Source organism: Arachis stenosperma, chromosome 9 (assembly GCF_014773155.1).
Source record: "Arachis stenosperma cultivar V10309 chromosome 9, arast.V10309.gnm1.PFL2, whole genome shotgun sequence".
Taxonomy (NCBI): Eukaryota; Viridiplantae; Streptophyta; class Magnoliopsida; order Fabales; family Fabaceae; genus Arachis; species Arachis stenosperma.
This window is the reverse complement of record NC_080385.1, coordinates 15,840,879-15,912,967: the sequence shown is the minus strand read 5'-3', so window position 1 is coordinate 15,912,967 and position 72,089 is coordinate 15,840,879. Positions and strand designations below refer to the sequence as shown.

General features: G+C 35.2%; 3 protein-coding genes and 2 pseudogenes across 3 annotated transcripts; 4 read left to right on the top strand and 1 right to left on the bottom strand.

Moving 5' to 3' along the window:
- The first annotated feature begins 27,907 nt into the window (after positions 1-27,907).
- LOC130947533 (NADH dehydrogenase [ubiquinone] 1 alpha subcomplex subunit 2-like) lies at positions 27,908-30,200 on the top strand. Its single transcript, XM_057876230.1, has 3 exons — positions 27,908-27,993; positions 28,097-28,203; positions 30,124-30,200. Exons 1-3 carry the CDS (start codon positions 27,908-27,910, stop codon positions 30,198-30,200), a joined length of 270 nt encoding a protein of 89 aa, XP_057732213.1.
- Positions 30,201-35,255: 5,055 nt separating this feature from the next.
- On the top strand, positions 35,256-39,184 carry LOC130950789 (dephospho-CoA kinase-like; annotated as a pseudogene).
- Positions 39,185-39,520: 336 nt separating this feature from the next.
- LOC130950788 (protein REPRESSOR OF SILENCING 3-like) lies at positions 39,521-48,225 on the top strand (annotated as a pseudogene).
- Positions 48,226-51,703: 3,478 nt separating this feature from the next.
- Positions 51,704-52,843, bottom strand: LOC130949140 (uncharacterized). Its single transcript, XM_057877949.1, has one exon. The coding sequence runs from the start codon at positions 52,841-52,843 to the stop codon at positions 51,704-51,706; it is 1,140 nt and encodes a 379-aa protein (XP_057733932.1).
- Positions 52,844-63,779: 10,936 nt separating this feature from the next.
- On the top strand, positions 63,780-69,683 carry LOC130948781 (RPM1-interacting protein 4-like). The gene is made up of 4 exons (XM_057877647.1): positions 63,780-64,034; positions 67,284-67,796; positions 68,075-68,263; positions 68,636-69,683. Exons 1-4 carry the CDS (start codon positions 64,029-64,031, stop codon positions 68,663-68,665), a joined length of 738 nt encoding a protein of 245 aa, XP_057733630.1. The 5' UTR covers positions 63,780-64,028; the 3' UTR covers positions 68,666-69,683.
- Positions 69,684-72,089: the final 2,406 nt, after the last annotated feature.

The following is a 72,089-nucleotide window of genomic DNA, read 5'->3' as shown; positions in this document are numbered from 1 at the left end:
CCCTAAAACCTTATTTATCATATTATACTTCTAACTAAACTTAACAAACCAATAAAAACATGAAGTTAAACTAATTCTACCAATATGTACAAAGAAAGAAAATGAAAAGATGTTACCATGGTGGGGTGTCTCCCACCTAGCACTTTTGTTTATTGTCCTTAAGTTGGACTTATGGGGAGCTCCTCTCAAGGGGGCCTGTGCTTGTACTCATCTTGGAACTTCCACCAATGCTTGAATCTCCAATAAGATTCATTCTTCAATTTCAATATCTTCAAGCTTTGATGGAGTTCTCCACAAACCATGAGCTCCCAAATTTGATTTTCATTGTGCGATCCGGGATCCCACACTTTGTTTTGACACCCGTCCTTAAATTGATCGTCATTATTCCATCCGGGTGGTATGGCCTTAGAATTCTCAAAGAAGCGTCCAAACAACTTCCTAGACCCATGCCATTTGGTTTCACACCAACCATTGCTCTTGAATTTTGAGCTTACAACCGTCATGAGCTTAGAATGATGTTTCCAACCACTACACAACTCTTTCCTACTCTTAACTCCACAAAGAGCTCTAAGTTGACCATCATTTTCAATTAAACCATATTCAAGTGAGAAAGTAAAGCTTAGGGATAGAAATTTTACCCACTTGAATGTTATGTTAGGTGATGGTGGCTTGGGAAGGGGGACCTCCCCACACTTAGTGGTGCACGAAATTGCAATCACACTTTTTGCAATCCCGCACAACTAACCAGCAAGTGCACTGGGTCGTCCAAGTAATACCTTGCGTGAGCAAGGGTCGATCCCACGGAGATTGTCGGCTTGAAGCAAGCTATGGTTATCTTGTAAATCTTAGTCAGGATATCAGAAATTATCAGGGTTGATTGTGAAAAGCAAAAGAACATGAAGTAAGTACTTGTTATGCAGTAATGGAGAATAGGTTGAGGTTTTGGAGATGCTCCATCTTCTGAATCTCTGCTTTCCTACTGTCTTCTTCATCAAACACGCAAGGCTCCTTCCATGGCAAGCTGTATGTAGGGTTTCACCGTTGTCAATGGCTACCTCCCATCCTCTCAGTGGAAATGTTCAACGCACCCTGTCACGGCACGGCTATCCATCTGTCGGTCCTCAATCAGGCCGGAATAGAATCCAGTGATTATTTTGCGTCTGTCACTAACGCCCCGCCTTCAGGAGTTTGAAGCTCGTCACAGTCATTCAATCATTGAATCCTACTCAGAATACCACAGACAAGGTTTAGACCTTCCGGATTCTCTTGAATGCCGCCATTAATTCTAGCTTATACCACGAAGATTCTGATTAAAGAATCCAAGAGATATCTACTCAATCTAAGGTAGAACGGAGGTGGTTGTCAGGCACACGTTCATAGTTGAGAATATGATGAGTGTCACGGATCATCACATTCATCCGGGTTAAGAACAAGTGATATCTTAGAATGGAAGCAAGCATGATTGAATAAGAAACAGTAGTAATTGCATTAATCCATCAAGACACAGCAGAGCTCCTCACCCCCAACCATGGGGTTTAGAGACTCATGCCGTGGAAGGTACACAAAGAAAACGTGTAAAGTGTCATGAGGTACAGATACAATGTCAAAAGATCCTATTAATAGTAAACTAGTAACCTAAGGTTTACAGAAATGAGTAAATGACAGAAAAATCCACTTCCGGGCCCACTTGGTGTGTGCTTGGGCTGAGCAATGAAGCTTTCATGTGTAGAGACCTTTTCTGGAGTTAAACGCCAGCTTTCATGCCAGTTTGGGCGTTTAACTCCAAGTTTTATGCCAGTTCCAGCGTTAAACGCTGGAAATTCTGAGGCTGAATTGCCATGCCGGTTTGGGCCATCAAATCTTGGGCAAAGTATGAACTATTATACATTGCTGGAAAGCCCAGGATGTCTACTTTCCAATGCCGTTGAGAGCGCACCAGTTGGGCTTCTGTAGCTCCAGAAAATCCACTTCGAGTGCAGGGAGGTCAGAATCCAACAGCATCTGTAGTCCTTTTCAGTCTCTGAATCAGATTTTTGCTCAGGACCCTCAATTTCAGTCAGAAAATACCTGAAATCACAGAAAAACACACAAACTCATAGTAAAGTCCAGAAAAGTGAATTTTAACTAAAAACTAATAAAAATATACTAAAAACTAACTGGATCATACTAAAAACATACTAAAAACAATGCCAAAAAGCGTACAAATTATCCGCTCATCACAACACCAAACTTAAATTGTTGCTTGTCCCCAAGCAACTAAAAATCAAAATAGAATAAAAAGAAGAGAATATACTATAGACTCCAAAATATCAAAGAAACATAGTTCCAATTAGATGAGCGGGACTAGTAGCTTTTTGCTCCCGAACAGTTTTGGCATCTCACTCTATCCTTTGAAGTTCAGAATGATTGGCATCTATAAGAACTCAGAACTCAGATAATGTTATTGATTCTCCTAGTTAACTATAATGATTCTTGAACATAGCTAGTGTATGAGTCTTGGCTGTGGCCCAAAGCACTCTGTCTTCCAGTATTACCACCGGATACATACATGCCACAGACACATAATTGGGTGAACCTTTTTAGATTGTGACTCAGCTTTGCTAGAGTCCCCAATTAGAGGTGTCCAGGGTTCTTAAGCACACTCTTTTTGCCTTGGTTCACAACTTTATTTCTTCTTTTTTTTTTGTATTCACTGCTTTTTCTTGCTTCAAGAATCACTTTGATGAATTTTCAGATCCTCAATAACAGTTCTCCTTTTCCATCATTCTTTCAAGAGCCAACAATTTTAACATTCTTAAAACAACAAATTCAAAAGACATATGCACTGTTCAAGCATTCATTCGGAAAACAAAAATTATTGTCACCACATCAAACTAATTCAACTAGTTTCAAGGATAAATTTTGAAATCCTGTACTTCTTGTTCTTTTGTGATTAAAGCATTTTTCATTTAAGAGAGGTGATGGATTCATAGGACATTCATAGCTTTAAGGCATAAAATTTTAAATTTTATTAATTATGAATTAAGAACAAGACTCAAAAATAGATATAAGATGAGACTAAAAAAAATAAGAATAGAAAACAAAACAAAAAAAAACGCAAAAAATAGGCTCCTAATGATAGAGGTTTTCACAGAGTTAGGACTCAACAACCTTGATTTTGAGAAGTGGATGCTCCCTCAACTTGAGGGGAGAGCTTTTGGCGTTTCATCTCTTGGAGTTCACGCCCCTGCTTCTCTTGTTCCTTTAGCAACTTGCAGAGCATGCTGTTCTGATTCTGCTGTTCTTCCTTTAGTTGCTCCATAGTCTCTTGCAGCTTGGTGATAGATGCTTCTAGGCTGGCCCAGTAGCCAATTTCAGGGAATTCAGGGAATTCAGGGAGGAACTCCTGCGCCCTCCTCTTGATAGAGTTGTCTTGCATTTGTCCTTCCATTGACTTCTTGGTGATCGGATGTTCAACGGGTATGAACTCATCTACTCCCATCTTTACCCCAGCCTCTTTACAGAGCAAGGAGATTAAGCTTGGGTAAGCTAGTTTGGCTTCAGTGGAATTCTTATTTGCAATTGTGTAGATCTCACAAGCAATCACATGATGAACCTCCACTTCTTTTTCAAGCATAATGCAATGAATCATCACTGCTCTCTTGATAGTGACCTCAGAACGGTTGCTAGTGGGCAATATGGAACGCCCAATAAAGTCTAGCCAACCTCTTGCAATTGGTTTGAGGTCTCCCCTCTTGAGTTGGTTTGGGACACCCTTAGAATTGGTTATCCACTTAGTTCCAGGGAGGCATATGTCCTCTAGAACTTGATCCAACCCTTTATCTGCTCTCACCATCCTCCTATTAAAGGATTCAGGATCATCTTGCAGTTGAGGCAGTTTGAAGATTTCTCTTATTTTGTCCAGATGGAAGTACATAACTTTCCCTCTGACCATAGTTCTGTAGGTATGGTAAGCAGTTCCAATCATTCTCTGCTTATCTGTTAACCACAGATTTGAGTAGAATTCCTGAACCATGTTCCTTCCAACCTTTATCTCAGGATTGGTTAGAACTTCCCATCCTCTGTTTCGAATTTGCTCTTGGATCCCCGGATATTCATCTTCTTTCAGATCAAATTTAACTTCCGGGATCACTGACCTCAGACCCATTATCTTGTGATAATGGTCTTCATGTTCTTTGGTTAAGAACTTCTCTTGATTCCAAAGATTCTTTGGATTATTCTCTTTCTTTCCTCTTAAATTGGTTTGTTTTCCCTTAGGAGCCATGATCTTGATGAATCTTGGCTTAGTGATCACGGAAAAGCACACCAAACTTAGAGGTTTGCTTGTCCTCAAGCAAAAGAAAGGAAGGAAGAGAGAGAGAGGAGAAGCAAATTCGAATGGTGTGGGTAATTAGGGGTCCAAACGTGTATTTATAAGGTGGGGAGGAGAGATTTCGAAAAAAAAGAAAAGTTTGAAAGAAGATATGAAAAGATATGGAAAGAATTTGAGAGAAAGGTGAGTTTTTGAACAATATTTGGAATTGATTTGAAATAGATTTGAAGAATGGTTTTAATTTTTGAAGATTTGAAAGTGAATGATGAATGGTTGAAGTGTGATTTTGTAGAAAAGTATGGGTAAGAAAAGGAAAATTTGAAAAAATTTGGTTTGAAAACAAAATTGTGGTCCCCCCCACCTTTCTGGCGTTAAACGCCCAGAATGGCACCCATTCTGGCGTTTAACGCCCATTTGTTGCCCCTTTTGGGCGTTTAACGCCCAGCCAGGTGCCCTGGCTGGCGTTAAACGCCAGAATTCCTTTATCACTGGGCGTTTTTCTAAACGCCCAGGATGCTGCACACCTGGCGTTAAACGCCCAGAATGGTGCCCATTCTGGCGTTTAACGCCCAAAATGGCACCTTTACTGGCGTTAAACGCCAGAATGGGCACCATTCTGGCGTTTAACGCCCAAAATGCCCCTTACTGGCGTTTTTTCGCCAGTAAGCTCTTTTTCTCTGCTTTTTGAGCTGAATCCTTCTGTAACTCTGTGAATTCCTTCATTTTTGATACTTGCCATTGTAAAAACAAATCATATAACCTCCTAATGACTGGGTTGCCTCCCAGCAAGCGCTTCTTTACTGTCTTTAGCTGGACCTTTACTGAGAATCACTCAAGTCTCAATTTTGAGCATTCCTGCTCAAAATTGCTTTCAAGATAATGCTTGATTCTCTGTCCATTAACAATGAACCTTTTGTCAGAATCAATATCTTGAAGCTCAACATATCCATATGGTGACACTCCTGTAATCACATACGGACCCCTCCACCGGGATTTAAGTTTTCCTGGAAACAATCTGAGCCTAGAGTTGAAGAGCAAAACTTTTTGTCCTGGCTCAAAGACTCTGGTTGACAACTTCTTGTCATGCCATTTCTTTGCCTTTTCCTTATAAATTTTTGCATTTTCAAAGGCATTGAGTCTGAACTCTTCTAGCTCATTTAGCTGGAGCAACCTTTTTTCACCAGCTAACTGAGCATCCATGTTTAGGAATCTGGTTGCCCAGTAGGCTTTATGTTCCAGTTCCACGGGCAGATGACAGGCCTTCCCATACACCAGTTGGTATGGAGAGGTCCCTATAGGAGTCTTGAATGCTGTTCTGTATGCCCACAGAGCATCATCCAAGCTCTTTGCCCAATCCTTTCTTCGGGCTATCACAGTCCGTTCTAGGATTCTTTTTAGTTCTCTGTTAGAGACTTCAGCTTGCCCATTTGTCTGTGGATGATACGGAGTTGCCACTTTGTGGCTAATTCCATATCTAACCATAGCAGAGTATAGCTGTTTATTGCAGAAATGAGTGCCCCCGTCACTGATTAGTACTCTGGGAACACCAAACCTACTGAAGATGTGTTTCTGGAGGAATTTCAGCACGGTCTTGGTATCATTAGTGGGTGTAGCAATTGCTTCTACCCACTTAGATACATAGTCCACTGCCACCAGAATGTAAGTGTTTGAGTATGATGGTGGGAATGGACCCATGAAGTCAATTCCCCATACATCAAACAATTCTATCTCTAATATCCCTTGTTGAGGCATGGCATATCCGTGAGGCAAGTTACCAGCTCTTTGGCAACTGTCACAGTTACGCACAAACTCTCAGGAATCTTTATAGAGAGTAGGCCAGTAGAAGCCACATTGGAGGGCTTTAGTGGCTGTTCGCTCACTTCCAAAATGTCCTCCATACTATGATCCATGGCAATGCCATAGGATCCTTTGTGCTTCTTCTCTGGGTACACATCTACGGATCATTCCGTCTGCACATCTCTTAAAGAGATATGGCTCATCCCATAGGTAGTACTTGGCATCTGAAATTAATTTCTTTCTTTGCGCTCTGCTGTACTCCTAGGGTATGAACCTCACAGCTTTATAGTTTGCAATATCTGCAAACCATGGAGCTTCCTGAATGGCAAAGAGTTGCTCATCTGGGAAAGTCTCAGAGATCTCAGTAGAAGGGAGGGACGCCCCAGCTACTGGTTCTATTCGGGACAGATGATCAGCTACTTGGTTTTCTGTCCCTTTTCTGTCTCTTATTTCTATGTCAAACTCTTGCAGAAGCAACACCCATCTTATCAGCCTGGGTTTTGAATCCTGCTTTGTGAGTATGTATTTAAGAGTAGCATGGTCAGTGTACACAATCACTTTGGATCCTACTAGATAAGATCTAAACTTGTCAATGGCATAGACCACTGCAAATAATTCTTTTTCTGTGGTTGTGTAATTCTTCTGTGCATCATTTAGAACACGGCTAGCATAATAAATGACATGCAGAAGTTTGTTATGCCTCTGTCCCAACACTGCACCAATGGCATGATCACTGGCATCACACATTAATTCAAATGGCAATGCCCAATCTGGTGCAGAGATGACTGGTGCTGTGACCAGCTTAGCTTTCAGGGTCTCAAATGCCTGCTGACACTGTGTGTCAAACACAAATGGCGTGTCAGCAGCTAGCAGATTACTCAGAGGTTTTGCAATTTTCGAAAAATCCTTTATGAACCTTCTGTAGAATCCTGTATGCCCCAGAAAGCTTCTGATTGCCTTAACATTGGCAGGTGGTGGTAATTTTTCAATTACCTCTACCTTTGCCTTATCCACCTTTATTCCCCTGCTTGAAATTTTGTGCCCAAGGACAATTCCTTCAGTCACCATAAAGTGACATTTCTCCCAATTTAAAACCAGGTTAGTCTCTTGGCACCTTTTCAGGACAAGTGATAGGTGGTTAAGACAGGAGCTGAATGAGTCTCCATATACTGAGAAGTCATCCATGAAGACTTCCAGGAATTTCTCCACCATATCAGAGAAGATGGATAGCATGCATCTCTGAAAGGTTGCAGGAGCATTACACAGACCAAAAGGCATCCTTCTGTAGGCAAACACGCCAGAAGGGCAAGTAAATGCTATTTTCTCTTGGTCCTGAGGATCTACTGTAATTTGGTTGTAACCTGAATAGCCATCCAAAAAGTAGTAATAATCATGACCAGCTAGTCTTTCTAGCATTTGGTCTATGAATGGTAAAGAAAAATGATCCTTTCTGGTGGCTGTATTGAGCCTTCTGTAGTCAATACACATACGCCACACTGTGACTGTTCTTGTAGGAACCAGTTCATTTTTTTCATTATGAACCACTGTCATGCCTCCCTTTTTGGGGACAACTTGGACAGGGCTTACCCAGGGGCTATCAGAAATAGGATAAATAATTCCAGCCTCTAGTAATTTAGTGACCTCTTTCTGCACCACCTCCTTCATGGCTGGATTTAGCCTCCTCTGTGGTTGGACCACTGGTTTGGCATTATCCTCCAACAGGATCTTGTGCATGCATCTAGCTGGGCTAATGCCCTTAAGATCACTTATGGACCACCCAAGAGCTGTCTTGTGTGTCCTTAGCACTTGAATCAGTGCTTCCTCTTCCTGTGGATTCAAAGCAGAGCTTATAATCACTGGAAAATTTTCACCCCCTCCCAGAAATGCATACTTCAGAGATGGTGGTAGTGGTTTGAGTTCAGGTTTGGGAGGCTTATCCTCCTCCTGAGGAATTTTTGAAAATTCCTTTGTTTCCTGTGGTTCTTCTTGATCAGGTTGAGCATCCTTGAAGATGTCTTCAAGCTCTGATTCTAAGCTTTCAGTCATATTGATCTCTTCCACCAAAGAGTCAATAATGTCTGCGCCCATGCAGTCATTTGGTGTGTCTGGATGCTGCATAGCTTTCACAGCATTCAACTTGAACTCATCCTCATTGACTCTTAGGGTCACTTCCCCTTTTTGTACATCAATGAGAGTCCGTCCAGTTGCTAGGAATGGTCTTCCTAGAATGAGAGTTGCACTCTTGTGCTCCTCCATTTCCAACACCACAAAGTCAGTTGGAAAGGCAAATGGCCCAACCTTGACAATCATATCCTCTATTATGCCTGATGGATGTTTAATAGAGCCATCAGCAAGTTGGAGGCATATCCTGGTTGGTTTGACTTCTCCAGCCAACCCAAGCTTTCTGATAGTGGATACAGGTATTAGATTGATGCTTGCTCCAAGATCACACAGGGCTGTCTTGGTGCAGGCGCCTTCTAATGTGCATGGTATCATAAAGCTTCCAGGATCTTGAAGCTTTTCTGGTAAGCTTTTCAAAATGACTGCACTGCATTCTTCAGTGAGAAACACTTTTTCAGTTTCTCTCCAATCCTTCTTATGACTTAAGATCTCTTTCATGAACTTAGCATAAGAAGGTATTTGCTCAAGTGCCTCTGCAAACGGAATCTTTATTTCAAGAGTCCTTAGATAGTCTGCAAAGCGGGCAAATTGCTTATCCTGTTCCGCTTGGCAGAGTTTTTGAGGATAAGGCATCTTGGCTTTATAGTCTTCAACCTTAGATGCTGCAGGTTTATTCCTTACAGAAGTGGTTGAAGAAGCCTTGTTAGAGGGATTACTGTCAGCACTCTCAGGTGTCTGATCTTCCCTTGGCGTCTGAACGCCAGGAATGGGTGAAGATTGGGCGTTAAACGCCAACTTCTCTCCCTTTTCTGGCGTTTGAATGCCAGAACTGGGCAAGGAATGGGCGTTTAACGCCAGCTTTCCTTCCCTTTCTGGCGTTTGAACGCCAATAACATTCCTCTCTGGGCTCTTACTGTCCTCAGAGGGATTTTGAACAGTGGTTTGGTGATCCTCTGTCAATTGTTCCCTGTTTGGCTTTTTGCTCTTTTGAGCAGTGGTATTCAGTGTCTTCCCACTCCTCAGTTGAACTGCTTGACACTCCTCTGTTATCTGTTTAGATATTTGCTGTTTTGCTTGATTCAACTGTAGTTCTATGTTCTTGTTAGCAACTTTAGTTTCATAGAGCATCTCTTTAAATTCTGCTAACTGTTCTGTCATCAGGAGCAATTGTTGATTAAGCTCAATCATCTATTCTTGAGGATTAGGGTCAGTGACTACTGTCATGACTTCCTCTTCTGGAGAGAACTCATTGCTAGAATACAAATATTGATTTCTAGCAACAGTGTCTATAAGCTCTTGAGCTTCTTCAATTGTCTTCCTCATGTGTATAGATCCACCAGCTGAGTGGTCTAAAGACATCTGAGCTTTTTCTGTAAGCCCATAGTAGAAGATGTCTAACTGTACCCACTCTGAAAACATTTCAGAGGGGCATTTTCTTAGCATACCTCTATACCTCTCCCAGGCATTATAAAGGGATTCATTATCCTCTTGTTTAAAGCCTTGGATGTCCAGCCTTAGCTGTGTCATCCTCTTTGGAGGGTAAAAATGATTCAAAAATTTGTCTGATAACTGTTTCTATGTCTTTATGCTTGCTGTAGGTTGGTTATTCAACCACCTTTTAGCTTGATCTTTTACAGCAAATGGAAACAGTAATAGTCTGTAGACATCCTGATCCACCTCTTTATCATGTACTGTGTCAGCAATTTGTAAGAACTGTGCCAGAAACTCAGTAGGTTTTTCCTGTGGAAGACCGGAATACTGGCAATTTTGCTGCACTATGATAATGAGTTGAGGGTTTAGCTCAAAGCTGCTTGCTTTGATGGGAGGCGTGCAGATACTACTCCCATATGCAGCTGTAATGGGGTTAGCATATGACCCCAGAGTCTTTCTGGACTGATCAATCCCACTTAGGTTCATAGTGGATAAATTTTGTTTGTTTTTTTTTTTGAATAAACCGAAAAATAAAATAGAAACAAAAGGAAAGTAAAATAAAATAAAAAATTCGAAAATTAAAAGAAGATAATATCAAAGCAAATTGAGAACTGAATCAATTAGTTAATTAAAAAGATTTTGAGATTAGCAATTAGAAAGATATGATTGAAAAATTTTATGAAAAATATTTGATTTTTGAAAAGAGGAAAGAGAAAAACAACAAAATGACACCAAACTTAAAATTTTTAGAAAATCAAACACTAATTTTCGAAAATTTTTAAAGGAAAAACACAAAGAGGACACCAAACTTAGAATTTTTATGAATCAAAAAGGGACTAAGAACATGCAAATTCGAAAATAAAAACAAAAGCATGCAATTGACACCAAACTTAGAATATGAAACTAGACTCAACTAAAAGACTCTAAACCAATTAAAAACAAAACAGTCCTAATCTAAGCAACAAGATAAGCCGTCAGTTGTCCAAACTCGAACAATCCCCGGCAACGGCGCCAAAAACTTGGTGCACGAAATTGCAATCACACTTTTTGCAATCCCGCACAACTAACCAGCAAGTGCACTGGGTCGTCCAAGTAATACCTTGCATGAGCAAGGGTCGATCCCACGGAGATTGTCGGCTTGAAGCAAGCTATGGTTATCTTGTAAATCTTAGTCAGGATATCAGAAATTATCAGGGTTGATTGTGAAAAGCAAAAGAACATGAAGTAAGTACTTGTTATGCAGTAATGGAGAATAGGTTGAGGTTTTGGAGATGCTCCATCTTCTGAATCTCTGCTTTCCTACTGTCTTCTTCATCAAACACGCAAGGCTCCTTCCATGGCAAGCTGTATGTAGGGTTTCACCGTTGTCAATGGCTACCTCCCATCCTCTCAGTGGAAATGTTCAACGCACCCTGTCACGGCACGGCTATCCATCTGTCAGTCCTCAATCAGGCCGGAATAGAATCCAGTGATTCTTTTGCGTCTGTCACTAACGCCCCGCCTTCAGGAGTTTGAAGCTCGTCACAGTCATTCAATCATTGAATCCTACTCAGAATACCACAGACAAGGTTTAGACCTTCCGGATTCTCTTGAATGCCGCCATCAATTCTAGCTTATACCACGAAGATTCTGATTAAAGAATCCAAGAGATATCTACTCAATCTAAGGTAGAACGGAGGTGGTTGTCAGGCACACGTTCATAGTTGAGAATATGATGAGTGTCACGGATCATCACATTCATCCGGGTTAAGAACAAGTGATATCTTAGAATGGAAGCAAGCATGATTGAATAAGAAACAGTAGTAATTGCATTAATCCATCAAGACACAGCAGAGCTCCTCACCCCCAACCATGGGGTTTAGAGACTCATGCCGTGGAAGGTACACAAAGAAAACGTGTAAAGTGTCATGAGGTACAGATACAATGTCAAAAGATCCTATTAATAGTAAACTAGTAACCTAAGGTTTACAGAAATGAGTAAAAATGACAGAAAAATCCACTTCCGGGCCCACTTGGTGTGTGCTTGGGCTGAGCATTGAAGCTTTCATGTGTAGAGACCTTTTCTGGAGTTAAACGCCAGCTTTCATGCCAGTTTGGGCGTTTAACTCCAAGTTTTATGCCAGTTCCAGCGTTAAACGCTGGAAATTCTGAGGCTGAATTGCCACGCCGGTTTGGGCCATCAAATCTTGGGAAAAGTATGAACTATTATACATTGCTGAAAAGCCCAGGATGTCTACTTTCCAATGCCGTTGAGAGCGCGCCAGTTGGGCTTCTGTAGCTCCAGAAAATCCACTTCGAGTGCAGGGAGGTCAGAATCCAACAGCATCTGCAGTCCTTTTCAGTCTCTGAATCAGATTTTTGCTCAGGACCCTCAATTTCAGTCAGAAAATACCTGAAATCACAAAAATACACAAACTCATAGTAAAGTCCAGAAAAGTGAATTTTAACTAAAAACTAATAAAAATATACTAAAAACTAACTGGATCATACTAAAAACATACTAAAAACAATGCCAAAAAGCGTACAAATTATCCGCTCATCACTTAGCTATTGCGATGTCTACGCTCTTGTGCTCTTCCCTTGTAACTTCCACCTCTTGACAACTTATATCAACTTCAACCTCTTCCTCTTGGTAGCTTCCTTCCAATTTAATATTTTCTTCGTGGCTTACCAAGGGTATGGGAGGTGAGGTATCTTCTTCCTTACCCTTTATGTCAAGCTCAATGGGAGAGGATTCAATTGTGGATAGGAACTCATCAATAATTGAATCCATCTCTTGATCAACCTCTTCAAAGTCTTCAACCATGATGTGCTTTGGAGGTTGCGCACCCTCCTCAACATCAATGTCAAGCTTCTTGGAAGAGTTTTCCATGATGCTACATTCCCATGGACTCTCAACGTCTCCTAAATCTTCAACCACTTCTTCCTTTTCTTCAATAACCATAGCCTCCTCCAATTGCTCTAATACAAAATAGCCTCCCTCATTTTCCATCGGGTTTTCCAATCTCTCCTTCATGTTATGATCTTCAATGGATTCTTCACATATGGCCACGGAAGCACCTTGAGTGTTCAAAAATTTGTAGGCTAAGGTAGACATTACCTTGGTCAAGTTAGTCACAAACTCTAGGGTGTTCCTTTGCATATCCGCTTGTCCTTGAAGTAGCAATGTGAGAGAGTCATCTATTGGGACTTGGGGTTGATAAGAGGGTTCATTATTCTGGAGAGAGGGTTCATAGTAGGAAGGTGGTTCTTCTTGGTAAGGGTATGGAGATGGTGTGCATTGAGGTGGTTCTTGAGAGTAATTGTGTTGGAATGGTGGTGGTTCCATGTATGGTTCATATGGCTCATAAGGTGGTGGGTATGGTGGATAAGGATTGGGGTCATATGGAGGGTTTTGGTGATATGGGGCTTGTGAGCAAGGTGGTTCAAAATCATGTTGAGTGGGTAGTTCATAGGCATGTGGTAGTGGTTGTTGACAATCACAATAAGGGTTACCACATCCATTAGATTGATATGCATTAGGATAAGAGTTATACCCATAAGGAGTTGGAGGTTGTTGCCAAGAAGGTTGATCAATCCCTTGAGGCTCTTCCCATCTTTGGTTGTGCCCAAATCCTTGATGCATATTACCATTGTAGTTCCCATTTCTTACAACATAATTTGAGCCAAACTCATAGCCAAAGTGAGGATGAGAATTCATAATAGCAAAGAAAATAAAAATTAACAAAGATAAGCAATGAAGTCCTAAACCTAACAAAAACTAACAAACAAGCAAAAGACAAACATATTCACAATATTCACATATGTACAATAACCAATAACATAACACCATTGCAAATCCCCGGCAACGGCGCCATTTTGATGATTGGATTTTTGATGGTATAGAATTTCACAAGTGAAATCTCGTTGAAGTATAGTCTCTAAACCAACAATAATCCTCTCATACAAAAATTTGTTTGTCACAAGTACAAACCCCTAAAATCTATAAACCGAAGTATTTAAACCTCGGGTCGTTCTCCCTAGGATTTACAATAAAGTGTCTTGTTATTGGTTGTGAGTTGTTTTGGGGTTTTTGAGATTTTAGACAAGAAATATAAATGGCAAAGAAAATAAACTAACAACTAATAAAATTCTTGGCAAGATATGAGAACTAGAAGTCCTATCCTAGTTATCCTTCTCAATTATGATGAGAATTGTGTATTGCTCCCACTTAGTTAACCTCTAACCATGGAGGAAAGTCAAGTGGATGAATCAATTTGATTCCTCAAGTCCTAATCAACTCCTAAAGGAAAGACTAGCTTTAGAGGCATTCAAATCAATTAGCAACTTCTAATTATCAATCAACAAAGGAATTAGATAACTCAAGAGTCACTAATTACTCTAACTAGGCCAAGAGGAACAAAACCTACACTAAAATCCAACCAAGCATTTCATCAAACACTTGGAAGGCACAAAAGAAAAGCAAAGCAAATTGACAACAAGAATAGAATCTAACAACATTTATTGAAAGGAATTAACAACACAATCAAAAGAAACACATTTATTATGAATTACCTTTTATTGAATTGGAAGAAAGTAGAAGAAACAATACTAGATCTACAACAAAATGTAAGAACAACATAAAGGAAATTGCAATAAAAGAATGGAAGAAGAATGAATGTAACAACAAGGAATTGAGAAGATAGAAGTAGAAGAAGATGAATCTAAATCTAAATCTAAGAACTAAACCTAATCCTAATCCTAATTCTAGAGAGAAGTGAGAGCTTCTCTCTCTAGAAACTAACTCTAACTACTAAACTAAACTAATGGTAACTAACATGTGTTTCCCTCTTCACTCCTTGGGTTAAATAGCATCAGAAATGAGTTGGATTGGACCCACAAGGCTTCTAAAATCGCTGGCCACGTGTTGCATTAAGTGGGTCATGTGCCACCATCGGCGCGTCCGCGTACCGTGCGCGTGCGCGCCCCTATGCGCAATGCAACTATGGCAAATCTTATATCGTTTCGAAGCCCCGGATGTTAGCTTTCTAACCCAACTAGAACCGCATCATTTGGACCTCTGTATCTCAAGTTATGGTCATTTAAGTGCGAAGAGGTCGGCTTGACAGCTTTCCGGTTCTTTCATTTCTTCATGAGTTCTCTAACTTTTCATGCTTCTTTCTTCATTCCCTTGATCCAATCTTTGCCTCCTAAACCTTAAATCACTTAACAAACATATCAAGGCATCTAATGGAATCAAGGAGAATTAGATTTAGCTATTTTAAGACCAAAAAAGCATGTTTTCACTCTTAAGCACAATTAAAGGAGAAGTTATAAAACCATGCTATTTCAATGGATAAATGTGGGTAAAAGGTTATAAAATCCCCTAAAATCAATACAAGATAAACCGTCAAAACGGGGTTTGTCAATGCTTAATGAGAAAAAGTGAACGGCTGGGTTGGTGAAGCTCAGTGCTCAAGAAGTTGACCTAGGGTTAGCAACCAAGGAACATGCAAGGAGATAAAAAAGAAGCCTTCTGCTCATTCAGAACCAAGGAGAGAAAACCAGAGTTTGAGAATAGTGTTCCGCAAAGAAGTTCCTTTACTTGGATAATGCTTTCTTTCAAAGAAGCATTCGGCCAATACTGAAGAACTGTATATGAGGTTTGCAAATCTGGTTTTGCACATAGCAAAGAGGTTGCTGATGAAGTCAATCTCCTTCATATTTTACAGATTGTGATGTACTTTTCTATGTTTATCTTTCTGTAGTTTCTTGTGAGAAAAGGCATTGTGAGAAAACTCAAGTAAAAGCCATGAGTGGAAAAAGGCTGAGTGATACACTTGAGAGAAAATCCTAGACTTATTTTCTGATTTCTTTAGGTTGGTTAAGTGTTTTGTATCTTGTACCTGTAAGGTATCCCTTTCTTAGTTGGGTTAGCACTAAGAATGAATAGTTAGGTATTAGTATAGCCAATGTCAAGTTAGGTTAAAACTTGAGAGTGAAATTGGTGTATGTAATACTTTTAACTATAGTGAAAAATTCCTCCATTGTTGTAGAGGAGACTGGACGTAGGTTGCATAGCACAAGGCAACCGAACCAGGATATATGCTGGTGTTAGCTTTTCTTCTCTTTGCTGTGTTCTATTTTCTAATATTCATGAGACAAAAATAAATTGTCTCATAAATTTCCGCTGCTGAGTACAAACAGAGTCAGAATTGAAAGTTTCCTTTAAAAGGTCATAACAGCAACTCAAAAAGGAAAGCATAGATTCAACCCTTCATTCTCTAAGCCTACCATAACTTTCAATTGGTATCAGGAGCTAAGGTCTCAAGAATCAAGCTTAACCGCTTGGAGCAAAGATCCAATGGCGAACAACTTGGGCTCAACCACAGTTGCCTACACCCTCACTGAAGGCTAGTCAAACAACAGGCTACCTTTCTTCAACGGGAAGAACTATGCCTACTGGAAAGAAAGGATGAGGATCTTCATCCAATCCATTGACTACAACATATGGAAGATTGTTATGAGCAGTCCCAAGATCCCAACATAAACAAGTGCTGATGGAGTGGTGACTCTAAAAGAAGAAGCTGAATGGAATGAAGATGATAAGAAGAAGATGGAGCTGAATGCAAAAGCCATCAACCTACTTCTCTGTGCTATCAGCTTTGAAGAGTACCGGAAGGTGTCTAGATGCAAGACAGCCAAAGTAATCTGAGAAAAACTCCAGGTTACACACAAGGCACTAAACAAGTTAAATAAACGAGGATTGATATGCTGCAAAAAGAGTACGAGATGTTTAACATGAAGGATGGAGAAAGCATTGATGAAGTGTTTGAGAGATTCTCAATCATAGTCAACAACTTTGATGCTATGGGTACAAACTACGCAGAACAAACCTTGGTGAGAAAACTCCTTAGAAGCCTCACAAAAGAATGGGAAACCACTGCCACTGTCCTAACTGAGAGTAACAACCTAAGCCACATAACCTATGATGAGCTGAGAGGAAAACTCCTTGCCTATGAAACCACACACACAAACCCAGACTGAAAGAAAAAAATGAATAGCCCTCAAGTCAAAAGTAGAACCAAAAGAGAGTGGGTCTAGTGATGGTATTTCAGATGATGAACTCTTATTTTTTGCTAGGAGATTTAGAAGAAATTTGTCATTGGGGACGTCTCTCATGGAGTTAGAACTCGGTCATCAACTAGAAAGGCCAATGAAGAGACAAACATTTTCCTTCTTTCTCAAATGGAGCCTCAAAATGTCAAAAAAGCCCTTAGTGACCCCTCTTGGGTTAAAGCTATGGAGGATGGGCTTCTTGAGTTTGAAAAAAACCAAGTATGGACTTTGGTTCCTAGACCAAGTGGAAAGAAAGTGACCGAAACCAAGTGAATTTTTCGGAACAAGCTAAAAGAGGATGGTAGCATTGCAAGAAACAAGGCAAGGCTGGTGGCACAAGGATATGACCAAGAAAAAGGAATAGACTTTGATGAATCCTTTGCCCCTGTTGTCCAAATGATTTTGCCGGTGATAGAGTTGATAGAAGGAGCATCTCTGGCTTATGTTGCTTCATTGGAAAATCCTTAAATATTTGGTCAAGTAAGAAGCAGCCAACAGTGGCGTTATCCACTGCAGAGGCTGAGTATATAGCTGCTTCATCTTGTTGTTCCCAACTTTTATGGTTAAAAACTCAACTTGCCGATTACAAGTTAAATGCGAAAAATATTCCCTTATTGTGTGATAATATGAGTGTCTTTAATATTTCTAAAAATCCAGTTTTGCATTCAAGAACTAAACATATTGAAGTGAAATTTCACCCAATAAGAGAACATGTCCAAAAGGGGGATATTAGCATTCAATTTGTTAAATCACAAGAGCAATTAGCTGATATTTTCACTAAACCACTGCATGAGGACAGATTCTACATGCTTAGGACTAGTCTTGAAATTTTGAGTTATGATTCATTGTTTGAAAATTGCTAATATGTCTGCTGGAGCTTTTTGTCTCATAAATAGGTATGAGACAATTCTGGGTAAGTGATGAACGTCTCCCTCAACCAGCATGTTCTGAACGTGATGCACTTGCAGAATTTACTGGGCCAACCTCAAAAATTCAGATCATGGGTGGTCCTATGTGTTTTCTTAAATCCAACCATCACTGGGCCCAAATATGAATGTTACATTTTTGTTTGGTTGATATTTTTGTTGGCATGTGCATTTAAATTTTTTTCAAAGGATTTTCATTTAATGTTTTCTGGTCCAAAAAGATTTTTATTTGATTCACTTTCTTTTCAAAAGGGGTTTTCAATTTTTAAAATTAATCTTTGAAATCAAATAAAATCTTTCTTTTATGAGGTCATGTCCTTTCAAATCTTTTCAAAAGTGATGCAGTTGCATGGTTTGAGAAAGTTTCTTTGGGTACGGTTACCAACACTCCCTCTCTTCCCTCCATAACTTCACCTCAAACCCTTCGGTTTCTTCCCACTCACTTTATTGCCTCTCTTCCTTCAAAAACCTGAAACTTACCAAATGAGGACTAAAACCCTGGCTAAAAGACCTCCTCGCGAGAAAATCCTCAAGCGTCCTTCCAGACCATCCACTCGCTCCCAAGACCAAACCTTCACACCCTCTCCTTCTCCTCCTACCTCTCCTCCAAGAACTGCTCCCATGGCGCGGACCAAGACTACACCAAGATTCACTGCCTCTGCCAAGCCGACTCCACCACCAAAGGCGACGCCTCCCAAACTGGGCTCCTCAAAACCTGGCTCTTCAAAGCCAAGCTTCTCCAATGGCAAACGTCTGGTGACTGAGGAACCTGTTCCCGAGCCAACTCAACCCAAATCCAAGTCTGTTCCAGTGCGCTCTCAAAGAGGTAAAACTCGAGTTCCTCTTAAATCAGTTAAAGAACCAAGCATTGGCCCTTTTGATCACAAAGCTCACTTTTTGACATCTCATTCGAACTATAACCCTTATAGATTCAAATCTGCAATGAACAATTACTTTTATGAAGGGGTTATTCAGTATCGTACCCTGTGTCCATCTTTTCTAGCTGATTTACCATCTTTGAAAAGAAAAGATTTTCCATTCGTTGATAACTTGATTTTTCTGGACTGGAATCACCTTTTTTACATTAAAAAGCCTGTTTATCCCTTGTTGGTTAAAGAATTTTATGCCAACATGACTTATCATGAAGGCACTGCTCACTCATATGTAAAGGGCAGAGACATAGTTTTAAACAATGAAACTATCAGTGATGCTTTGAAGTATACTGATGTTAGGCCTTGTGCTTACACTTCGGTTAAGTGGGATGATGGTGTTGGTATTTCCTACAATGATGCATTGGCTCACATCTGTGAACATGTTTTCTTGATTGATGGTATCACACCCACTCACAAAGTCCTGGGATATGAGCGTGCTCAGTTGCACCGAATGGTCAACCACATTATTCTTCCTCAAAGTGATTCATATCAAAGGGTTTTCTACACTGATACTCTTGTTTTATATGCCCTTCTCACCAAAACTAAAATTTCATTTCCATATTTGATGGTTAGATACATGTTTGACTCTGTTAGGAGTGAAAAAGACAAAGCACTTCCTTATTGCATGTTTCTAACTTGCATATTTGAGTATTTTGGTGTTGACTTGACTAATGAGGAGTATCAAAATAGACATTCATATCTAAAAGGAGGTGGTGCAGTGAAACAGCAAAAGGGACCTACTCGATCTGAAAGGGTGGTCTTAGATGATGAAGATGATGAATTTGTCCCTGAGGAATCTTCTGCTCCTTCCACCGAGGGTACTTCCATCTCTATTGGGAAGAAATCAGCTCTGCTGAATGTGGTCAAGGACGTTGTTCAGGAGTTTGTCTCCCAATCTAATCACATGATGGCTATGAGCAAGGAGCAAAGGAAACTAGCTAGCAAACATGAGAATTTTCTCCAAAAATCAAGGGATAGAGTGGCTGTATTTATGAAGTTCATTGATAATCTGAACCAGGATGAAGATTAGGCCACTGAGGATGAAGAAGAAGCTGGTTCAGAGGGGAATGGATCTGATACCTAGAATTTGTCTCATGAAAACTCCTGCTTCTGCTCTCTTTTTGTCTCATGAATTCTACTTCTGTTGAACTTTTTTTCTGGATGACTGTAACAACTCTAAATACTGCTGTACTTTTGGTTGTTTAGTTAGTACTTTGAACTGTGCTCTAACTATTTCCTGCAGGTTTTTATTGATCTTGCTTATTATCCACCCTTGATGACAAAAGGGGGGAGTAATAGCAATAGGAATAGGAAATGTTGCTTTTGGGCTTGACAGATGAAGTTTATTGGTATTACTGCAGCTACTATTATTTTCTTGTGACTTCTATTTGAATGCTGCATTAGAAATTGCTTTCATATGATATTAGTTTGACCTTGATTAATCTTGATACTTTGTCTTTACTGCTGACATGATGTGTTGGACTGATTTTGTGGTGTTGTTAGTTCTACATCCCTTAGATAAGATAAATGTGTGTAGCTCTTTATTATATTCTCTTTAAGTACAATGTAAATCAGGAACAAAGAGGAAAGCATAAATCTAGGGGGCTACCATTGAAAAGGAAATGGGGAGCAACACAAAAGTAAGAAACATTAATCAAAGGGAAGTTTTTCATCTTTACAAAATTTCTATTCCTTTTGGTTAATTAAATATGTTTGTCATCAAGGGGGAGATTGTTGAGTTAAGAAATTAACTAAATTAATTAGTGATGACAAACATTATTTTTGGGCAAAATAAATAATTAGTGTTGATTAATTATAAGAGCATATTACTAATTATTTATTGTTGCAGGCCAAAATCTAAATTACAGCCCAAATGGAATGGAAAATAAAACAAGGCTGATGGGTTAATGAAATAAACAAAGCTCAAAAGGAAACAAAGCTAAGGAATCAAATGGGCCAAGCAAATCACTACCCGATCCAAGCCTGAGTCGAATTCAACAAGCAAATCCCTCTCTTTTGTCTTACAAAAGCAACGTTCACTTCTGCACCTTGGTCAGAGACTCAGAAAAGTGAGATAGAGAAAGAGAGAGAGCTTTTTCACTAAGCTAATTGTCAAAGAAGCAAGAAAGAGAAAGATAAAGCTTAAAAGGCAGTTGTCAAATCACCAAGTTCAAACCAAATCAAGTTTAGATTAAAGGTAACCCATTTCCTCTTGCATGCATCAGATCCTCTTCTCTTCTTCTCAACTCTCTACAATCCCGAAAATGGCATACAAGGGAAAGTTATTTTCTGCCCTAGTCTGCTGTGCATCTACGGTCACAAGTGATTCTTGGGGACCAAGTAGCGTCTCAATGGCTCGGATTCGGTTGACCATTGAAAGACTCTTGTGGTTACTGGTTTATGGCTTTCGGTCAAGATAGAGAAGTCAGAAGCAAAGTTTCCACTCTGATGCTTAATGAGAAAAAGTGAACGGCTGGGTTGGTGAAACTTAGTGCTCAAGAAGTTGACCTAGGGTTAGCAACCAAAGAACATGCAAGGAGATAAAAAATAAGCTTTCTGCTCATTCAGAATCAAGGAGAGAAAACCAGAGTTTGAGAATAGTGTTCTGCAAAGAAGTTCCTCTACTTGGATAATGCTTTCTTTCAAAGAAGCATTCGGCCAATACTGAAGAACTGTATCTGAGGTTTGCAAATATGGTTTTGCACATAGCAAAGAGGCTACTGATGAAGTCAATCTCCTTCATGTTTCACAGATTATGATGTACTTTTCTATGTTTATCTTTCTATAGTTTCTTGTGAGAAAAGGCATTGTGAGAAAGCTCAAGTAAAAGCCATGAGTGGAAAAAGGCTGAGTGATACACTTGAGAGAAAAGCCTAGAGTTATTTTCTGATTTCTTTAGGTTGGTTAAGTGTCTTGTATCTTGTACCTGTAAGGTATCCCTTTCTTAGATGGGTTAGCACTAAGAGTGAATAGTTAGGTGTTAGTATAGCTAATGTCAAGTTAGGTTAGAACTTGAGAGTGAAATTGGTGTATGTAATACTTTTAACTATAGTGAAAAATTCCTCCATTGTTGTGGAGGAGACTGGACGTAGGTTGCATAGCACAAGGCAACCGAATCAGGATATATGCTGGTGTTAGCGTTTCTTCTCTCTGCTGTGTTCTGTTTTCTGATATTCATGAGACAAAAATAAATTGTCTCATAAATTTTCACTGCTGAGTACAAACAGAGTCAGAATTGAAAGTTTCCTTTAAAAGGTCATAACAGCAACTCAAAAAGGAAGGCATAGATTGAACCCCCCTTCTCTAAGCCTACCACAACCTTCATAAGATTACTCAGACCTTTATCCAATCTTTCCACAAGATTGCCTCTATTCCAAGTGAAAGGCCAGCCAATGAAGCCTAAGTCAATCAGGCCACAATCAGACACACATTCTTGAAAATCACTGCAAGCACCCAAATTCACTCTATTAGATCCTCCTTGCCTTTCGTGATCATGGAGTAAGGCATTGAAGTCCCCCAAGAGGCACCAAGGAAAATTAATGTTCTCGGCCAAGGATCGAATTTTGCTCTATAGCGCTCTCCTATTAACCCGTTGCGGACTCCCATAACAAGCAGAAAGCAACCAAAAATCAGAGTTGTTGCAAGAGACTTTAAGATGAACTAATTGATTATTATGTTCCAAAACACAAGCATTCCAAATACTATCATCCCAAAGACACTATATGCCCCCAGAATGACCAGTAGCTTCCACCACGAAGGACCCCTTCAATCCAATCTTATCCCTGATGTTCTTCCCTTTAACACCGCTCACATGAGTTTCGAGCAAAATAATGAAACTAGCAGAGTATTCTTTACACATATCTCGAATAAGAGAGTGGAACGACTTACTCCCCGCTCTTCGGCAATTCCAACAGATAATATTCATTAAAAACAAAATTAAAAGAGGGGTCATAGAGGACCAAACTCACAGCTGGGGAGATATCCCCTGCACCTGAATAGCATTACCCAAGGAAGAATTTCCATCTGTTATGGTCTTCTTTCTATGATATTTTTCAGTGGCAGAGACAAAAATGTTATATTGTTTCAATGATTATAGGTGGAGCCAAAACATTTTATTATGGTCGCTTTAATCCTTTCCTTCTGTTATGTCTTTACTCTCCATCTTCGTATTTTTCTGTAAAAGTAAACTGCCCTCTATTGTTAATTACTTGTTTTAATTTTTTTTCCCTTTGTTTTTGGTAATTTAATTTATTTGTGTTTCCAGAGACAATTTCTGTTTCTTAATGCTTTAGATTTGCAAAAAATCTTCTGTTTTTCCTCCTCTTTTGATATGTAGTCAAGTTATGCGGTTGTCACTATGATAAATTTTAAAAGATATTTAGGGGTAATGAAAAAAAAATTGTTTATAGTATGTCAGAACACTATACAATCATCTCAGTTAGAAGAACTAGTTGAGAACAATTCTCTACCAGCGGAGGTTGGAGGAAAAAGTGTAGAGCTTCATTGAAGGGAGAGAGATGCAAGTGGAGGTAGAGGCTGTGAGTGTGGTGGTTTCAGCACCGAAGTTTGTGCTGCATTTGATGTCAATGGTGGTTGCGGTAGTGGCCTTGGAGGCGAAGCTGGGTGATCGAAGGTCGGCAGCAAAATCATCCTACCACGGCGATGGTGCTAATGGTGACGGTGGGAATATGAGTTGCAGGAGAAGGAGGCATCGTTTTAAGGAAAAAGGGTACGTGGGTTAGACTTTGAATTTGAAAAGTTGGACGAGGGTATTTTTGAAAATAAATATTATTAAAATTTTAGTCTTCATCTCCAAAAATTCTAACTTATTGTGTTCCTATTTTTTGGAGGTATTAATGGGATAGAAATTTTATGTCTTAAGACTAAAAATTTAATTCTAATCTTTCAGTCTTAGTCCCAGACCCTCCCACCAAAAATACTACTTTATTATTTTAAATTCTATTTTATTAATACCAGGACTTTTAGATACATAAGTAATTTGTCCTACTAAAAGGAGTAAGGGTGTTCATGGGTCGGGTGAAACCGGGTTTGAAGTGATCCAAACCCGACCCGAAATATATGTCGGGCCTATTTGTTAGACCCGAACTTGGCCCTAAACCCGATGAAACCTACACACTTTCGGGTCATAATTATACTGGGTGAAAACCGGGCCGTTAACATTACATTACCTTGATACCTTCTTGTAAGCTAGCATGTAAAAATACACAAATTTTTAAGACTCCAACCATTATTTGACACGGTAAAATTCACTTAAAAAGTATAATAATAAGCAACCCTTCTCTAAAATTAAAGCATAACCACAATCAATACTAACATTGTCTAATAACACCAAATATATAAGTCAATACAAATAACACAATATTAGGCATTAGTCTAAAATCTTATGCATTCTAAATATAAAACGTTAATTTATAGTCTTATAATGACTAATAACACAAAATTTAAGGTTTGCAATACTTAAATTCCACATAAGAATAGCCATCATCCATCACTAATAACACAAAATATTAATTGTGTATGATGGCCGAGCTACCGGGACGGGTTCGGTTGACCCGAATTATGGTCCGGTCCCGGTTTCACTCACTTTTCATATTTCATTTCTTCTCCCTCAGGTCAACTCCGGGTCACTTCGAGCCCGGATCTTTATAATCCAAATCTTTTAAGATTGGACCGAATCTTCGGGCCAGATCGGACTGTGTACACTTTTATAAAGGAGAATGAAAAAATTGTTTATTGTAGTTACCATTTTGATGAAACTTTCTATTCTTTCAATATTGTTTTCAAATCTAATAGTTGATCACGACCATTATTATTAATTTGATACTCTTTATTATTACTAAACATATATAACAGAAAAAATAGTAATTAAATTTATTTTCTTAATTCATGATGCTATATATTACAGAGTAAAAGGTATCACCAGAATAATTTGGTCATAATGATTTTATTTTTTTATATAATTTGGTCACAGAATAAGATAAGACACTAAGAACAAGATACAAAAATTAGAGATATAAAATTTTGTGTTTTTATATTGTATTTGATGATAAATTAAAACAAATTATGAAAATATAATTTATTCTTATTTTTCATTCAAAAAATTTAATAAAAAAAAATTTATTCTTTGTTAGTGTCCCTGTGTTTTATCTGTCAGGATGGATACAAAATTCAGTGTCTTTAGACACAATATTTCTATTCATGTCTCATCTGCTCAAACACAAATTTATATCTCCGGATTTCTATTTCAATGTCCTGTCCCTAAAAACAAACAGAAAAGTATAGGTAACGAACAACATTTTTTAACAATGTGTGAATAATGTGAATTAATAGGGTTAAAAGAGTAAATTAATCTTAAATTTAACTAGTAGCATTAAATTAGGATGTAGTGTATTTTTATTTGATTGGTGGTTGTTTATGTTGTTCAAGATAGTTATTGTTTACCTAGCACTCTCCAAAACAAACGCAACCTTATCGACTTTACCTTCAACTTTTTTAGATCCAGCTCTAACAAAATCAAGAATAACAAAAAAAAAATACATATGCAAACAATGGATTTGTTTGTGTGAGTTTTTAAAAAAAAAATTTTAGTTATCTTTTTTTAAAAGATTTTATGAAAAAATAAAAGTAATTTTATGTTTGAATATCTCATGCAAAAATATTTTTTTATCTATCAATTATGTTCGGGTATAACAATATAAAAATATTTTTTTGTTTATTTATTACATAAAAAAACATTTTTTAAGAAAAAAATCTTTTAAAAAATATAAATTACAGCTTTTCAAAAAAGATATTTTTTATTTTTTAGTACTTTTATTTTTACTACTAAAAATTTATCAAACACGCTAAAAAATAAAAAAAATATTATTTCATTAAATTTTTTTTATAAAAATAATGACGCGAATCACAATATCTACCGCTTTTGTCATTTTTTGTATGGGTTAATGCTCAAATTCGTCCCGAAAAGATCACGCCATCTTCATTTTCGTCCCCAAATGATTTTTTTAATCAAATTAGTCCCTGAAAGATAAACTGTTAGTCAAATTAGTCCTTCCGTCAATTGGATGATGACGTGTCACGTTAAGTGTCACGTGACACGCCACGTGGCAGGTTAGTGACACATGGCACGTCACTGACAGGTCAGTGACACATGACATGCCACGTTACGCGTCACTTGACATATAAAAAAGTTTTCTATTAGTCAAAATAGTCCTTGAAAGTCCAGACGTAAGTCATTTTCATCCTTCAAATTTTAAAAATTAGTCAAACTAGTCTTTATATAATTTTTTTATAATATTAAATTTATAATATTTTTTTATACTACTAATTTTAATATTATTTTTTAAACCTTAATAAACAAAATTTTCTTTACATAAAATAATAAAAATAATTAAATTTTTATAAAGTTTTTTTTTCATTTGTATTTTAAAATTTTACATTTTCAAATTGTAATTTTTTATGTGAATTTTTTTTGTTTAAATGAGTTTATCAAATTATTGTTGATTATATATTTAAAAATTTAATATTTTAAATTTTACTAAATAATATAGTAATTATTTTAAATTTTAAATCTTTTAAATTTTTTAAAATTATAATTTTTATTATTATTTAATTTATATAGTAAAATTCAATAATTGAAAAACTAGTTTATGGAATCATTTTTTGAATCTTAATATTCTAATATAATTTTTTAAATATTTCATTTAAAATAAAAAAATTTTATTTTAATACAAAGCATATCTATTTATATAATGTACTAGTGCGGAGTAACCTGTGTTATGCATAGGTATAATGTTTACTATTTCATTTTATCTCATTGATTTATGAAATTAAAAGAAAAATTATATAATCTATCTCAAACATATGAAACACACAAAAATTTATTATGATGTTTGCACGTATTACGCTTAAGAAGTAATTCATTTATAATAATAATAATAATAATAATAATAATAATAATAATAATTAACCAACAAATTTTCAATATTTTGTAAAGTTTGGAATTGAAGCAAAATTTGTGGATCTTCTTGAATTTTGACTCTAAGTATCACTACCATTACATCCTATATATAAGTAATATCGTAATGAAAAAAAAGATGTAGTAAAAAAAATAGTGGTATAACTTTGTTTAGGTTAACATACATAAATTTTGATTTTGAGCATATAACTTTGTTTATGTTAATAAATACATACATTTCAATTTTGAGTATATATATATATATATATATATATATATATATATATATATATATATATATATATATTCCAGCAAAATGTAGTAATGTAAGAAAAATGTTTTAGAATAGAAAAGAATAAGAGAGATTTTGAGAAGAATTAAAGGATAGAGATAATTTTATGAAGAAAAAATAAAAAAATTATATAAGAACTAGTTTGACTAATTTTTAAAATTTGAGGGATGAAAATGACTTACATATGAACTTTCAAGGACTATTTTAACTAATAGAAAACTTTTTTATATGTCAAGTGACACGTGACCTCTCACGTGGCGTGCCACGTGTCACTGATCTGCCACGTGGCGTGTCACGTCATCATGCCACGTGGCACTTAACGTGACACGTCATCATCCAATTGACGGAAAGACTAATTTGACTAACAATTTATCTTTCAGAGACTAATTTAATTAAAAAATCATTCGGAGTCGAAAATAAACATCGCGTGATCTTTCGGGGACGAATTTGAGTATTAACCCTTTTTTGTCTGTTTGCTGTAGTTCTGGTTGGTTTTTGAAATTGTAAAATGACAACACTACCCTCACTTTGGTTCTCACTTCTTAACCCCAAAAGGCCAAAACCGAAGCCAATTCCGAATCAGCGCATGGTTTCCGTGTCCATCACCTAGCGGCTTCTTACGCAAATACCTTATTCGACTTTGGCATCACATTCAGGTAATACATCTGAAACTAACTACTCAGAAATTCTTGAAAATTTTGGATTGTATTTGTGCAGTTACTTCTACCTGTGTTAGTTTTAACTTAACAATTGGACTATTCATTTTAGAGAGGAAAAACATTTACATAATTTTCATTTTTATTGATGAGCATTTGAGCTGTTTATATTTGAAGCTTGTAAAACAAAAAGAATGCTTTCTATAAAAACCACGAGTAAGTTTAATGTTTTTCTCACAGTTAGTTTTACTTTGATCTCATTGAATACATGCATACATGTATGGGGTTTTACTTTTACCTTCTTTTGTTGATGCATGCTGATGAGAAAATATCTGAAAATAAAGTATTAAATTGAGGTAGGGAATCAATGGCGTGGAGAGAAAATCTTTCAAAGAACATAAGGGAGCTTCGGTTTTTGATGTGCCAGCCATCACCTGCAAGCTCATCTGCAAGGTTATATTATTTACATTTTCTTATCTCTTGATTTGATTATGTAAATCTTGTAGATAGTTAAGAAGTAATGACTAATGAGTGTTCTTTCTTTTGTTATCTTCAGGACATTTGTGGAAAAGAATTATAAGGAACTCAAGACATTGAACCCAAAATTGCCAATACTGATCCGCGAATGCAGTGGAGCTGAACCCCAATTATGGGCAAGATTTGGTATCATCATTCTAATATCTCATTCTTTTTCTTCTTATTATTATTTGAATTTAATTTTGATAGTGTAGAGTAGTTTTACACATGCATCCAATCACATAACCACGTCAGTAATAATAACTACTTTTTATATTGACCGCAAGAATGGTCTTCCAAAAGAACAGGTATGTGAACGACTCACTGTCAGTGCATCAAAATTAAACTCTCTCTATATTTGAATTTATCACCCTTTGATATGCTTTTCTGTTCTATATCATCATCAATGAGCCCTTCTATCCCCGTTTGTTCATTGGCACAATATACATAACTAAATATTAATATACAATACTTTTCGCTTTTATCCTGAGTCAAGAATTCTCAACTTTCTTGCTTACACACTTAATGTATAATGAGGCTAAAAGTTTTAGTTGTACTGGTCTTGCACAAAGATCAATCCACACCAACTAGTCCAATTACAATCACAATTAGCAATGATATTCACCGTCAATAAATTGTTCCTTTAATGATCATCTTTTACTAACCTTGTACTCATGGGCATAATAGGACTAGATCACAGAAAATATGCTCGAATTTAGACTGAAATTGCAAGAATAGTAAAATGTGCATGCCTCTTCTGGAGGCCAAATCTCTTCTATAGTTGCGTATTCAAGAAACTTAATACTCTCCTAAGTCTGGTTCATTTCTAACTTCTGAGATATTCCCCTTAATACCCCTCCCCTTACCACTTCTAAAATATTCAGCCTCCTCTGTCTAGTTGGTAGAGTTAGTTTCTATTTTCTAAATCTATCCCCATAGAGCCTTGCCCACAATTCACTCTTCATCCTGCACACTTGACAATTAAAATTGAATCCCAATAGTCTATGGCTAGGTATCTATAACTTCACCTGATACACAAATGAAAGATTTTAATAACTTGGTACATAGATAGTATCAGGTAATTGCAGAAATAAGAAAGAAGTCTCACCATCCTCATACCTTCACTTTAATGAAGTGCCTCTTTTTAGTTAGAAATGCTCATGTGGTCACTTCTCCTTGCACCGCTATATTCCGTATCATGTGGCATGCTTGGTTAATATTTAACTAGCTCTTTGATTTACTCTTCCATTTTGGTGAGTTACCTCATTCCTACCGACCTGTTTCCCTTGCAACTCAATTTCGATGGTTGATGCTGTCATTTGTGACATAAATATATACCACATTTGAGAGAATAATTTTGTGGGGTTGGGTTTTACGACTTTTGAAACCCTGGGAGGCTTAATTTGTGGGTAAACAAACTGTTGTTACAAAACATAGTTTACATCTTCCTAATGACAAAAACTACCCCTTATTGTTCAATTTTAGATTATTTATTGAAAGAAAACATCATATTATATTCTTTTCTTAAATATCGGTTGACATCCTTCAACCTTCATCATGTAATGTGAACAAAATAGGTTTTTATAACAAATTTGATACAAGTCAATAACCTAATGTAGGGAGCGATTTTTGCTCTTGCTAAGGCCCTGCTTATGTTCATTTTTTTTCTTAATTAATAATTTGATATTGATATAATTACTATGTAAAATGACTTGGTTAACTACCCACATTCCACCAAATGTACACCAGATATTAGAATTTATAAAGAGACCTGCAATTCCATGCAAAGGCATCACCATACCTTTGGGGAAAAATTGGTGACATGGAAATAGAGATAACAAATTCCCAGTTTTCTACCCCTTTTTTCTCTGGATTTTGAGGGCATTAAAGAGTGCTTAAAGAATCCACTGACATAGAGAATGTGTATAAGAAATAAATCCCCATATTTCAGTGTATCTATTGTTCATCTATCTATGTCTATCAAACATCTTGATTATTTCTTGCATTATTTTGAAATAAGCACCTTTTTATGGCGAGCTCTCACTTTGTTCAATTTGTTAATGCTAGACTTTGGTGTTGAGAAAGACATCAAATTGGAAGGCTTGTCTGAGGCACAGATCTCCAGGCACTTGAAGATCTGGTGAAAGCCGGAGAGATTTTGAAAGCTTGATATTGCTGCTTCTGAACTGTTTGGAATGGAATAATGCTCTCATGCTATACTTCTAATTACATTTGCTTATGGTTTATAATAAACCAGAGTTTTACCATTATTTCTAATTGTAATTTATCTAGTTTCATTCGGTCTCTATGTGCATCTTATAGTCACTTCAAGTATGATCATGTCAAGTTGAAAGTCTGGTTCTGCATGACTCTGCTGAGGGATTCATTCAGAACTCAGATTTATTCTGTTCACTTTGACTTTGGTTCTTATCAATAGTCTTTCTTGGTGAAAGATTGTGTTGCCAGAGATGTTTTGTATTTACTGTAACAAGGGCAGAAACCGATTTATGTATTGTTTTTCCCTTTGAATTTTTTCTGCCATAAATTTCCAAAATTGATCGTTGTACACCATTAGCCATCACTCCCATCAGTCCCAGCTACTATTCATTAAATATACATTTTAAGTTGAAAAAATACTTACATTTAGTAAATGTTTTTAAGACTTTTTTTTAAAAGAAATTTATTTAGTTTAGACACCTATTTGTATTAAAAGCAAATATGAAATTATGAGAAGTAATTAAGCATTATATACTCGTTAGATTTTTTTTAAATAAATAAAATAAATATTATAATTACTGATATATGTAGTTTTGATAGTATTAACGGTTTTTCATATTTAATCTTATCTCGTTTACAGTATAGACGAGATAAGTATGATTATATCTCGTTTACAAGATATGGTACGCTCATGTCTCTCATTATCATGTTTATAAACATGATGTCATACATGTCTTATCTCGTTTATAGTGTAAATGAGATATGGCCAGTGTAAATCAGATAAGACTGAGTTTAGGTCGTTGACACAATAAACGAGATATAATAGGACAGATAAACATCTAGCTTCCATAAAAGGACCAGCAAACTATTGGTATTCTTCACAAAATTATCAAATCTTCCTTCTCTTCCATTTTCCTTCCTAGAGCTTTGAAAAAAATGTCTAATAGTAGTGGTTTTTTTGTTACGATGGTTTATCCCAACTGTTAGATGAGACATAGTGACAGCAGGGTGATATTTGAGTGCGAGAGTCTGACGCTTTTTCGAAGTAGAAGAGTGGATTCGTTGTTAGAACTAAAGAGTATGATATTGTCGCACGTTGGTGGTACGGAGCCAAAAGAGGTTTGTCGAGTTGGGTATAAGATGCTAGCATCGATGGGGAATGAGGTGTTTTGATTTCGTTTGTTTTGCCTCGATGGCGATGAGCATGTGCGCCTTATGTTTGATGTGCACGGGAGAATTATGGTTGAACAAGTGATGGAGCTTTCAGCGGAGGTTCGTGACATTGGTGGGGGCAGTAGTGGTACCTCAGAATTTACCGGATGACCCTCCTCTCGCACCACGTCCGTTGCACTGTGCGAGTCCGGTGCAGGACATGGAAGTTAAGGGTGAGAATTGGATGATGACTACGTTGCCGATAGTGACAGAAGTGGTTCATCTGTGGGTGATGATGAAGATGAGTTCATACCAGAGACTCCCGTTGGGGGATCACATCGATACTTGTTGCCAACTCCCAAACCAATTCCGGGGTTATCATCTGTGCCCAGCTACTACCACACATTGGACTTGGATGCGATGTATGAGAAAACTCCGTACTCAAACACGGGGGCCGAGGATTACAACACGGATGGTAGTGTGGAGTTTAGGGTTGGTCATAGATTCAGGAGTAGAGAGGCAGTGCTGCAAGGTGTGAAGAATTACAGCATTCGGCGAAGCACAAAGTATCGGGTATTTGAGTCGGACCGGATGAAGTACCACATACGATGCAGGCATTTCACGTACGGTTGTCCTTGGACCCTCCGGGTCACCTTTCGACAGAATCTCGGATATTGGTGAGTGTTTCAGGATTTTAGCTCGTCTTTAAAATCGCTGTTGTCATTTTGGTTAGATTTTAATTTGATGATACTTAAAAACTTTAGGGAGGTGCATAAATTTGGCAGACTGCATACGTGTCTAGCCCCCACCATGTCGCAAGATTATCAGCAGTTGGACAGTCATCTCATATGCAGACTCATCTTGCCGCTAATACAGTCAAGTCCATCAGTTTTTATCCTTGTTCTACAAAGTACACTGAGACAAAGCTATCACTTCAAGCCGCCGTACAGGAAGGTATGGATGGCAAAACAAAGACAATTACACAGATATATGGTGATTGGGAGGAGTCATACAATAGGGTGCCACAGTTGCTCCAAGCATTGCAGAGTTGTTGTCTAGGCACGTTATGTGACTTGAGTGCTATGCCATACTATGATGGACACGTGATGGTTCCGGACTGCAGTTAGTTTGACAAGGTTTTCTGGTCGTACCCTCCATGCATTGAAGCGTTCAAGCATTGCAATCCCTTTATCTCAGTAGACGGCACGCATTTGTACGGCAAGTATGGAGCGATGTTGCTAATTGCAGTTGTCCAAGACGGTAACAACAATATCCTACCTGTGGCTTTCGCCATTGTTGAGTCTGAGAGTATAGAGTCATGGTCGTTATTTCTATCCAATTTGAGGCGCCATGTCATACCGCAGGAAGGGCTTCTTATTATATCTGATAGATTCCAAGCAATCAAGGCTGCGCTTAGAGCGGATGATAGCCTATGGAAGCCTCCTAGGGCATTTCATGCATATTGTGTTAGGCATATGGCTGCAAACTTCATGTCCCAGTTCAAGTCAGCTGAGGGCAAGCGATATCTCATTAATGATGCCTATAGTCCTAGCAGTGCTGGCTACAAGTGGTACATGGATGCTCTGAGGACCTTATCGCGTGAGATGGCTGACTGGGTCGGGAGATTTAAGAAGGAAATATGGCTGCAACATTGTGATGGTGGACGTCGGTGTGGTCACATGACAATGAGCCTTTCAAAGTGCATCAATGCAGTGCTGAAGGGAACAATGTATCTACCATTTTCAGCTATAGTGAGATGCACCTACGAGAGGTTGCAGTAGTTGTTTGTCCGTAAGAAGCGGTGTACAGCCGGCGATGTCCGTCGTATCACGATGTGCTGCATGGCACAAGGAATAGTACGTCTATGCAAGCACAGCGGACCCCCACGAAAGACCGCTACACCTCCTAAAGCCCGCCAACAATGGCAACCACTTGATGTGCACCTGATTGTTGGACTTGTCGGTCATCAAGTATCTACCGATCAGCAGCATGATATAGCACTTGGTGTACTGTTGAAGGGTGGCCGGATCGGTGATGGCTGGCATCTACCAGACCCGGTCTCTAAACTAGGTCTTTTTGATGCTGAACGACTCCTTTCTTTGCGCACCCTGCTGCGCTGGAAGGGGCGGTTTGACTCCTAGGAGCTCCTCCATGTACTCCCATGTCGGCCGCTGTGTCAAGTCTAGAAGTCAAGCTGGCACCCATCCACTGGCTCTCTGTCTGTGCGTAACCCAAGGTGGTACTTAACATCCTGCAGAGTGATGGTGCACTCACCCCATGGTAGGTGGAAAGTGTGAGTCTCCGGACACCACCGCTCCAAAAATGCAGTGATCAGGGAGTTGTCAAAGACAAAGTCGTAGAGCTGCACCGTATCACCAAACCCGACTTCCCTCAGGTAAGGGACGATGGCATCCGGGAGTGCAAGTGTATGACAGACTAACTCGCCTAGGCAATAAAAGGCGATGCCTTTGTTTAAAAGAAAAAAAGTTACAAATACAATACTTCAAACTAATTTCTCTAGCATGTTTAGTTCTATTCTAAAAAATATAATATGCAACTCAGATAACCATCATATAAACATCAGAAAAAATAGTACTTATAATTCCTATTTGCCAACTAACATACTTATCAAATTTTCACTACGAATAAACTTGACTTCTGCAAAATAAGTTGTCAACAAGTCTTCCCTATGAATAAAAAGTTCATTATGAATTAACTTAATTACTTATAAATATCTTAATCCATATTTGCCAACTAACATACTCTGTGTTACCTAAATATCATTCAATCTATCCTGTCTATTCACTAATTAAAAGACAATCAATTATTAATTTGAACCATAAAAGATAGCACTAACCTCAAAGTCGATGACTCCCGCAATGAGTCAGTACGCGTTCAGCCAATTTATGTTAGGGTTGCGTGCCATAACGTACCGGGAACTCAAAAATATCAATAAACTAGCCTAAGGATGGAGAGAAATGTGAGAAATATTGATCAGGAGTGGGGTTAGACGATCTGTTAACGAGTTACATTTATAGGCGCCAGCTTTCTTTATCTCATTTATAATATAAACGAAATATGTAAACGAAATAAATATGGCCGTATCTCGTTTACACGGTAAACGAAATAAGGTATGTATCACATCGCGTTCATAAACGTGATATGTAGAGACGTGTGCATACCTGATTGTAAACGAGATAAGGTTAAATATAAAAAATCGTTAATACTCTCAAAATTACATATATCAGTAATTATAATATTTATTTTATTTATTTAAAAAAAATCCTATACTCGTTAGTAAATTATATAAAATATTTTTATGAGTATATTATGCGAAGAGTATGTGATATTTGTTACAATCTCATATTCTTTTAAATAAAATGGTACTATATTAAAGTGAATTCTAAAAAAAATATGTGTTAAAATCATTTTTAATATATTTTTATTTACAATATATTTTAACAAATGATAAATACATTTTTCACTCCCAACATTTATATTTGATTTTAATTTTGTTTATTATCTTTGATTTTTATTTTACTCCTAATTTTTTAAACAGGGACATATAATATAAATATATAACATTTGATAATATATCTCCTAAGTACAACATTTATATTTATTTTTTTTGTGTCAAATTCACACACACTTAAAATTAATAATTCCTTGTATAAAATTCAACTAACTTAAATTTTTTAATTTTAAATAATTTAAAAAATAAAACAAAAACTCATTTAGTACACTTCTCAATTCTCATACTGACGGACTCAAACTCTCTCTTCTCTCTCACTGTTACTAGAGACTCTCTCGGTCTCACTCGAGTCTCGTCTCCTTCACACTCGCCGGCGTCTCGTCGTTTGTCTCGTTTTGTCGCCGGCATTTTAACGTCTCGTGGCCTTTCCTGGGCTCCTCGTCGCCGGCTACAGTGGCGTTGCTCGTCGTCTTCTGGTTTCGGGTCCTTGCCGTCGCCGAGTCGCCGTGGACCGTCGTGGAGTCGTCGCGTGCTTCGTCCCTCGTTGTCTTCTGGTTTCGAGTCCTCGCCGTCGCCGAGTCGCCGTGGACCATTAGTGAGTCCCTGCATCATCGCTTCCCCTGTTCTGTCTTTTGCAGATTTCCCTTGTCCCTCTATTTTGAGATGATGTTGAATTGCTAATCAATTAGTTTGCCTTGTTGCTGATCTAAATGTTGCTATAAATGATGAATGAAGTAGGATTTGCTGAATTTGTTGCTGAAAATATCACTGAGATCATTTTTTTGTTGATGAAAATTCATCAATGAGTTGAATTTGTTGCTAATTATCGTCGCTGTACCTTGAATTTGTTGCTGTCTTACTGAAATAATTACCTAGCTAAATTTTTTGTTCATGAAAATTATCATAGTTGAATTTGTTGTAAAAAATTATCAGTGAGTTGAATTTGTTGCTGTAAGAATAGATTTTATATTGATTGATTTGATTCTTACATAGGCAGTATTGGTCTAGCTCCAAATTTGTCATATGAAGATATAGATGCCGACTTTAGATCACTCTTGGACTAGATTTACTTCTCGAGTTATGTTTTGCTGTATGTTTCTGTTCTGTTTCATCTTTTAATGTGCTTGCATTAGTTAATCTTTTTGCCAACTAGTATTCTAAGATTAGCTTTTAACAAATTAAGGTAGATAGCGCTAAAGAGACCTTATTTAAATGAGCGCTCTTAGAATACTTGTTGGTAAATCATTGTAATAATTTTCTTAAAATTGTTCATTTTATAATAATTGATTCAAAGAAGTTGTACCAACTTGATCTTGATAGAATACTTTGTCCACGTTTTAATTTATACTCGAAGTTTGCACACTTTTTACCCTCACATTTCAATTTTTTCTCTCGATCCTGTGATTTTTTTCCGCCTCTTGCCATTTATCTATTCAATTCTGGAGATCAATTCCCTCTCTTTTCTTGGATCAATTCCTCTTGTCATTAATTGAGGATTTTTGCATTAGATTGAGAAAGATCAACTTGTGCAGATTTCTTGTTTTGATTTATTTTTCTTTTAAGAATTTGTATTCTTTGCTGTGCTTTTGATGTAGAGTTTTTCATTTCCCCTTTTGATGTTTTGTGTTGTGTGCATTTGTCGAAGCCTTCATTTTCCAGATTGAGCTGTTCTTGACTTCCACGTGAAAAATATGATTTATATGACTTTTCTTTGCCGAGACTAACCTTGCTTTTGTTGTGAATACTAACTAGACTATGAAAACGGGTTAGTGAAGGAAGGGTTTTTACCTTTATATATCTATGACCCAACCTGAGGATTCCAATCAGCAGATTGCATCTTGAATTTTCCAGTGCATACCCTAGATTATAATTTTGCTTGATACTATATATGCCATCATAGTTAGAATCTTCCCATGTTCCTGTACTTATTGAAAGCCTGCAGATTCTTTTCCCATATATTTGTGTATGCAAAATAGATTATATTCAACTCAGCATTTTGATACTTCATTGGAAACTGTTTAGGCTTTGACATCATGAATATGGTTGTTTACTTAATGTGAATCTATTGCAGATCTTCTGGGCATTTTCAATATACTTGGAGGCAGTTGCAATACTGCCCCAGTTGGTTTTGTTGCAACGAAGTGGAAATGTGGACAATTTGACAGGGTAATATATATTCTTTCTTGGGTATGTGTGCTTCTGTTTATGTTTGTCGTCACCGAACAGTCACATCAAAAGGGTTTAATTTCCACCTCATTGCTAGGAAATTAAGTCCCTGGAGAGTGATGTGTTATACATTATTTTACCTCTACTGGATCTCTATTTGGGACAAAAATTTTCAATGCCACCTTATCATATATCCTTTTCTTCTCCTGAAGAAGCACCATCCAGCTTTTGATGCTTGCATAATTATTTGAATCAATTTAATTTGAGCAATTAGCTCTAGAAGTTTAGGTATCGTTATAGCCTTATTTTGAGGAACTAATTTGAATTTTAGCAAGTAGCTTCAGATATTATGCACATTAGAAGAATAATCATGAATGAATCCAAAATGTGTTTTGCCATACTGGTCCCGTTTCTTTTTTTATTGTGCCAATTGAATGATAAAATGTTCAAGTTTTTGTTGTTTAGTAGATATAGATACCATAGTTACAACAAGAGTTGTTTTTCACTTTTTATTGATTTTTGCTTTACGGCTCATACAGCGAACCATTCTTACCCTAATAATTGTTTTGAAGTGCATTTAAAGTTTCTTTTCTTTCGGGCTCAGCCCGTCTCTATGGCAAAAATATTAACATCTCAGTCTGGAAAAAAAACCACCTATGCATTGAACAAAAGAAGGAAAGCTCTTGCAGACTATGCGAACTGCGAAGCTCAGACAGACAAAGTCATCATCGCAGTGGCCATTCATTGCAACGGATCGGCGAGGCTGCTCTAATGTCATCTGAAACAGATGCAGATTTTCAAAAGGCCACAAGAAGAACCAAATCACGACTGCAGAGCAAGTAGAAGCACAGAACACCCTGGGAGGAATTGAATTGAATCGAATCAAGGGAAATGAGGATAGTTGGATTGTCCGGCGGAATCGCGTCTGGAAAGAGCACCGTTTCCAATCTCTTCAAGTCCCATGGGGTTCCTGTTGTTGACGCTGACGTCATCACTCGTGTTCGTTATTTATTCTAAATCTTTTTCTTGTGATGTGAGTGTTCTTGTTTGAGTTTTGCTTTTGAACTGAATAAGATGCTCAAGCTCAGTTAATGTTTGGAATTCGCAGGATGTTTTGAAGAAAGGTAGCGGTGGATGGAAAAAAAGTTGTTGCAACTTTTGGGGAGGAAATCCTTCTTGAAAATGGAGAAGTCAATAGACCCATGCTTGGCCAGATTGTTTTTTCCGATCCTGATAAGCGCCAATTTCTCGATCGGTTATCAAATCTTACTCTTTTTCTCTTAATTTACATGGAATTTCCTAACAATTTTGCATATGTGGATTGCTCAAAGCTACTTCTTTTAGTATTTATTTTACGTGCCCTAATCCTAGATTTTTGGTTAATTCTCTTTCTAAGGTTAGAGTAGGCTAAAGTTGAAGACTTTATAATTCGTAACCGACAGCTAGTATTTTCAATTCAATCATTCCTAAAATGCATCATTTTTAGGATTAGTTTGTTGAATTTTATTTGAATTTCAGTTGTGATCATGTTTTAGATTATTGGCTCCCCATATATCCTCTGGAATTTTTTGGGAAGTTGTGAAGCTGTGGCTGAAGGGATACAAGGTTATTGTTCTTGATGTCCCCTTGTTGTTTGAGGCCAAGATCGACAAGTTCACAAAGCCAATTATAGTTGTGTGGATTGATCCTGAAACACAGAAAAAGAGACTCATGGGGAGAGACAAATCAAATGAGGAGGATGCTGGAAACAGGATCAATGCTCAAATGCCACTTGATGTGAAGAGGAATAAAGCGGATATAGTGATAGATAACAGTAGATCACTTGATGACTTGAAGGAACAGTTTCAGAAGTTTCAGAAGGTTCTAATTGAAGTGTCAAAACCCTTGACAGGGACTCAGTTCCAGGAATGGAGCTTTGGTCATGCTTCACTCATTTCGGGTCTTGTTTTGTTTATAAAAGCACTTTCATAGTCACTTATGTTCTTTAGAAGATTAAATTTGAATTTGTAATTTAGCATTTTAAAAGATGAATTTAGCTGTCAAGTACTGTTATCTTTTTTGAGGCAGTTTGACTAATTTATAATTATGATGAGGTTGACCACTGTTTTAACATGGATAGTAATGAGAAGGTGCAACAGGGAATTGACCAAAAAATTATAAAGAATTATAGTCTTTGATCTTAGTCTACTCTAACCTTAGATAGAGAATTGACTAAAAATCTAGGATCAGGGCACCTAAAATAAATACTAAAAGAAGTAGGTTTGAGCAATTCACATATACAAAATTGTTAAGAAATTTCATGTAAATTAAGAGAGAGAATAAGGTTTGATAATTGAGAAATTGGCGTTTATCGAGTGGAAAAAATAATCTGGCCAAGCATGAGTTTCTTGACTTTTCTATTTTCATGGAGGATTTTCTCCTAGAAGCTGCAACAAATTTTTCCATTCACCACTACCTTTCTTTAAAGCAACATGCGAATTTCAAACATTTGCGAATTCCAAACATTCACCAAGTTTGAGAATTTTATTCAGTTAAAAAACAAAACCCTAACAAAAACACAAGCATCACAAGATAAAAAAATAGAATAAATAACTCACACAAGCGATGACGTCAGTGTCAACAATTGTAAACGGTGCTCTTCCCAGAACCACAACGGTCCATGACCCACAGCAATGGCTAGGACCTGAAACCAAAAGATGACGATCTGGACGAGTTGCTTCTGTTGTCGGTGACGAGAAGGCCAAGGAAGACCGCGAGACACTGAAACGCAAGCGAAGGTAAAGGACATGATATGGAACGTAACTAGAGTAAGATGAAAAATCAAAGAAAGGAATTTCTCTACTTTAATTTGATTTCTTGATGCAATAGTTAAAGTTTGTTTATACCCAAGTTTTTTTAAAAAAAAAAATTTATTCATCAAAAGTAAGGAAAAAAAAAGTAACTACCAAATTTTAGAGAGTTTTTTTCTCTCTTAAGTTTAAAATCCTAATGCATAAGTTCACTAAAATAAAAATAAGTCAAATCATAACTGAGCATAAAACAAACAAAACAAACAAAAATAAAATTTAATATAAAATAAATACTAAGAAAGTGGTGTCTATTTAAATCTTAACTAACGAGAATCTTCAATGCATCTTATAAATAGTAAGACGTTTAACTTTTCATAACCGTTAATAATTGTCTTGTCCAATTCTCATGGTTTTAAAAATTGGACCGGACCGTCTGGTCAAACCAGTTCATCTGAAAACCGGCAATGCAAGCAATCCGGTCCTTCACCTATAACCACTAAAAAAACCGTGAAAACCGTCGAACCAAACAACTGCCCTCCTCTTCCCCGATCATTCATTCATTTAATCATTTGTCACTATACTCCCTGTACTGGAGATTGGAGAACTCTGAAGCGAAGGAACCCTAGCCCTCCATCGTCGCCGCCGTTCCCAGGTCATCGGCGCCGCCGCCGTGCCCAGGTCGTCAGCACCACCGTTCCCAGGTCGTCGAACCTTAACCCAGTAACTCGGCAGGTACTCTTCATCTTCACTGGCTTCTCGGCGCGGAACCCAGGTTAGTGGCTCATCTTCATCTTCGGTCTTCTTCAATTTTTGTTCCATTTTTCTTCAATTCTTCTTCGGTCTTGGTTTGAACTTTGAAGTTTGGTTCTTCAATTCTTCTTCTTCGGTCTTCCGTCTTGGTTTCCAGTTTGGTATTCCCTTGTATTTGCTGGTGGTTAATGGTGGAACTTTTACAAATTTGCAAATTTGTATGTATGGTTCTGATTGCTCTGTTAGTCAGTAATACTTACTTTGTTATTCTATTTTAGTGTTTTAGTCAGTAATACTTACTCTGATGGCTCTGATAGTGTTTTACTGGTTTACCAGTTGCTGATGACTCCTAATTTGTTTGTTGCAATATTGCTGAATGCTGTAGGCTGATGGCTCTTAATTTTTTTGTTCAAATTTACTGATGGCTTTGTTTGTAGTTGCTGGTTTTGTTGGGTGAAGGTTTAGTGTTTTGGAATGTTTCATAATGTGCTAATGTTTGTAATTGCTGGCTTTGTTTGTAATTGTTGGGTGAAGGTTTAGTGTTTTGTGATTATTGGTTAATGTTTTGGTTTAGTGTTCTCTCTTTTTCAGATTTCCCTTTTTCCTGTATTTCTGCATGTTGCTGAATTGGTAATTTAATCAGTTTCGATCTATCATGGTACATATGTCAGCGTTGTCATCTTTCATAGGTACAAATGGTTATTTATTCCAAAATAAAACTTAGGATATTTATGAAGTTTTTGACATGGTTCCGTATTCAAGGACAAAAAAGATATTTTACCCAAAAAATAATTAAGAAAAAAATTGCCGCTTCTAATTGTTACTCTTGGAGGCACAAAACATTGTCGAACCAACTTAATAGCATTCCTCTATCAACCGTATTATTGTTAATTGAGTGCAGGCTAACATTCCTTAGGGCATGGAGGGGCAACACAACAAGACGGTGAGAATATTTGTCAGTGGATTGGGGGAATCAGTAACTAACCAAGACCTCCACAGTTTATTCAGCTCTTTCGGCAATGTCGAAGCAGTCGAAACAATCCGAACCAAAGGTCGCAGTTTCGCCTATCTTGACTTCCTTCCTTCTCCTACCGATGACAAATCTCTTTCCAGGCTTTTTAGCAAGGTTTGTTTTTTCTCTTATTTTTTTAGTTAAAACTTCATTAAATTCAATTGATTATAACAATATGCATTTTCTGTTAAAAACTAAAAAAAATTATTGTCTTGGCAGTATAATGGTTGTGTTTGGAAGGGTGGGAAGTTGAAGCTTGAGAAGGCTAAAGAATATTATCTAGTGCAGTTAAAACGAGAATGGGATGAAGATGCTATGTCATGTTAGTGACAAACCAGTCACTACTAATAAGTTAGAGGAAAAGCCCACAAAAGAGAGTTTAAAGACAAAGCAACTCCACATTTACTTCCCGAAGTTAAGAAAGGTGACATACTAATATAACATACCTTTATTTATTCATTTAGTTGACACAAGTATGTATTCATTGGTCATTGACGTTGTTAAAAGCCAATATCCAATGAGTCTGGATGGATCAAGCTCCTCTAAATTGAGGATATTGCTAAAGTTACAAATTAAGATAGTGGGGTTCACATATCTTAGAAGTTACAAATTCAATGGTGATTAAGCATTCACTTTATCACTTTACTAATCTCATTTTAGAGGATCTTTTTTCAGTTTGGGAACCCTACGTTGAATGAACTCCATCTATAAATATGTTCACTGGTTGTGTTTCAACATGTTTTTTGGATGTTGAACCGTGGCCTTTAAAGGCGTTTGTGTTTTGAATAACCTTTAAACTGTGAAGCTAAAAGGTGTGGATGCCAGTCTTGGGTGTGTATCTAGTGTGGCTATGGCTTTGAAGAATGCCATTTTTGCGTATGAAAGTGGTATAACGTGGGAAATATTATGTAAAATACTGTAGAGCTTTGCCATGGATTCATGTCTTAATATTTTTGTTTTTTTTTTCAATGTCAAGAATTAAGCTCACAATATTATGTGTACAGTTATTTCGGTAGTGAATACAACAACAAAGCCTTGTCCCACTAAGTGGGGTCGGCTACATGAATCAAACGACGCCATTGTGCTTTGTCATGTATCATGTCTACAGAGAGACCATTTACATGTAGATCTCGTTTGACCACCTCATGGATGGTCTTCTTAGGTCTTCCTCTGCCTTTCGCCCTTTCTCCATCTTCCATCTCATCCACCCTCCTGACTGGATGTTCTATCGGTCTTCTTCTCACATGTCCAAACCACCTGAGACGCGATTCAACCATCTTTTCCACAATGGGTGCTACTCCAACTCTCTCCCTTATATCTTCATTCCTTATTTTATCTAATCGCGTATGACCACTCATCCATCTCAACATCTTCATCTCTGCCACACTCAGCTTATGTTCGTGCTCCCCTTTAACCGCCCAACACTCCGTACCATACAGCATAGTCGGTCTTATAGCGGTGCGATAGAATTTACCTTTAAGTTTTAAATGCACTTTTTTGTCGCATATAAAGCCATATGCACTCCACCATTTTGATCAACCTGCTTGGATCCTATGATTTACATCCTGTTCAATCTCTCCAATATCCTGTATAATGCACCCAAGATACTTAAAACTTTTAACTTTTTCTAGGATGTTTTCTCCAATCTTCACCTCTATATTGGGGTTTTCTCTTCTCAGACTGAACTTACATTCCATATATTCCATCTTGCTACGGCTTATGCTCAGACCATACACTTCTAAAGCTTCTCTCTATAACTCCAACTTCTTATTTAGGTCTTCCCTTGACTCTCACATAAGGACGATATCATCGGCAAAAAGCATGCACCATGGCACAAAGCTCTTGGATGTGCTCTGTGAGGTCTTCCAAGACTAATGTGAAAAGGTATGGACTTAAGGATGATCCCTGGTGTAATCCTATACCAATAGGAAATTCCTCCGTCACACCACCTTGAGTCTTCACACTAGTTGTGGCCCCATTATACATGTCTTTAATTGCCCGAATATATGCGATCTTTACTCTCCTCTTTTCTAAAACCTTCCATAAGACCTCCCTTGGTACCCTATCATACGCTTTTTCCAAATCAATAAACACTATATGTAGATCCCTTTTACTACTATGATACCTCTCCATCATCCTTCTTAATAGGTATATCGCTTCAGTGGTAGATCTTCCTGGCATAAATCCAAATTGGTTCTCTGTTACTTGTGTTTCTTTTCTCAACCTCCGTTCTATCACCCTTTCCCATAACTTCATAGTATGACTCATAAGCTTAATCCCTCTATAGTTTCTGCAACTTTGTATATCTCCCTTATTCTTATAGATAGGTACCAAGGTGCTCTTTCTCCACTCATCAGGCATCTTCTTTGACCTTAAAATCTCATTAAAAAGCTTGGTTAACCAGTTGATGCCTTTTTCTCCAAGACCCTTCCAAACCTCAATCGGGATATTATCAGGTCCTACTGCCCTGCCATTTTTCATCTTCTTTAGAGCCTCTTTTACCTCGAAGTCTCGAATCCTTCGATAGTAGTCAAAGTTTTGATCTTCTTCCCTTGTGCATAATCGACCAAGGCTCGGAAGAGTCTTCTGTCCCTCATTAAATAACTCGTAGAAGTAGCTCTTCCACCTTTTATTAATCTTCTCCTCTTGAGCCAACACTTCTCCATCCTTATCCTTTATGTACTTAACCTGATCCAAATCTCTTGTTCGTCTTTTCCGGCTCTTTGTGATTCTATATATACCTTTTTCTCCTTCTTTCGTGCCCAAAGACTGGTAGAGACCCTCATATGCTCTTGTTTTTGCTTTACTTACAACCACTTTTATCTCTTTCTTAGCCGCCTTATATTTTTTTCAATTATCTGCATTGCGGCATAAAGACCACTCTTTAAAGCATTCCCTTTTTATCTTTATCTTTTCTTGTATACTCGCATTCCACCACCAGGACTCCTTGTCTCTTGGTCCTATTCCTTTAGATTCACCAAAACATTCTTTTGCTATTCTTCCAATAACTTCTGTCATCTCCCTCCACATCTCTTCTGCGCTTCCATTCCCATCCCACTTTGCCTCTTCTCCTACCCGTCTTAGGAAGCTTCTTTGTTCCTCACCTTTCATCCGCCACCACCTCGTCCTTGGGTTCTTCGTATGATGTATTTTCCTCATCTTTTACTCAACGCGAAAATCCATGACGAGCACCCTATGTTGTATTGTCAAACTCTCTCCCGAGATAAGTTTACAGTAAATGCAAAATTTCCGGTCAACTCTCCTTAACAAGAAGAAGTCGATTTGAGAGCTTGTCATGCCACTCTTATAGGTTATCAGTTGTTCGTCTCTCTTTTTAAAACATGTATTTGCGATGAGAATATCAAAGGTTGAGGAAAAATCCAAAATAGTTTTACCCTCGGCATTGATCACCCCGAAACCATGGCCTTCGTGAATACTCCCATATCCAGTCTCTTCTCTCCCAACATGGCCATTTAAATCTCCTCCTAAGAAAATCTTATCTCCCAAAGGTATGCCTTGAACCAAACTCTCTAGATCCTCTCAAAACCTTATCTTGTGTTGTTCGCCCGAACCCACTTGCGGTGCATAGGCGCTAATCACATGGAAAGCACCTCCCTCCACCACAAGTTTGATAGAGATGATCCGATCTCCCACCCTCTTGACATCCACTACGTCCTTCTTCCACTGCTTATCCACAATTATTCCAACTCCATTCCTATTCTTCACCTTTCCTGTATACCAAAGTTTGAAACCAGAAGTATCCAACTCCCTAGCCTTTGCACCAACCCATTTCGTTTCTTGTAGGCACATAATGTTAATCTTCCTCCTTGTCATGGTGTCCACCACCTCCATGGACTTTCCTGTTAGAGTGCCTATGTTCCATGTCCCAAATCTCAACCTTCTGTCGCTTCGACCTTTACCTTTTACTTTGTGAACTAGCTTATTTACCCTCGTCCGTTCACGAAAATGCGAGAACCCTTGCTCATTTAACACTACATCCGGGCACCGATGCAGCGGCTCTTGCTTTGACACTGTACTCGAGCCATACGGCGCGTTGCTTCCGGGCAACGACCTAGCTTTAGCGCAATAATGTCTTTGATTCATGTCATGGGGGTTCGACTATATTTTTATGTTGATTGCCAAAGACCTAACACAACCCTCCTCCTTTATACGGGCTTGGGACCGGCTATGTACCGCAAATGTAACATATTCGGTAATGAATGACACTAAGAAATGATCTGAACTGTTAGCTGTCTCCATTTCTATGAGGCCAAATTGTAAACATTTATTATGACACATTTTAAAGGTTTTGGCAGGAATAACAAGGCCAACATTTGTGGGAGTGTCTAATTATGCTATTCTCAGATGGTCTGTTTGTTTGAAGTGTGTCATTTTAAATTTTTTAGGATTATTCTTTTCTTTTACATATCTTATAGGTAATTTTGTGCTTTTGGTGTCTTGTTTTTGTTCTGTGATGTATATGTGTTTTTTCGGGACTGTCCCTGTATAATATGTAGAGACTTTAGGGAATATTTGCGACATTTGTAGCCTTGAAGACTCATTGTTGCCTTCTAGGTACTATCATGAGAAGAGAGAGAGAAAAAGGGAAAGGGAGGTTGTATATATTTTTATATCATTGTTTTAAATGGTTTTTCATTTATATTCCTCCTCTATTCTGTTAAAATTTATGTTCATGTAATACATGTTAGGTTTAACATCTTATCACGTAATAAGGTTTAAAATTTCTTGTCTTTCCCTTATATTCGGTCATGTAAAGAAACGTTAATGCTTAATCATATGGTTCAATTTTCACATGCAACATCTGTACTTATGTAGGTAAAATCTATACCATTTACTGGAACTGGAAAGCACAAATACAGTTTCCAGAATATTAAAGTTCCTCTTCTCCCTGTGCATTTCTGTGATTGCAAGGAACATTGTAGTCCTTCTGGCACAGAAAGGGGAAAACTACATATTGAAAGGGCAACAGAAATTGGAGGAATGAATGATGAAGAAATTAACATAATGAATGTCGTGATGAACAAACAACTTGGAAAAGAAAATGTTTCCGAAAAGAAGAATCTTGAAACAGAGGATTCCTTTGAATCACTTGCACATCCTAATTACTCTGAAGTAGGTAGTTCAACAGATGAAGATGATCTCATTATTAACGTGAACACAAAGAAAAATAAATCGTCCATAATAGGGAGTGAGGAACTTCAAATGATCTTGGAAAATAAGGTTAATTTTCATTGCTGTCATCATCATCATCATTATTATTAAGCAATAGGGCTTACTAGGGAATGGATCCTCTCAATTTTTTTCCCTCAATTGTTTGGTAAAGTGTGATCTTTTACGTTACATTAAGTGGGACCAAGAAAAAATATGGGAGAGAAGATATTGAATGATGAGAGATCACACTTTACCAAACAATTAAGAGAAAAAAAATTGAGAGGATTCACTCCCCTTACAAAAGAAACCGGTTAAGTTATCTCTTATTGTATCACTCCTTATTTTTTTTTAATCAAAGAATAGATTTATTTATATTGTTTCTAATTGCTGTTTGGATATTCAGGACTCATGGTCCAATAAATCAAAAATTGGTAAGGAAGAAAATGACAAGAGTGAGTTTGATGTGCATAAAGGGCATAAGAGCAATCCCAACAATAAGAGAAAATCACTTCGCAAATCAGAAAGGCAAAGCATTGGACATGTGTCTACTACTGCTAAAGGAAAGAATAATGTGCAGACCCTTCCAGATGAGGTAGAATCTGGAGTACAACCTGTTGAGTCAGAAGATGATTTTGGCAAACCGTCTAAAGTTTCATGGTCTCAGAAATCTTCATGGAAAGAACTACTTGGTAATGGAGGTAATATTGCTTTCAATGCCACTCTCATATTTCCTACAGAACAAGAAAGACCTGATAGTCCATCCCAATCCATATCTTTAAACGACAAAACTGAAAACATGGAAGGGCATGAACACCTAAGGAGTGAACCCACCGATACAGAATCGATAAATGAGCTCACTGAAGATAATTATACCAACACATTAGCATTAAGAAAGCATGCTGAAGCTCAGCCTGCTGACAACAATGTGGAGTTGAAGAAGACCGGTTGAGGTGCATCATGGCGACGGAAGCAATCATGGACACAACTGGTTGCTGGAAACAACAGTTCATTTAGCATTTCACAGATTTTGGCAGGCATTACATTCTCAGAGCCAATGCCCAAGGGGTCTACCGTGGACCCTGCAAATTCCAACAATCCCAAGCATAATAATGTAGATAAGGATGCCATTAATGAAGTTGTTACTAGTGATGGGCGTATACCGGAAAAGAGTTAACATGATGGTGGTGGTGCCAATGATACTGCATATGAGGAAAAGAGTGAGACAAGAGAAAAGGAAGGATCGTCTGAAGAAACACTACAAAAAGAGAGATCCACTGCGAGGGTTGAAGTAGGCGAAACTTGCACATTCATGAGAAGCTGTTCTTCCTTGAAAGAGTGGGCGAAGGCTAAGGCTGCTTTAAGTGGATCACTCAAAAGGAAACGTCCCAACTTCTGAGAACCAGTAAAGAAGCATGAATAACACTGTCGTGTATTTTTAATTTGTTGTTTTTCTTTGTTTATGCATAGCAAAATGAGGGAAATTAATTTTCAGATACTACGAAATGATTGATTTCTATTTGATTGGACAATGCTGTAGGGACTGTTTAACAACGTGCTATTTTTAAAATTTTCTGAAAATTTTAAGGACAAAAGACATATTTTACCTTCAAATATGTATCTCATTTATCTTTTGTGGAGTAATATTATATGAACAAGTCTTTTTGGTAACTAAGTTCAATCAACTACAATAAAAACCATTCTCGAAATGAAACGCATGACGCGCTCTAGTGCTCCACTGGCGCACAATTCAAAGAGATTGTATTACCTGTACAAGTCTTTTTATACTTTCTGCCGTAGATAAATTTTTGTTGGAAAGGATACAAATTTTGGAGCATAGCATACAAAGTTTTGAAGTATAGCAGACAAATTTGCACGTAACACAAACTTATTAATATAACGCACAAATTTTTGCACATAACAAATTTTTGAACTATAGCACACAAATTTTCGAAGTGCAGCACACAAATTTTTGCTGCACCAAAATTTAAGTGAGTGTATTTTTTTATTGAATTCTTTTACACAATTATTTTCTCTCTTTCTCTCTCTTTCTTCATGGTGTGTAAGCCAATCACCATTCATTGCAAGCCAATGTTACATTACAGGTTCCATTTTCCAACAGACACACACAAAAGGATACTATTGACAAACTTATCGATATAGTATACAAATTTTTGCACATATTACACAAATTTTCGAACCATAGCACACAAATTGTTAAAGCACAGCACACAAATTTTTGTTGCACCAAAATTTATGTGTATATTCTTTTATTGATTTTTATTACACATTTATTTTTTCTTTCTCTTTTTCTTTATGGTGTATAAACCGATCACAATTCATTGCAAGCCAATATTACATTACAGGCACAAACATAAAAAGGTGCTTATGACACTCTTTTTAAATATGTCATCATAGCTCATGGCTATTAACTTTGATGTGCAGTTCCAACATTTCTTGGTGGTTAGGGTCTACAGAAAGTGTGACACGACAATCTCTGACCACTCAACACATCTCCTTTGTATTCATGGAATGTTGCCCTTAGAAGCAAGAGGTGCAAATCAGCTTTGAATGCAATGACTCTTGAAAAGTTCAGCGATCGCCTCGTCTTTCTTGCAGTTGTCCATCAACACTACAAACAAACCATACCACATTACATGTGTAAATCAAGCAAAGTGAAACAACACACACCCCTTTATTTTTACAGCACACACATAATTGAAGCTAATAGTTTGGTAACTCACACTAATTTGACAGATATCATTAAACAAATTCTGGTTTATCATAGCACACAAATATTTAAGCGTAGCACACATTTTTGTTCAGCATAGCAAAAAAATTCACACATATAGCACAAAAATCAAAATCATAGAATAACACTAATTTTCTAATAAACAACTCAATTAAAAAAACTAAGATCATCATAAATAACCATAATCAAGAAAAAAACATATACAATAGCACACAAATATCGAGTATAAAAAAATAACACAAATAATCGAAGTTAATAGTCTGGTAGCTCACACTAATTTGTCATAAATCATTAAACAATTTCTAGTTTATTACAGCATACAAATATTTAAGCATAGCACACATTTTCGTTCAACATAGCACACAAATTCATACATATAGTATACAAATATTGAGCATAAAAAATAATATAAAAGACATTCGTGTCTTTTTAATTTCACTCAATAAAAAAAGATATATCCAATTCACAAAGAAGAAGAAATTAAATAACAACAACAAGACATTGAAGAAAGAATGAACGTAAGAAGAAGACAAATAATTTAGCTATGTTTACAAAATCTTCTTTTATTCTCTTAGTTGTTCTTGTAATTGAACCAATTGGTAGGAGGTGATCACGGGTCAGGTTAGTTTAGATTTGGGATAAAATTAGAACCGAACCAATTCAATTGTAATTGGTTCTGTTTGACTCGGATTTACGTTTTTTTGTGTATGTATCCGAATCAAACCAAACCAATTAAGAACGGATTGGTTCGATTCGAAAAATTGGGTACTCAAGATAAACCAGAAATTCATAAAAATAAAATTAAAAAAATAAAATTTTTATCTTGAAAATTCTGTAAATACAATAAACATGTAAAATCAATAGAAATAATCTAAACATGTTAAACACTAAACACATTAAAATCCAAACATATTAAAAGGCATATATATTTTAATTTTTTATTTATTTAACACATAGTCGGGTCCACGGGTTGGTTTAGATTCTGCATCTTCAGAACCGTTACCCGAACCAATTACTACAGAGAGCCATTAGTTTGGTTCCGATTAGACCCAATTATCCGTTGGTTTCAGAATTAATTTAATTGGTTCGGTTCGGGTTTGGACGGGTAATCGGATACCTGATACCCGTGATCACTCCTACCAATTGGCATATGACAATTCTTAGTTTGTCTCACAAAATTCGTAATAAGACAGAATCGAGTGAGACTAAGAAAGACTCTAATGAATTAGTGGCAGAGACAGAAGAAAGTTTGGGTTTGAGAATTGAGACTTGAGAATGCAGAGAGTGAAATGTTCTTTGAGAATGTAAAAGTGACCTGAGAAAATTTAGTAAAAATGACAGACTTCTTTGATTTTTTTATTTTTAGAATTTTTTTAGTATAAATGACTCATGGGGAGCATTAACAAAATTGAATCAGTTTTTTTTTAGCGTGAATAAATAATTAAATGTGTTTTGTTTTATTTTTTAAATTATTTAAAATTTGAAATTATATCATTAAAGTTAGTTTAATTTTAAAATTTAATTAATTTAAATGTGTAATTTTTGTCAAACATAAGAAAAAGAAATATTTAGGGCTTTTATAAAATAGAATAAAAAATTTTTTATTTTTACTAAATTATAAGGTTATTAATAAAAGTTTTGATATGATATATATATTTTTTAAAAATTAAATATTGATATGAATAATATAATTCATGTGTCATTTTGTTATTTATTTATGTTTTTATCGTATCAGTACGTATGAATTTATCATCATATCGAAACAAATATTTTATAAATTTTCTATTTTTAAAATTCTTTGTCTACCAAGTCACACATTTCATGAAATTAATTAATTAATTAAGTAATTTAAAAACTAATTTGACAAAAAGTAAGAAAATATTTCATTGAAGTCATATGCCTCCAAGTTTTTTTTTAAGGAAATATATATATTACGAAGGGAGGCCCATAATATCAAGGTGGACCAAATTACAAATAATTATAGGGGTTTCTTCTAGCCACAGAAAATTTGGCTTACTAAGAGCTAAATTAGCTAGTGTGTGCGCTACTATATTTCCATTTCTTTTAACATGGGTAAAGTTGTAAAACCTAAAACTATTCAAAAGGGCTTTACAGTTTGCTATGATAGTGCCAAAAGAACCTGCAAAAGATTGTGTGGCTTTCAAAGCTTATATTACTTCAACATTATCCCCTTCCACTTCTACCTCCAAAAAACACCCTTGTGCCGCCAAGCTCAAGCCCATAAAAATAACCCATACTTCTGCCTCTCTAACTGAAAATGATGCAGCAACCTCCAGCGTGGCAGCAAGGACAACCACCCCTTCCCAGTCTCTAATTACAACACCAACTCCTCCTCTCCTATCATTTATAATGGCAGCATCTACATTAACTTTGTATCTTCCTTGCTCTGGAGCCCTCCAATTGTTCGCACTTTGGCTTTCTGGGTGAGTTCTTTGCAACAAGGGGACATGCAGGTCGGCCTTGGTTGCTTTCGTGTAGGCTTGGTGTGCTTTCTCCAGCAGCGCCTCTGGCCGAGAGTGTTCCTGATCGAAGATTAGCTTGTTCCTATCGAGCCAAATTGCGTGAAGACAGCAAAGGAAGAGCCCACCCCTTTCATCCCCAAAAAGATTGAGCATCGATTGAACCCATTGTTGCAAAGAGGTGTTGGTCGCTGTTTCTGTTCTGAGCGTAAATGGGGAGATAAACCAGAAACGCCTCGCCCAGGTGCAGTCCCTGAATAGGTGAGAATTTGTCACTTCCTTCTCCCAGCACCTTGGGCACGCTGTAGTTCCTCTGATGCCTCTCTTCTGTAAAATTGACTTTGTAGGTAGTGACCGGTTCATCAGTCTCCAGGCAAAGTTTTGGGCTCTCAAGGGAATTCTCATTTTCCAAAATTTTTTCCAAAATTGTTGCTCTGCTTGGATTGGGGTGCTGGTACGAACTGCGGTCTGGTTATGGCTTCTTATAAGGTGGTAAGCTCTCTTTACCTCATAATCTCCTTTTTTATTGTACTTCCAATAGTAGCTATCTTCCTTTGCATGAATGTCTAATGGTAGTTCTAGGATTTGCTCTGCTTCGAAAGGTAGAAAGGTATTGTTGATTATCTCTTGGTTCCATGTTCTGTCTTCTTGATTGATTAGGCTATCCACTATGGTTTCCTTATCAAAGCCTATTCTTGTACTCCACACTTTGAACCCGTTTTGGTTAGGAAGCCACGGATCTCCCCAAATCTTTGTATTTTTTTCTGAGCTAATTTTCACAATCCACCCAGTTCTAGCACCCACTTTGTTTCCCATATGCTTCTCCATGTGTAACTAGGATTATATCCCCTGTCTGAATCAGTGAATTTTTTTCTAGCATAATATTTTGCTTTAAGCATTCTGGCTGTGAGTGATTCTGAATTCTTGATTAAGCGCCATTCTTGTTTAGCCAAAAGTGCTTGGTTAAAAGCCTCGAAACTTCGAAAACCCAACCCTCCATCCTCTTTTGACTTGCACATCTTATCCCAAGCTACCCAGTGTATCTTTCTTTCTCCTTCCTTGCTCCCCTAGTAAAAAATGCTAATAATCCTCTCTATATGGCAGCAAAGACTTTTAGGGATTTGGAAACACCCCATAATGTACGATGGAATAGATTGTGCCACTGACTTGATTAAGACCTATTTTTCCACTTTGGATAGCGACTTCTCTTTCCAACTTTTTAACTTCTTCCAGGTTCTCTCTTGGACAAACTCAAAAAATTTTTTCTTAGATCTTCTAACCAAAGTTGGGATTCCCAAATATTTTGAGTGATTTTTCACCGCCTTTATGTTCAACCAATCTTGGATAAGGATCTGTCTGTTAGGAGGTACGTTTCGGCTAAAGGAAATCTCTGACTTGTCCAAATTGATTCTCTGTCCAGAAGCTAACTGGTAGTTTTTAAGAATCTCCATCACCGATAGGATAGTTTGGTCTGATGATCTCAAGAATAAGATGCTGTCATCGGCAAAAAAAGGTGTGTAATCTCAAGAGCTATCCTTGCTATCTTAATCCCTTGGATTGCTTTCCTTTCTTGCGCTCTTCTCAGAAGACCGGAGAAAACTTCAGCACACAAAATAAAAAGGTATGGCGAAAGTGGATCCCCTTTTCTAATTCCTCTCCCGGGCTTAAATTCCTTTGTTGGGCAGCCATTTAGAATGATTGAGAATGATACTGAGCTGATACATTTCTAGATAAGGTCGATCCATTTTTACGGGAATCCCATAGATCTCAATACCTCCATTAGAAAAGCCCATTCGACCCTATCGTATGCTTTCTCCATATCCAATTTCAGCCCCATGTAGCCTTTGTTTCCATCTTTCTTCTTTTTCATAAAATGGAAAATTTTGAACGTCTCTAGCCCGTTATCCGTTATAAGTCTTCCAGGAATAAAAGTGCTTTGAAAATCACCCATTATGTCCAGCAGGATCAACTTCATTCTATTTGCAATGGCTTTGGTAACTATCTTGAACATCACATTACAAAGTGATATTGGCCTGTAGTTCTTTGTATGAGTGGGGTTTCTAGTTTTTGGTATTAGGCATATGTGAGTTTTGTTCATTTCTGAGGGGTCACCACTGTTGTTGAGAACATTGAGAGCCCATTCGGTTACATCCTCTCCTACTATGTCCCACATTTGCTGGTAAAAAAGAGTCGGCATGCCATCGGGCCCTGGAGCCTTTGTCGGATGCATTTGGCTAAGAGCAGATTTGACTTCTTCTCTTGTGAACTCTTCTTGTAAGATATTCAATCTCTCTTGTGTTATTCTGCCTCTAACAACTTCTGTGACTTCCTCCACATTTTCAATTCTATCACCAACAAACAGATTTTCAAAAAAATTAGTAATCACCTCTTCTACTTTTCCTTCCTCCTCATGGACTATTCCCGCTTCATCGGTGATCTTTAGAATCTTGTTCCTACTCCTTCTTTGTGTAGCTTTTTGATGAAAGAACTTAGTATTTCGGTCTCCTGCTTTTAGCCATGTAGCTCTTGATCTTTGCGCCCACCAAATCTCCTCTTGTTTGAGGAGTTCGTCAAGTTCTCCTTGCAAAACTTTAGCTTTAGCTATGTTCTCCTCTGTTTGTAGGCTTGCCTACACTTCTTCAAGTTTTTTTTTCTTTTATTGCCTTAGGAATCTGTCCGAAATGCACTTGTCCCCACTCTTTCAGAGTGCTGCTACAATTTTGGAGTTTTCTTGTAATCCCCATATTGCCTGGTATCCATGTCTTCTTAACTATCTCCTCACACTCTTCTTTTTCCAGCCAAACCTCCTCAAATCTGAACCTGTGTGATCTGTTGTTCTTTCTTTTTGTTTCTCCTTCACCTCTGCAATCTACGCTAATAATGTTGTCTAGTCCTCCTCTTCTTCTCAATCTACCAATCTCATCTGCCTTCTTCCTTGTTTCCATTAAGAAAACCAGGTTGGAATCTTTTTGTCTCAAGAGCTTGTTGAGAGTTCTAACTGCCTATGGGTTTCCAAACCCACGACAGTTCCAGCTTACCAGTCTCATTGTTCTCGGCAGGGTTGCTTTGCAACCACTGTCGTTGGTGAGTTTGTTTGGTGCTTCTTGCTTATGTTTCCATCTTCTGTTTCAGTTGTTGTGTCTCCTTGATACTTCCTTTTCCCCTCCATAACTCCTTTCCCTTCCTCTTCTTGTTTGTTGCTTTCTATCTCCCTTGCTCTTCTTTTCCATTTTTTTGTCCTTCTTTTTCTTTTTCCTCCATTTCAGTTTCTTCATTTTTACCCCTGATCTCTAGCCCAGTGTATTTGGTTGACTTGGCTTCACTTTTTGTATTATTGTCATTTGGTTTGGCTGATGTATCTTTATTTTGAATCTTTCCCTCTTTGGCTACTTCTTTGCTTGCTGGCCTTTTTTCTGTCTCTTGTTCTGTCCCTATAGTAGCTATTAGGCTGCTATTCCTTTTTCCTTCTTCGACAACATGTTGTTTATCGAGCATTGTTAATTTTTTTAGCTTTTCTAGTAACTTTTTTTGGCTTTGTTTGGTGGATTCCTTTTGGTTCTGGCTTGTTCTTGCCCCTTCTTCCTCCTTTTGCTTTTTGTTTGCTTCTACTTCCACTTTAACTCCTGTTATTTCTGCTCTTATCCATGCTCCGAGTTCTCTGGATGTCTGTAGTCTTCCTTCCTCCTTCTCTTCTGCTCTTTCACAGTTGTTTTCATCGTGACCTAATAAGCCACAGAAATAGCAAAGAGTTGGAAATTTTTCATATTTGAAGTCTACCCATGTGATTCCATCTGCAGTGCTGCCAATGTTCACTCCCTTTTTGATTGGCTGGTTCACATTGATCCTCACGTTTGCTTTGATGAATATTCCCTAACCGTTGTTTCTTTCAAAAAGGTTGCATTCTAGCACTTCACCTGCTACTGCTGTTAACTTCCATTCCAGCTTTGTTGTTTTGCAATGTTCTGGCAGGTTCCAAATCTGGACATACACTTCAGCTTTTGTAAAGTCCATCTTTGTAGGATTGGTGTTCCTTTCCCATTATTCCATTATGAGCCATAAGTTTCTGAAGATCCATGGGCTTCCTTTTAAGACTCTCTTCATATCTGTTTCCTTCTTGAAAAAGAACTGGTATAGTTTGTTTTGAATCTCCTTCATTTGAAAATCTTCAGGCTTTTTCCAAATGTTGAGCATTGCATTTTGAACCCAGTTTGGGTTGATGATTTTTTCAGTAATAAGCTTTTCTACTAGACTGTATTTGCACTTCTAGATCCCTTCTTCAATGTCTTCTTCATCATATATAATTAGTGCCTCGTCTTTCTCTTCATTTGTATTTTGTGATTTTGGGTCCTTTTCCCTACTTACTGAACTTGATGCTTCCATTTCAGGTTGTGATCAGCACTTGGCGCTAGAGACTCGATTGTAGCAACGAATTCTATTTACGATAGTGTTACGGACTAGTATTCACTACATTCTCAATTTCTGCTCGGTTTTGTGCCCCAGCAAAGTGGAAGAGAGGATGACTTGGATGCTGTTTTGTTATTAGCTCCCCTCCAAGTTCTATGTCATAAAATTAGTAATAAGTTAATATGCACTTAATAATTATATTGGAATATCAACTTATACGTTATAATTTCTCAAAATGGAGTGAGTTTAACGAAAACAAAAAGTTATTAATGAATTACTTATAATATATATTGTTAAGTCGTTTGGGATTTTAAATTTTTTTTCTCGCAATTAATAATTATTAGAGCACGTGAAGTTTGTAAAAGTGAGCATATCTAAATATGTTAATCAACAATTTTTTTTAGAAAAATATTTGATATTATCTTATACACGAGTACAGAATCTTGGAAAAGTAAAAATATGCTAGTGCTTAGATCTTAGATAGATTCTTGATTTTGAAATAAAATAACGATTGTTTGAATAAAAAACAAATAAAAAATTGAGTTTGAGAATTTGGGGGTGGAAATAGGAAATAGTGTAGAATAAAGTTTGAATGTTATCTTAATTTTATTTGTGAGTTAAAATTTTTTTTAAGTTTTAACTCAATTTATATTTTAAAATGGTAAAAATTTAAGTGTAGTTAATTTTACGTGAAGTTGATAGTTAAGTATCGTTAAATAATTTGACTGATTTGATTAAATTTTCATCTAACGGCTCTCAATTATTAACTTCACGTAAAGATGAATGCACCTAAGTTTCTACCTTTTAAAATTCTCAACACTGTTTTATCCAATTTTACCAATAGAAAAATTAAATTTTTTTAAATAAATAAAAAATTTAATTATTCCATGTTTCATACATATTAACAAAATAAAAAATAAAAAATAAAAAAATAAAATTTAAATTAAAATAAAAAGTATATTTTTTTTTTAAAAATCTAACCTAAAATTATAAATAGTATTATCATCAAATTTTTAATAAAATTAAAATAACACAAACAAAAATATATATCTTATATTTTTTGTTTTAAATTTTTATAATATTATTTTTTAAATAATAAATATATTAAATTAATAATTTAAATAATTAATTTAATGGTTACTTAAAGCTTAGTGTTACTAAATTAATGATTCCTTTCAACTTTGAATGCGTCACTATTTTTCTAATTTTTTAAGTCTTTTTTCACTTAACTTTTTTCTGGGTCACTGTTCCTTCCAAATGCTATCTTTTTATGATAAAGTATCTAAATTTATTCTTTTAATTTACGTAGCATTTTTTTTATTTATTGTTCTTATTTTTTATTTAAAAAATTTAGAGAACCAACAATATTTCAAGCCACTAATTTAAAAATCAGCCAAAAAAATAACATAAAAAAATCCAAAACTAGTCAGAATAAAAACATTCGAAACTCACATTAAAAAAAAACATTTGAAAGTGAAATAAAATAAAATTAATTTAAGGTATAAAATTTAGAATTTATGATTTAAGATTTAGGAGTTAGGGTTAAGAATATAAAACCTAGTAAAGGTGTTTGTGGTACGATTTAGATTGGTTTTGAACAAAAAATTTATCTGATCAAAACACTAATTTTACTTGTGGTGCAGTTTAGATTGGATGAGTTTTTTAAAAAAATTCAATCCAATTTTAAGTGGTTTGAATTGGATTGGATTTGTAATTTTTTAAATTAAAAAATTAAATATGTATAACAAGTTTCAACAACAATGACATACATAACAAGTCTCAATAATATGTTAAAAAATTAATAATAATATAATAATAGAAAAAAATTATAAGTTAGTTAAAATAAATAAATAAATATTATTTTAAACATAAAATATTTATTAAATAATAATAATAATACATTAATAATATAAAAAGTATAACAAATTAAACATATTACAAGTAAAATTATAAATATAATAATAAAATAATAATATTATAGCATATTGTGCAGTTGGATTGGATTGGATTGGATCAGATCGATTTTTAGAAGTAAGTTCAAAATTCAATCCGATCTATGTGGTTTGCAAAAAATAGAATCCAATTAAATTTAAATTAGTGCAATTTTAATTGATTTTCGATTTGAATTGAATTGAATGAGCAGTTTAATTTAGATAGATTTGGATTTTAACTCCCTAGAATCTAGGGTTTGAGTTTAAGATGTAGGGATTAAAATTTAAGTTTCAAAATTTAGGATTTAAAATTTAAAGTTTAGAATTTAAGATTTAAGATGATCAGAGAGACAGTGGCAACCAGCGGTGGCAGAGGGGCTGTAGCCGGCAACAAAGGTGGTGGTTGTGGACTTGTGGGCGATTTTGTGGTGTTGGGAAAAAGAAAAAAAAAGTGAAAAAGGGTAAAAAAAAAAAAAAGAAGAAAAACTGAAAAGAGTAACCTAATATACAAGTATTTCGTGTTAATGTAGGATCTAAGGAAGGGCGCTTCCAAATTAAAAAAAAAAAAAAAATTTGTCAATAAATTGGTTAGTTTGTTTGTTGGCTAAAATTGGTTGATAGGAAATTAGCTCCCAAGTTGGATTGTTTCTTATTTATGGTGAGTTTTTTTTTTTTTACCTCTTATTCTCTTTATTTCAACCTTTTTTTTTTTCTCTTTGATCGTTGTATATTTTTTTTTAGTAAGCATTATTTTTATTCTTAAGAAAAAATATTATTATAATAATTAATAATCAAATTAATTATTTATTACTTTATATATTTATAATATATCTAAAATAATAAAATAATACATAAAATATTTTAATACACATCTAAAATTTGTGTTTATATTTTTCTTAATACAAATAATTTTTTAACACATTTAAAATAATAAGATAACATACAAAATATTTTTGATATATATTAAAATTCGTGCTTATATTTTTTTAACATAAATTATTTTTTAACACATCTAAAATTATAAAATTACTTAATAAATAATTTTTTAATACATCCAAAACTTATTCAAAAATAATTGTGTTTATTATTTTGTTAAATAATTATATACCACATTTAGAATTAAAAAATTGATTTTAATAGTATTATTTTTTTTAAATATTATCCTTCATTCAATCTTTAAATTTAATATTATGTATTTTACTTTTTTAACACAAAATATTTTGATACACATCTAAAATTTATTTAAATTTGTGTTTATATTTTTCTTAACATAAATAATTTTTTAACACATCTAAAATAATAAAATAACATATAAAATACTTTTGATATATATCCAAAATTCGTAGTTATATTTTCTTAACATAAATTATTTTTTAATACATCCAAAACTCATCCAAAATAATTATATTTATTACTCTTGTTAAATAATTATATATCACACTTAGAATAAAAAATTGATTTTAATAGTATTATTTTAATTTTAATTTGTTATTTTTATTTTATTAGATTTAAATTTAAATTTGAATATTCTAACTCAAGGAGATATAATTTTAAAATTTAGATATATGAGAGAAAAGATTTGAAATATAATATCTAAAAATAATTATTATAATTAATTTTTTAAATTTTTATAAATGTTGACTAATTAAAGAATAATTTTTTATGAATATCTAATCGCATTAATAATATATTAGGAATGCGGATAAAGTAAGATAAAATATACCTAAATCTGTATTATGCTCTATCCACAAACAAATAACCTTATCGATCGAATTGGGTAGAATTGAGTACTCACAAACAGGGTACATAATGCCAGCCGTTGATGAAAAGGTGGGGCATTAGTGACATTATTGTATAATGAAATGAGGTCTCTGAGCTGTGTATGGTTTGGATTTTTTAAGGCTGAGAGTGATGGTTTTCGGTTGTTGACTTGTTGGGCATTTGTGGCAAGTTGGTGGATTCACGTCGTCACGTTAACTATGTCATAATTATTTAAATGAAAAATAAACTATGTCATAATTATAAATAAATAAAATAAATTTATAATTTGCTACATTAACTATTATTATTAACTTTCACCAAGTCAACTAGTGTAAGATTGATTAAAGTGGCTGGTTAAGTATCTTGGTCTCTCAACTAGTGGTAATATTGAAAGAAAAAAATTATTGTTGAAAAATTTCTATGTCTATATGTTTTATTCAAATTTTGTTAATATTTTAAAAAAATATAGGTATTTTAATGTCACAATTATAATATTAATAAAAATTAAAAAGAATAAAAGTAATAAATAAATAAAAAATACAAAGTATTAGAGATAAAGTAAATTGTAGAAATTAAAATAAACAAAAAATTAAAAAAAAGATAGAAAAAGAAACATGAACGTAAAAGAGAAAAAGACATAAAAATAAAAAAATTGTATTAATAAAAATGAAAAAAAAAATAAATTACAAGTGTTTGAGTTCAGAAGAATTATGTAAAATTTTTATTTTTTATATAATTTGGGTTTCTAAGTATTTTTCAAAAGAATTGAACTCTCTTACAATACTAGTCTAAAATCTATTTATAGACTTCCTATGTCAATTGACAGTTATACTCAACACTCTATTTTTCGGCTAATTTAAATTACTGTTTGTGTAACTATTCTTGCACTTCTTGCTTGATGCCAATTTAAAAAAAAATTTAAACAATAAATGACCTAATTTAATTAAAATAAATATAAATATTATATACAAAAATATCAACTTATAACTAATATTTTTTTCATAATTTTTTATAAAAATAATATTTTTTTTGTCTAGCACCATCATAAAAAATAAGACTCAAATATTGATGGTTCAATCGGCACCCAAAAATCTTTAACTAAGGCCATAGTTAAATTCTTAAGACCGTTAAACTCAATTAAATTTCTTGCATTCCATTTTATTCTTCTTCTTTTTTTCCCTTTAGCCTATAATTTGGTGGTTAAATCCCCATCAAAAAAAAAATAAAAAATAAAAATATTTGGTGGTTAAATCAAATCTCTTACATCTCATTTGTGTAATAAAATTAAAAAACAAACCAGAATCCACGCAACACTCCAAGTGGTTGCACATGGTAAGACACTCTTCTTCAACTCCTTTTTTAGATGGTTCGATAATCTCTAATTTTAAGTATTATAACATAGAGTAAAGTATTGTTTTTGTCCCCAACGTTTGGGGTAAATATCAAAATTATCCCTAACATTTCAATTGTCTTGTTTACGTCCCTAACATTTTAAAATTGACTCAATGTTGTCCTGCCGCTAGGGATCCGTTAATAAAATTAACGGCGGGACAAAATTAAAACGATTTTGAAACGTTAGGGACGTAAATAGGACTAAAATGTTAGGGACAAAAACGATACATAGAAATAAATTTTAATTTTATTCTTCAATAATATCAATTTTTTTATTATACATATAAATTAATTTTTTATATTTACACTTAATCACCTTATTTTCATTCTAAATAAATAATTTTTTATAATTTTACGCTTATTCTAATTTTTTTATAATAAATAATTTTATACTTTCATTCTAAATGAATAATTACTTATATTTTTTTATAGTTTTACACTTTCATTCTAATCACATTACATTATTTATTTAGAATAAAAGTGTAAAATTTATTTATTTATAAAAAATACATTACTTTAAGTGTAAAATTAAAAAAATAAATTTATTTAGAATGAAAATAAGGTGATTAAGTGTAAATATGATTAAAAATAATTGAATACTATGTACAGTAACAAATTGATATTATTGAAGAATAAAATTAAAATTTATTTCTATGTATCGTTTTTGTTCCCAACGTTTTAGTCCTATTTACGTCTCTAACGTTTCAAAATCGTCTCAATTTTGTTCCGCCGTTAATTTTATTAACGGATCCCTAACGGCAGGACAACATTGAGTCAATTTTAAAACGTTAGGGACGTAAATAGGACGATTGAAACGTTAGGGACAATTTTGAGATTTATCCCAAACGTTGGGGACAAAATAATACTTTACTCTATAATATATATACACATATATAATTAATTTAGATTGGTCGAATAGTAAGCTCACTTGTTCGCTGAAATAAGTGTAAATATTCGAATTTTGTTTTATACCTGCAATAATTTATTAACCAACAATAAATTCTTAAATAAAATCAGTGGAAATATGGTCTTTTAAAAAGCAACAAAAGCGTTATAAGCAATGACGGACGTTGGTTAAGGGGCGAGGGGCTATGGCCCTCGACCATAAAAGACTTTCACCAAATTTTAATATTGTGAAAAAGTTTATGATGTTGAGTTGGTTGTTAACTTTTATACAAGGAACATTTAATTTTAAGTGTGTGTGAATTTGACACAAAATTGGATCTAAAAATTGTACTTCGCAGGTATATTATCAAATGTCATATACTTATATGTCCCTATTTGAAAAATTAGGAGTAAAATCAAAATCAGACCTTACAAACGAAATTAAAATCAAATATAAATGTTGAGAGTAAAAAAAGTATTTATCATTTATTAAAATATATTGTAAATAAAAATATATTAAAATTGACTTTAAAACATTTTTTTTAGAATTCACTTTAATATAGTACCAATTTATTTAAAAGAATATGAGATTATGAAAAACATCACATACTCTTCGCATAATATACTCACACAAAAATAGTTTATATAATTTACTAACAAGAGTATATAATGCTTAATTACTTCTCATACTTTCATATTTGTTTTTAATACAAATATATGTTTTTAAATTAAATGAGTTTTTTTTTTAAAATATGTTTTAAAAAAATGTTTTAGGGTTCATGGAGGCATCAATAAGATTAAAGCAAAATTTGTTAGAGTGAATGAATAACCAAATGCATTTTTGTTTTATTTTTTAAATTATTTAAAATTTAAAATTATAAAATTAAGTTAGTTAAATTTTAAATTTTGATTAATTTAAAGGAGTAACTTTTATCAAACATAAAAAAGTAATAGTTAATTTTTTTTATAAAATTAAATAAAAATTATTTTAATAAAAATATTAATATGTTATATATTTTTTTTAAAAAAAATTAAATACTAACGTAAATAATATAATTCACATCGTTTTATTATTTATGCACAACAATTACATATAAATTTAGTATCGTACTAAAATAAATACCTAATTATTAAGTGCATATTAAGTATTGCCAATTTTATGGCATGGAACTTAGAGTCACATGAGTTCAATGAAATATTTCTTACTTCTTGTCAAATTATTTTTTTAAAACTACTTAATTAATTAATTTCATGAAATGTAATGACTTGGTAGACACAGAATTTTGAAAACAGAAAACTTATTATAATAATAATAATAATACAAAGGGGGAAAAAGTAATGGTCAAACATTACCGGTGGCTCCGGTTAACGGTTGATAAACCTCTCTCTCTTGTAATTAAGCTCTCTCTCCTCTTTCTCACATAACTCAGCGTCACAGGCTCCAGCTCTGATCCCTCACCATCGCCGTGTCGCCTTCGTTTCTTCGCCGGCCACCGCCGCGTCTCCGTTCTGCTCCGTTCTTCGCCTTCTCCACCTCGTCTCCAGTGCTCCGTTCTTCTCTTCGCTCAATCACCGCCGCCTCTCCATTTTGCTCCGTTCTGCTCTGAACTTTCTGGAGATTTTCCCAAGCCTGGTTAGAAATGACAGTAAGTTTTTTAATTTTTAGTTTTTGTCATAGTTTTTTTACGTTCTATCTGTTTGTGATTGCTGAGAAAATTGTACAAATTGGTTAGGAAATTTCTTTTTCCTTTTTATTTTTTTATTTTTTATTTTAATTATATAGAGGAATTCAATGTCTTGCATTATGTTTTATGTTTTTGCTATGTTAGGTGAGTTTTTTCTTATTCTTCTGTATTTTGAGTTTCTTTTCATCTTCTAGACTTTGAGATGGTTGACCAAATTTCTTGGTCAACTCGTTTCGTCTGCAGCCAAATTAACAATTAGCAGCTTCAGTTTTTCTGCAATTCAATAAGATTCTTATGCCATGGATTATGCTGCTTTAAGAAGTTAGCTTGTAGCCTTGTGTATAGGGGTGGATATATATCTTAAAATTCAAAATTTTCTAGGGTATGGATCATCTACATAATTAATCAAGAAACTATAATACTTTGTACTTGTAGTGAATTGCTAAATTGTATATTTGGATTAGTCAAAGAAAAGAGACCTCAATCAGCTTTGAGCGCTGTGTGTGAGTATGTTCTTCTGCCCTTTTTGGTTGAAAGTTGAAACAAGTAATCCTTCATTTGGAGGGACTCCTCTGCTCTGGCTGGGTAGGACCACTTAGGAAGCAAAGCTCTCCCTTCCGAGTTTTAACAAGTCTTATATGCATAGGAATTGAACCTAAAATCTCTGATTCACCTAGCAAAAGTTTCTTCCAGCTGAGCAACATATACATTGGTGTTTATTCTTATGCTTTAGTCTTACGTTTGAGTTAACAGAATAACTTTGATCAGCTGAAATGTTCACCTTAAATACTGAGTACTGACCCTTAGACTTGTTAAGGGACTTGGGCTTAGTTTGGTAAAATCTTTATTTTTCAAAAGTAGCTTGTAAAAGTTAGCTTTTAAAAGATGATTTTTTTTAAGAAGTGTAGCATTTATGTTTGGTAAATTAAATTAAAAATAACTTTCAATAAACACAAGCAACAACAATTACGTTTGATAAAATAGTTTTCAAAATTTAAAAATACTATAAGAGACATAAATCTAAGCGTCAAATTTGAAAATTAGTTAATATATGAGGTTATATTAGACTTTTAAATTTTGAAAAGCACAAGCCGATTTTGAAAAGTTCCACCTTAGTGCTTTCAAAAGTACCCCGATCTTTTAAAAACTGCAAGTAGAAGCACATAGTCTTCTTTATTTACCAAACACAAAATAAGAAGCTTGTGATTTTAAAAAGCATAAGCACCTCTTCGAAAAGCTTTACCAAACCAAACCTTAGAATACTGTGAGTAACAAAAAAAAAAAGGAAATCTCAACTTCCCTGCTTAGTTTAACTAGAGAGACATTTTATATATTTATTCATTTATTTTAGGGATGAAACAACCATTCTCGTAAGTGAAATTGGTTGTAAGGTTGCAGGTGTTATTCCCTTTGGTGCGATAACTTGCCAGACGCCAATACCTGAGAATATTACTTTGCAGGTGGCATCTGTTCTGATGGAAAAAAATAATGAAAATTGAACTTGTGGGATTCAGACTTAACTGATGTTGCAAATATGTATTAGTTAACATAAATAATGGGAAACTAAGCTTGATCACTATAGATTGAACTAAGAAATGGCTAAAAGCATCATTTTGATTAAATAACAGAAAACAGTTGTAGTTGAAGTTCAATCAATATGTGTTATGTCTTCTAAGTTATGATTCGTATGGCAGAAAGGGCTTAAGTTTAGTTCTTCTTTGGAAAATATGTGGATTAGTTTTGGCGATCACGGTAACATGGCTAGAAAATTGAGACTTTGGGCATCCTGTAATGCCCAAGCCCTAACAATCACCTATTGTAGAAAAGATGCTAGAATATTGCCTTAGGTAGTTTTGTGATACGAGGAAACCAATAAGTAGGTTTGGAAGTGATTTAGGTTAACTTGTGAGCCAGCTCAAATTTGACTCGCTAATGGCTAATGGCTTATTGGCTTAATAAGTTTCGCTCATGAGTTTGTGAGTTGAGCTTAGACTTGAATTTGAGCTCATATATTAAATGAGTTCAGTTTGAGTTTGGGTAATTTCAACTCATTGGCTTGTGAGTTGGTTTGATTATATATATATATATATATATATATATATATATATAGGGACTATGTGAAGAATTTGGTGCACACAATTCTTCCCCTAAAATGCCCTTTGTGATATATAACTTATAAAAAAAATATATTTTTGCCATTTCGAAGACTTGAATCTAAAATTTTTTAGTTAGAATATTACATATTTACCATTTTAACTAACCTTATATTTGTTATTACTATATTTATTTGAAAGGCGGTTAATGGGCATGTTAGTGCCTATTAATTAATATGCTAGTAAAATATAATTATGATAGAGGTCTTGTATCATATATTAATAAATATATATAATTGATAGTTTTTTAATAAGTTATAATTCATAGCAATTATGTTCATGCTATTTAAGCCAGCTTGTGAGTTCAAGACAATTCATGAGCTTTTGGTGAGTCGGCTTGAACCTTACAATTAGGCTCAATTATTGATTAGTCGAGCTGGTGAATCAAGCTCAATTTTTGTGAGATAAACATGAACTTAGCCTTGATTGGCTTAATTTGACTCACTTTCACCATGCTGACAAGGCTTGTAGAAACCCTTGGTAAGAGAAGATCAGATGGAAACATCCCATACAGTAGTCAAAGGTAGAGAGGCACCGAGTAAAGTTGTAGCCCGCTTAGGTTCAAATTATTTGCCTACAAACATGGTGTACACTCTGGATTAGGTTAACATGACTTGTGATCCCTGTAGTTAGTGGCAAAAAGCTTTGCTATAAGATTATTAGCCTACAGTATTTAGGGAACTTGTGAAGCTAAATTTCTCTACGTTCTCTTGACTTGAGCATGTTTGAATGAAATGATTATAGACTAAAAGTAAAAATCATATTTATATTTATGTACACAACCTTTGGCTGTGTTCACTTTTCAATGTTAGTAAAAGATTGTCATGACTCATGAGTTGGTCAAATGTGGACAAATGCTGTGTAAATTTCTTCCAATTGTATCTTTGTGTTCTCTTATAAAGTAAACTTACATGTTGAACATTTTTTGCTTCAATTTGATTCAACTCGCTAAAGTACCATTTATTGCCATGAAAAGAGAAAGAGAACTTGTTATTTGGTATTTCTGCTGCTATTCTTTATACTTAACGTACTTCTTTTCAATGTCTCAATTTGACAGCAACGTTCTCATGTACCAAAATTTGGCAATTGGGAAAGTGGAGAAAATGTTCCTTATACAGCTTATTTTGACAAGGCCCGGAAAGATCGAACAGGCACGAAGATGATAAACCCGAATGACCCTGAGGAGAATCCGGATTTATCATTTGATAATTCATCATCTGATCAGCTACCTCCGGTCAAACTGAGAGCTGATTCAGAGCATCCATCTGGAAAGGGATCAGCGAGATCATCACATGAGTTACAGAAGAGCAACGATGACGGTAATCCTAAGCCTTTTGTTGACTCTCCTGCTCGTCAAGCAGGCCATGGAGTAGGTTCTGCTGATAACCGCAGAAGACCTTCTAGACAAAGTACTGGTTCTGAATACAGCATTGAACGTTCTCCCCTTCATCGCCAGGCTAGAGCCCCCGGCAGGGATAGTCCATCATGGGAAGGAAAGAATTCCTATGATAGCAGCCACGGAACACCAGGAAGATCTCGGTTAAGACCAGCCAATCGTGGCGATGAAACTGTTAGTTTTCTTAGTCCAATTCTTTCTTGATAACCATGCATTATATGAAACTTTAAGAGCTTTTGGTATATATTACATGAGTTGCATTATATTACTGGGATCACATGTCATAGTGGATGGAGTGTGAGTCTTTAGGGTTTTCCACACCATGTGTACACGTAATATTTTTCATATTACATCAATGATTCATCAGTCATCAAACTTCCAAGATTTCACCTCTCTTTTTATACGTGTTAGCTTAACAAAAAATGCTGAGTTTAAGCATTCTGATATGGCAGCCTGACAAAGGAGCAGCTGTTCCAAAGTTTGGTGAGTGGGATGTTAGTAACCCTGCATCAGCTGATGGCTATACTCACATTTTTAACAAAGTGAGGGAGGAGAGACAGGGTGGAGCTGGAGTTACTCCAGGAACACCTAACCAGAGACCACACCTTATCCGGAACCAACCTAGCAATGACAAAGCACAGGTATACATGCAATGGATTAACCTCCTCAAAAGTACACAAATTGGTTAAGTAGGTTTGAACACCCTTCAATCAATAAATTCCAATGCGTGTGGGACCTACTAAATTATCCGAGGATGTGTTTTGGTTTGTGTTTTTATTTTTGGTATTTTTTGTTTTAAAGATTTTGTGAAAAAAAATTGTAGAAAAAGAAAACATGCTTTTATTTTCACGGTTTTCTTTCACAAAATCCTAAAATTAGAAAGGACAAAGCAAATAAGCCTGTTGAATCTCATTTTTCTTTTCCAACTTAGCAGAATGTTATGAGACATAGATGGATAAGTTTGGAATATTCACCATACTGATCCTTCTATTTGTTTGTTTTTGCTTCTTCAGTGTTGCTGCTTTTGGTGGAGCAACAAATGATCCATTGGATGTGTGAATTATTTTCTCAACAGATAAGAGATCAAAAGGGGAGAAAATAGTGTGAATGATCATGAGGGGTGTGTAGCACTTGTAAATATTCAAGGCTCTCTCTTTCTCTGTTCCGGCGGGAAAAATAGAGTAAATGGTCACATTAGTCCCTGAAAAATCACTGGTTCTCCAAATTAGTTCCTGAAAGATTTTGTTAATCAAATTCGTCCTTTAAAGGTTTTAAATTAGTCATGTTAGTCCTTCGATCACATTGTTTGTTAATGGTGTCAAAATATGCTAATGTGACACGTTAAGTGACATTCCAACATACACTTAGAAGTCTTAATGGACTATTAACATGATTAGTTTATAAAATTAGATAAAATCAACTCCAAATTGAGGTATTCCAATGCCTCAAGTTCTTCCCACAATTAGGTTTTGATTTGATCTAATTTTATAAATTTATTATGTTAATAGTCAATTAAGACTGATAGGTATGTGTTGGAGTGTCATTTAATGTGTCACGTTAGCAAATTTGACACCATCAACAAACAAAATAATAGAAGGACTAACATGACTAATTTAAAATTTTTAAAGGACGAATTTAATTAAAGTAATCTTTCGGGAACTAATTTAAAAAACGAGTGATCTTTTAGGAATTAATTTGACCATTTACTCAAAAAAGATATGATTGAAATGCATTTATTATATATACTTTATGCATATTTTCTTCCCAACCCTCCCCCTTCCTCCCTTTCTTTTTTTTCCACTATCTTCGATTGTCAATTAAACACAATTTGTATGGAAAAACGATGAACTTTCTTTCTTTTTATCTTATTCTGTGGTGTTAATGTTATGCCTTTTAAAGTAGAAATTAATTGTATTTACATGAGACATAAGAGATTGTTTATATAATTCTTTTCTAAAGAACTTATGGGTTTGTTTATGTAGTAAAATCATGTATCTAAACTTGAAATTAATAGACAGAGACATGTAAATTATTAATATCTCTAACAAGTTTTTTATGTTATTTTAGAGTATTAATTTTGTATGGGTATTTTTTTTCTTTTTTATTTGTTTTACATTAAGATTTTTTTTCTAAATTTACGAGGATTGAACTTTAAATTTTAATTTTTGATCTAATATTATGAAATGACTTTTCAAAAGCTTAAAAGCTTAAATTAATAAGTAAAAGTATCTAAATAATTATATCTCTAATGTATTCCTTAATTTACTAAATGAGATTTGGTTGGCTTTCTTTGTATAATAGAATCTAATGTTCTTATTTAATCTTAAAAATACCTAGCATTGCCTTGAAAGAGGGCGTTATGAATTTTTGATGGGTTGGCGGTGATTTTAATATTAAAAAAGAAATATTGTAAATACATTTCTTAAAGTCTTTGAACCAATTCAATTTTGTAGTGATTAATTGATCAAAACTAATAATACAAAAAATATTTATAAAAGATATATTTTTATATATCAGTGATATTATGCGTACAAATGATGTTGTAACTAATTTTAATTTAGCACAAACTTAATAAAAAAAGTGTATAAGTGTCATTGCTTTTTCTTTTCCTTACTTTTTTGGTACAAAATTTTTGTTGGAGAGCACAAATTTATTAATATAACATAAAAATTTTTTTACATAATATATAAATTTTTTTATAGTACAAAGAATTTTACATATAGTACATAAATTTTTGTTACGAATATATTTTATTAGTTGGGTGAGTCAACGTTTTTGCATGTAATCCTTCAAAAATGTCTACATTATGCACAAAAATTTATATAATGTATACATTTTGTTGGTTGGGTGTCAATATTTTGGACATGTAGTATTTTAAAAATTTATAATTTATGTATTGTATACCAAATTTTTTGTGTTGTAAACTAAAATTTCTGTGTTGTATACTAAACTTTTCATATTGTGCATATTTTGTTAGTGCATCAAAATTTATGTGATGTGAGTCAAAATTTTTGTACTCTAATTTTCTGAACATATATAAGAGATAAAGAGAAGAAGACGAAAAAGACAACACCGATGATGTTAATGAAGAAGGATGAGGAGTAGGGGTGTGCATGGCCCGGTCCGGCGTGAAGACCCGGCCCGGTCCCGAACATTTTAGGGGCTAATTTGGTGTGATTTTACCAGGTCTAGGGTTGGGTAAGGGTTTCAAAAATAGGCCCGGTCATTATTTCGGGTCGGGTCCAGGCCATAACTCGGGTCATCCGAACTCGGCCCGTGGCCCGGTCATCATACACAATTAATATTTTGTGTTATTAGTGATGAATGATGGCTATTTTATGTGAAATTTAAGTATTTTAAACCTTAATATTTTGTGTTATTAGTTATTATAAGACTATAAGTTAATGTTTTATATTTAAAATACATAAGATTTTAGACTAATGCATAATATTGTGTTATTTGTATTGATTTAAATATTTAGAGTTATTAGACAATATTAGTATTGATTATGGTTATGCTTTAATTTTAGAGAAGAGTTGATTCTTGTTATATTTTTCTAAATGAATTTTACCATATCAAATAATGGTTAGATTTTTGGAAATTTGGATATTTTCATATGCTAGCTTATAAGAAGGTGTCAAGGTAATGTAATGTTAACGGCCCGATTTTCACCCGATTTTTATCCGGTATAATCGTAACCCGAAAATGCATAGGTTTCATCGGATCTAGGGTCGGATTTGGGTCTAATAAATAGGCCCGGCATATATTTCGGGTCAGATATGGGTCACACCAAACGCGGTTTCACCCGACCTATGCACACCCCTAATGAGAAGGAAGAAAAAGAAATAGAAGAAATCAAATAAGAGAAGAAGAAGGCCTTGAAGAAAAAAAAAATAAGAATAAAAAGGAAAAAAGGACAACATTGAAAAAGAATAAGAGAAGAAAAAAACGACGACGATGACAATGATGATGACAACGTTGTTGCACAAGAAATGGGCAGAAGAAATGCAGTGAAAAAGAAGACAACGATGACGGTGATAACTTTAAAAAAGTGCGTATAACAAGCACACTTGATTGGACTTGGTTTAGAAATCATTTGATTGCCTAACTTGTGCTCTAAAAAACAAAAACACATTTTAAGATTATAAATTAAAAAAGTTTATTGAAAATACAAAAAATTTAAGTTTTCAATCTATTTATTTTATATTTATTAAAAAATTAAAGTTTTATACTATTAATAATTTTCCTACATATATTCGTAAGACACATATTAACTAATTCCGTTGAATAAATTACCATTTATACTCATGAATTTTGTAAACGCTGACAAAAATACCATCAAATAAAAAAACTAATATTGTATCCATCATAAATTGCTTCTGTGTAACAGCAGTACCCAAACTCTAATTTTATGTTGATTTTTCAATAAAATTTGCAAATTATTCTCACCCTTTACTTTCTTTTCCA

What these genes read in the sequence shown, in the direction of transcription:
- LOC130949140 (XM_057877949.1), bottom strand. Translation starts at nt 52,843, where the DNA reads ATGGAGAAGCATATGGGAAACAAAGTGGGTGCTAGAACTGGGTGGATT.
- LOC130947533 (XM_057876230.1), top strand. Translation starts at nt 27,908, where the DNA reads ATGGCGTGGAGAGAAAATCTTTCAAAGAACATAAGGGAGCTTCGGTTT. An exon ending in CCTGCAAGCTCATCTGCAAG is followed by an intron (nt 27,994 to 28,096) that starts GTTATATTATTT and finishes TGTTATCTTCAG; the next exon opens with GACATTTGTGGAAAAGAATT. An exon ending in CCAATTATGGGCAAGATTTG is followed by an intron (nt 28,204 to 30,123) that starts GTATCATCATTC and finishes TGTTAATGCTAG; the next exon opens with ACTTTGGTGTTGAGAAAGAC.
- LOC130948781 (XM_057877647.1), top strand. An exon ending in CCAATCGTGGCGATGAAACT is followed by an intron (nt 67,797 to 68,074) that starts GTTAGTTTTCTT and finishes CTGATATGGCAG; the next exon opens with CCTGACAAAGGAGCAGCTGT. An exon ending in CTAGCAATGACAAAGCACAG is followed by an intron (nt 68,264 to 68,635) that starts GTATACATGCAA and finishes TTGCTTCTTCAG; the next exon opens with TGTTGCTGCTTTTGGTGGAG.